At 37.9% G+C, this 72,089-nt stretch overlaps 3 non-coding genes across 3 annotated transcripts; 1 reads left to right on the top strand and 2 right to left on the bottom strand.

Moving 5' to 3' along the window:
- Positions 1–29,036: 29,036 nt before the first annotated feature.
- On the bottom strand, positions 29,037–29,143 carry LOC147950122 (small nucleolar RNA R71). Its single transcript, XR_015565318.1, has one exon. It is a non-coding gene; the product is annotated as a small nucleolar RNA R71 (small nucleolar RNA).
- Positions 29,144–36,794: 7,651 nt separating this feature from the next.
- LOC147950121 (small nucleolar RNA R71) lies at positions 36,795–36,901 on the bottom strand. Its single transcript, XR_015565253.1, has one exon. It is a non-coding gene; the product is annotated as a small nucleolar RNA R71 (small nucleolar RNA).
- Positions 36,902–45,881: 8,980 nt separating this feature from the next.
- Positions 45,882–45,988, top strand: LOC147950120 (small nucleolar RNA R71). The gene has a single exon (XR_015565083.1). It is a non-coding gene; the product is annotated as a small nucleolar RNA R71 (small nucleolar RNA).
- The last annotated feature ends 26,101 nt before the right edge of the window (positions 45,989–72,089 follow it).

Raw genomic sequence — 72,089 nt, 5'->3', positions numbered from 1 at the left:
CGAGAGAAAACATTGATACGAAGCAGTAACCAGCTGTGTTACTCTTTCTAGGGTCAAAGTATGTAACCATACAATGCATTTGACTGATTAGAAGATTTTGGGTTGAATTTGGAGTGTTCAGACAACACTTAAACCCGTTTTATCCCAAAACAGGCTTAACCGAGAAAACACGTTAAAACCGAGAGAAACATTGATTTGAAGCAGTAAACAGCTATTTTACTCTTTCTAGGGTCAAAATATGTAACAATACAATGCATTTGACTAATTATAACAGTTTGGGTTGAATTTGGAGTGTTCAGACAACACTTAAACCCGTTTTATCCCAAAACAGGCTTAAACAGAGAAAACAGGCTAACACCGAGAGAAAACATTGATTCGAAGCAGTAAATAGCATTGTTACTATTTCTAGGGTCAGAATGTGTGACATTCCAATGCATTTGACTAATTATAAGAGTTTGGGTTGAATTTGGATTGTTTGGACACCACTTATACCCATTTTGTCCCGAAACAGGCTAAAGCCGAGAAAACGTTGATTCTAAGCAGTAAACAGCATTGTTAAAGTTTTTAGGGTCAAAATGTGTGAAATTCCAATCCATTTAACTAATTGTAAGAGTTCGAGTTGAATTTGGAGTGTTTTGACAACACTTAAACCCGTTTTATCCCAAAATATGCTTAAACCGAGAAAACATGCTAAAACCGAGAGAAAACATTGATTCGAAGCAGTAAATAGCATTGTTACTATTTCTAGGGTTAGAATGTGTGACATTCCAATGCATTTGACTGATTGTATTAGTTAGAAATTTTTTGGAGTGTTTAGACAACATTTAAAGCCGTTTTATCCCAAAACATGCTTAAAACGAGAAAACAGGCTAAAACCGAGAGAAAACATTGATTCTAAGCAGTAAACAGCTGTGTTGCTCTTTCTTGGGTCAAAACATGTAACAATACAATGAATTTGACTGATTATAAGAGTTTGGGTTAGATTTGGAGTGTTTAGACAACACTTAAACCCGTTTTATCCCAAAACAGGCTTAAACCGAGAAAACAGGCTAAAACCGAGAGAAACATTGATTTGAAGCAGTAAACAGCTATGTTACTCATTCTAGGGTCAAAATATGTAACAATACAATCCATTTGACTAATTATAACAGTTTGGGTTGAATTTAGAGTGTTTAGACAACACTTAAACCCGTTTTATCCCAAAAAAGGCTTAAACCGAAAAAACAAGCGAAAACCGAGAAAAACATTGATTTGAAGCAGTAAACAGCTATGTTACTCTTTTTACGGTCAAAATATGTAACAATCCAATACATTTGACTAATTATAAGAGTTCGAGTTGTATTTGGATTGTTTGGACACCACGTATACCCATTTTGTCCCGAAACAGGCTAAAGCCGAGAAAACATTAATTCTAAGCACCAAAACGCTTTGTTACAGTTTCTAGGGTCATCATGTGTGAAATTTCAATCCATTTAACTAATTGTAAGAGTTCGGGATGAATTTGGAGTGTTTAGACAACACTTAAACCCGTTTTATCCCAAAACAGGCTTAAACCGAAAATAGGCTAAAACCGAGAGAAAAAATTGATTCGAAGCAGTAAACAGCTATGTTACTCTTTCCAGGGTCAAAATATATGAAAATCCAATGCATTTGACTAATGATAAGAGTTCGGGATGAATTTGGTGTGTTTAGACACCACTTATACCCATTTTGTCTTGAAACAGGCTAAAACCGCGAAAACATTGATTCTAAGCAGTAAACAGCTGTGTTACTGTTTCTAGGGTCAAAACATGTAACCATACAATGCATTTGACTTATTGTAAGAATTCGGGATGAATTTGGAGTGTTTAGACAACACTTAAACCCGTTTTATCCCAAAACATGCTTAAACCAAGGAAACAGGCCAAAACCGAGAGAAAACATTGATATGAAGCAGTAACCAGCTGTGTTACTCTTTCTAGGGTCAAAGTATGTAACCATACAATGCATTTGACTGATTAGAAGATTTTGGGTTGAATTTGGAGTGTTCAGACAACACTTAAACCCGTTTTATCCCAAAACAGGCTTAACCGAGAAAACACGTTAAAACCGAGAGAAACATTGATTTGAAGCAGTAAACAGCTATTTTACTCTTTCTAGGGTCAAAATATGTAACAATACAATGCATTTGACTAATTATAACAGTTTGGGTTGAATTTGGAGTGTTCAGACAACACTTAAACCCGTTTTATCCCAAAACAGGCTTAAACAGAGAAAACAGGCTAACACCGAGAGAAAACATTGATTCGAAGCAGTAAATAGCATTGTTACTATTTCTAGGGTCAGAATGTGTGACATTCCAATGCATTTGACTAATTATAAGAGTTTGGGTTGAATTTGGATTGTTTGGACACCACTTATACCCATTTTGTCCCGAAACAGGCTAAAGCCGAGAAAACGTTGATTCTAAGCAGTAAACAGCATTGTTAAAGTTTTTAGGGTCAAAATGTGTGAAATTCCAATCCATTTAACTAATTGTAAGAGTTCGAGTTGAATTTGGAGTGTTTTGACAACACTTAAACCCGTTTTATCCCAAAATATGCTTAAACCGAGAAAACATGCTAAAACCGAGAGAAAACATTGATTCGAAGCAGTAAATAGCATTGTTACTATTTCTAGGGTTAGAATGTGTGACATTCCAATGCATTTGACTGATTGTATTAGTTAGAAATTTTTTGGAGTGTTTAGACAACATTTAAAGCCGTTTTATCCCAAAACATGCTTAAAACGAGAAAACAGGCTAAAACCGAGAGAAAACATTGATTCTAAGCAGTAAACAGCTGTGTTGCTCTTTCTTGGGTCAAAACATGTAACAATACAATGAATTTGACTGATTATAAGAGTTTGGGTTAGATTTGGAGTGTTTAGACAACACTTAAACCCGTTTTATCCCAAAACAGGCTTAAACCGAGAAAACAGGCTAAAACCGAGAGAAACATTGATTTGAAGCAGTAAACAGCTATGTTACTCATTCTAGGGTCAAAATATGTAACAATACAATCCATTTGACTAATTATAACAGTTTGGGTTGAATTTAGAGTGTTTAGACAACACTTAAACCCGTTTTATCCCAAAAAAGGCTTAAACCGAAAAAACAAGCGAAAACCGAGAAAAACATTGATTTGAAGCAGTAAACAGCTATGTTACTCTTTTTACGGTCAAAATATGTAACAATCCAATACATTTGACTAATTATAAGAGTTCGAGTTGTATTTGGATTGTTTGGACACCACGTATACCCATTTTGTCCCGAAACAGGCTAAAGCCGAGAAAACATTAATTCTAAGCACCAAAACGCTTTGTTACAGTTTCTAGGGTCATCATGTGTGAAATTTCAATCCATTTAACTAATTGTAAGAGTTCGGGATGAATTTGGAGTGTTTAGACAACACTTAAACCCGTTTTATCCCAAAACAGGCTTAAACCGAAAATAGGCTAAAACCGAGAGAAAAAATTGATTCGAAGCAGTAAACAGCTATGTTACTCTTTCCAGGGTCAAAATATATGAAAATCCAATGCATTTGACTAATGATAAGAGTTCGGGATGAATTTGGTGTGTTTAGACACCACTTATACCCATTTTGTCTTGAAACAGGCTAAAACCGCGAAAACATTGATTCTAAGCAGTAAACAGCTGTGTTACTGTTTCTAGGGTCAAAACATGTAACCATACAATGCATTTGACTTATTGTAAGAATTCGGGATGAATTTGGAGTGTTTAGACAACACTTAAACCCGTTTTATCCCAAAACATGCTTAAACCAAGGAAACAGGCCAAAACCGAGAGAAAACATTGATATGAAGCAGTAACCAGCTGTGTTACTCTTTCTAGGGTCAAAGTATGTAACCATACAATGCATTTGACTGATTAGAAGATTTTGGGTTGAATTTGGAGTGTTCAGACAACACTTAAACCCGTTTTATCCCAAAACAGGCTTAACCGAGAAAACACGTTAAAACCGAGAGAAACATTGATTTGAAGCAGTAAACAGCTATTTTACTCTTTCTAGGGTCAAAATATGTAACAATACAATGCATTTGACTAATTATAACAGTTTGGGTTGAATTTGGAGTGTTCAGACAACACTTAAACCCGTTTTATCCCAAAACAGGTTTAAACAGAGAAAACAGGCTAACACCGAGAGAAAACATTGATTCGAAGCAGTAAATAGCACTGTTACTATTTCTAGGGTCAGAATGTGTGACATTCCAATGCATTTGACTAATTATAAGAGTTTGGGTTGAATTTGGATTGTTTGGACACCACTTATACCCATTTTGTCCCGAAACAGGCTAAAGCCGAGAAAACGTTGATTCTAAGCAGTAAACAGCATTGTTAAAGTTTTTAGGGTCAAAATGTGTGAAATTCCAATCCATTTAACTAATTGTAAGAGTTCGAGTTGAATTTGGAGTGTTTTGACAACACTTAAACCCGTTTTATCCCAAAATATGCTTAAACCGAGAAAACATGCTAAAACCGAGAGAAAACATTGATTCGAAGCAGTAAATAGCATTGTTACTATTTCTAGGGTTAGAATGTGTGACATTCCAATGCATTTGACTGATTGTATTAGTTAGAAATTTTTTGGAGTGTTTAGACAACATTTAAAGCCGTTTTATCCCAAAACATGCTTAAAACGAGAAAACAGGCTAAAACCGAGAGAAAACATTGATTCTAAGCAGTAAACAGCTGTGTTGCTCTTTCTTGGGTCAAAACATGTAACAATACAATGAATTTGACTGATTATAAGAGTTTGGGTTAGATTTGGAGTGTTTAGACAACACTTAAACCAGTTTTATCCCAAAACATGCTTAAACCGAGAAAACAGGCTAAACCGAGAGAAACATTGATTTGACGCTGTAAACATCTAGGTTACCCTTTCTAGGGTCAAAACATGTAACAATACAATGCATTTGACTGATTATAAGAGTTTGGGTTCGATTTAGAGTGTTTAGACAACACTTAAACCTGTTTTATCTCGAAAAAGGCTTAAACCAAAAAAACAGGCGAAAACCGAGAGAAACATTGATTTGAAGCAGTAAACAGCTATGTTACTCTTATTACAGTTAAAATATGTAACAATCCAATACATTTGACTAATTATAAGAGTTCGAGTTGAATTTGGATTGTGTAGACCACGTATACCCATTTTGTCCCGAAACAGGCTAAACCCGAGAAAACATTAATTCTAAGCAACAAAAAGCTTTGTTACAGTTTCTAGGGTCATAATGTGTGAAATTTCAATCCATTTAACTAATTGTAAGAGTTCGGGATGAATTTGGAGTGTTTAGACAATACTTAAACCCGTTTTATCCCAAAACAGGCTTAAACCAAAAATAGGCTAAAACCAAGAGAAAAAATTGATTCGAAACAGTAAACAGCTATGTTACTCTTTCCAGGGTCAAAATATATAAAAATCCAATGCATTTGACTAATGATAAGAGTTCGGGATGAATTTGGTGTGTTTAGACACCACTTATACCCATTTTGTCTTGAAACTGGCTAAAACCGCGAAAACATTGATTCTATGCAGTAAACAGCTGTGTTACTGTTTCTAGGGTTAGAATGTGGAGTGTTTAGGGTTACTCTAAATTCAACCCAAACTGATTATAAGAGTTATGGTTCAATTTGGAGTGTTTAGACAACACTTAAACCCGTTTTATCCCAAAACAGGCTTAACCGAGAAAACAGGCTAAAACCGAGAGTAACATTTATTTGAAGCAGTAAACAGCTATGTTACTCTTTCTAGGGTAAAAATATGTAACAATACAATGCATTTGACTTATTATAAGAGTTTGGGTTCAATTTGGAGTGTTTAGACAACACTTAAACCCGTTTTATCCCAAAAAAGGCTTAAACCGAGAAAACAGGCTAAAACCAAGAGAAAACATTGATTCGAAGCAGTAAACAGCTGTGTTGCTCTTTCTTGGATCAAAACATGTAACAATACAATGCATTTTACTGATTATAAGAGTTTGGGTAAGATTTGGAGTGTTTAGACAACACTTAAACCCGTTTTATCCCAAAACATGCTTAAACAGAGAAAACAGGCTAAAACCGAGAGAAACATTGATTTGACGCTGTAAATATCTATGTTACCCTTTCTAGGGTCAAAACGTGTAACAATACAATGCATTTGACTGATATAACAGTTTGGGTTCAATTTGGAGTGTTGAGACAACACTTAAACCCGTTTTATCCCAAAACAGGCTTAAACCGAGAAAACAGGCTAAAACCGAGAGAAACATTGATTTGAAGCAGTAAACAGCTATGTTACTCATTCTAGGGTCAAAATATGGAACAATACAATGCATTTGACTAATTATAACAGTTTGGGTTGAATTTAGAGTGTTCAGACAACACTTAAACCCGTTTTATCCCAAAAAAGGCTTAAACCGAAAAAACAGGCGAAAACCGAGAGAAACATTGATTTGAAGCAGTAAACAGCTATGTTACTCTTTTTACGGTTAAAATATGTAACAATCCAATACATTTGACTAATTATAAGAGTTCGAGTTGAATTTGGATTGTTTGGACACCACGTATACCCATTTTGTCCCGAAACAGGCTAAAGCCGAGAAAACATTAATTCTAAGCAACAAAAAGCTTTGTTACAGTTTCTAGGGTCATCATGTGTGAAATTTCAATCCATTTAACTAATTATAAGAGTTCGGGATGAATTTGGAGTGTTTAGACAACACTTAAACCCGTTTTATCCCAAAACAGGCTTAAACCGAAAATAGGCTAAAACCGAGAGAAAAAATTGATTCGAAGCAGTAAACAGCTATGTTACTCTTTCCAGGGTCAAAATATATGAAAATCCAATGCATTTGACTAATGATAAGAGTTCGGGATGAATTTGGTGTGTTTAGACACCACTTATACCCATTTTGTCTTGAAACAGGCTAAAACCGCGAAAACATTGATTCTAAGTAGTAAACAGCTGTGTTACTGTTTCTAGGGTCAAAACATGTAACCATGCAATGCATTTGACTTATTGTAAGAATTCGGGATGAATTTGGAGTGTTTAGACAACACTTAAACCCGTTTTATCCCAAAACATGCTTAAACCGAGGAAACAGGCCAAAACCGAGAGAAAACATTGATACGAAGCAGTAAACAGCTGTGTTACTCTTTCTAGGGTCAAAGTATGTAACTATACAATGCATTTGACTGATTATAAGATTTTGGGTTGAATTTGGAGTGTTCAGACAACACTTAAACCCGTTTTATCCCAAAACATGCTTAACCGAGAAAACACGTTAAAACTGAGAGAAACAATGATTTGAAGCAGTAAACAGCTATTTTACTCTTTCTAGGGTCAAAATATGTAACAATACAATGCATTTGACTAATTATAACAGTTTGGGTTGAATTTGGAGTGTTCAGACAACACTTAAACCCGTTTTATCCCAAAACATGCTTAAACCGAGAAAACAGGCTAAAACCGAGAGAAACATTGATTTGAAGCAGTAAACAGCTATGTTACTCATTCTAGGGTCAAAATATGGAACAATACAATGCATTTGACTAATTATAACAGTTTGGGTTGAATTTAGAGTGTTCAGACAACACTTAAACCCGTTTTATCCCAAAAAAGGCTTAAACCGAAAAAACAGGCGAAAACCGAGAGAAACATTGATTTGAAGCAGTAAACAGCTATGTTACTCTTTTTACGGTTAAAATATGTAACAATCCAATACTTTTGACTAATTATAAGAGTTCGAGTTGAATTTGGATTGTTTGGACACCACGTATACCCATTTTGTCCCGAAACAGGCTAAAGCCGAGAAAACATTAATTCTAAGCAACAAAAAGCTTTGTTACAGTTTCTAGGGTCATCATGTGTGAAATTTCAATCCATTTAACTAATTATAAGAGATCGGGATGAATTTGGAGTGTTTAGACAACACTTAAACCCGTTTTATCCCAAAACAGGCTTAAACCGAAAATAGGCTAAAACCGAGAGAAAAAATTGATTCGAAACAGTAAACAGCTATGTTACTCTTTCCAGGGTCAAAATATATGAAAATCCAATGCATTTGACTAATGATAAGAGTTCGGGATGAATTTGGTGTGTTTAGACACCACTTATACCCATTTTGTCTTGAAACAGGCTAAAACCGCGAAAACATTGATTCTAAGTAGTAAACAGCTGTGTTACTGTTTCTAGGGTCAAAACATGTAACCATACAATGCATTTGACTTATTGTAAGAATTCGGGATGAATTTGGAGTGTTTAGACAACACTTAAACCCGTTTTATCCCAAAACATGCTTAAACCGAGGAAACAGGCCAAAACCGAGAGAAAACATTGATACGAAGCAGTAAACAGCTGTGTTACTCTTTCTAGGGTCAAAGTATGTAACTATACAATGCATTTGACTGATTATAAGATTTTGGGTTGAATTTGGAGTGTTCAGACAACACTTAAACCCGTTTTATCCCAAAACATGCTTAACCGAGAAAACACGTTAAAACTGAGAGAAACAATGATTTGAAGCAGTAAACAGCTATTTTACTCTTTCTAGGGTCAAAATATGTAACAATACAATGCATTTGACTAACTAAAACAGTTTGGGTTGAATTTGGAGTGTTCAGACAACACTTAAACCTGTTTTATCCCAAAACATGCTTAAACCGAGAAAACAGGCGAAAACCGAGAGAAAAATTGATTTGAAGCAGTTAACAGCTATGTTACTCTTTTTACGGTTAAAATATGTAACAATCCAATGCTTCAACAGAGAAAACAGGCTAACACCAAGAGAAAACATTGATTCGAAGCAGTAAATAGCATTGTTACTATTTCTAGGGTCAGAATGTGTAACATTCCAATGCATTTGACTAATTATAAGAGTTTGGGTTGAATTTGGATTGTTTGGACACCACTTATACCCATTTTGTCCCGAAACAGGCTAAAGCCGAGAAAACGTTGATTCTAAGCAGTAAACAGCGTTGTTAAAGTTTTTAGGGTCAGAATGTGTGAAATTCCAATCCATTTAACTAATTGTAAGAGTTCGAGTTGAATTTGGAGTGTTTTGACAACACTTAAACCCGTTTTATCCCAAAATATGCTTAAACCGAGAAAACATGCTAAAACCGAGAGAAAACATTGATTCGAAGCAGTAAATAGCATTGTTACAATTTCTAGGGTTAGAATGTGTGAAATTCCAATGCATTTGACTAATTGTATTAGTTAGAAATTTTTTGGAGTATTTAGACAACATTTAAAGCCGTTTATCCCAAAACATGCTTAAAACGAGAAAACAGGCTAAAACCGAGAGAAAACATTGATTCTAAGCAGTAAACAGCTGTGTTGCTCTTTCTTGGGTCAAAACATGTAACAATACAATGCATTTGACTGATTATAAGAGTTTGGGTTCGATTTGGAGTGTTTAGACAACACTTAAACCCGTTTTATCCCAAAACATGCTTAAACCGAGAAAACAGGCTAAAACCGAGAGAAACATTGATTTGACGCTGTAAACATCTATGTTACCCTTTCTAGGGTCAAAACGTGTAACAATACAATGCATTTGACTGATATAACAGTTTGGGTTCATTTGGAGTGTTGAGACAACACTTAAACCCGTTTTATCCCAAAACAGGCTTAAACCGAGAAAACAGGCTAAAACCGAGAGAAACATTGATTTGAAGCAGTAAACAGCTATGTTACTCATTCTAGGGTCAAAATATGTAATAATACAATCCATTTGACTAATTATAACAGTTTGGGTTGAATTTAGAGTGTTTAGACAACACTTAAACCCGTTTTATCACAAAAAAGGCTTAAACCGAAAAAACAAGCGAAAACCGAGAAAAACATTGATTTGAAGCAGTAAACAGCTATGTTACTCTTTTTACGGTCAAAATATGTAACAATCCAATACATTTGACTAATTATAAGAGTTCGAGTTGTATTTGGATTGTTTGGACACCACGTATACCCATTTTGTCCCGAAACAGGCTAAAGCCGAGAAAACATTAATTCTAAGCACCAAAACGCTTTGTTACAGTTTCTAGGGTCATCATGTGTGAAATTTCAATCCATTTAACTAATTGTAAGAGTTCGGGATGAATTTGGAGTGTTTAGACAACACTTAAACCCGTTTTATCCCAAAACAGGCTTAAACCGAAAATAGGCTAAAACCGAGAGAAAAAATTGATTCGAAGCAGTAAACAGCTATGTTACTCTTTCCAGGGTCAAAATATATGAAAATCCAACGCATTTGACTAATGATAAGAGTTCGGGATGAATTTGATGTGTTTAGACACCACTTATACCCATTTTGTCTTGAAACAGGCTAAAACCGCGAAAACATTGATTCTAAGCAGTAAACAGCTGTGTTACTGTTTCTAGGGTCAAAACATGTAACCATACAATGCATTTGACTTATTGTAAGAATTCGGGATGAATTTGGAGTGTTTAGACAACACTTAAACCCGTTTTATCCCAAAACATGCTTAAACCAAGGAAACAGGCCAAAACCGAGAGAAAACATTGATACGAAGCAGTAACCAGCTGTGTTACTCTTTCTAGGGTCAAAGTATGTAACCATACAATGCATTTGACTGATTAGAAGATTTTGGGTTGAATTTGGAGTGTTCAGACAACACTTAAACCCGTTTTATCCCAAAACAGGCTTAACCGAGAAAACACGTTAAAACCGAGAGAAACATTGATTTGAAGCAGTAAACAGCTATTTTACTCTTTCTAGGGTCAAAATATGTAACAATACAATGCATTTGACTAATTATAACAGTTTGGGTTGAATTTGGAGTGTTCAGACAACACTTAAACCCGTTTTATCCCAAAACATGCTTAAACCGAGAAAACAGGCGAAAACCGAGAGAAAAATTGATTTGAAGCAGTTAACAGCTATGTTACTCTTTTTACGGTTAAAATATGTAACAATCCAATGCTTCAACAGAAAAAACAGGCTAACACCAAGAGAAAACATTGATTCGAAGCAGTAAATAGCATTGTTACTATTTCTAGGGTCAGAATGTGTAACATTCCAATGCATTTGACTAATTATAAGAGTTTGGGTTGAATTTGGATTGTTTGGACACCACTTATACCCATTTTGTCCCGAAACAGGCTAAAGCCGAGAAAACGTTGATTCTAAGCAGTAAACAGCGTTGTTAAAGTTTTTAGGGTCAGAATGTGTGAAATTCCAATCCATTTAACTAATTGTAAGAGTTCGAGTTGAATTTGGAGTGTGTTGACAACACTTAAACCCGTTTTATCCCAAAATATGCTTAAACCGAGAAAACATGCTAAAACCGAGAGAAAACATTGATTCGAAGCAGTAAATAGCATTGTTACAATTTCTAGGGTTAGAATGTGTGAAATTCCAATGCATTTGACTAATTGTATTAGTTAGAAATTTTTTGGAGTATTTAGACAACATTTAAAGCCGTTTATCCCAAAACATGCTTAAAACGAGAAAACAGGCTAAAACCGAGAGAAAACATTGATTCTAAGCAGTAAACAGCTGTGTTGCTCTTTCTTGGGTCAAAACATGTAACAATACAATGCATTTGACTGATTATAAGAGTTTGGGTTCGATTTGGAGTGTTTAGACAACACTTAAACCCGTTTTATCCCAAAACATGCTTAAACCGAGCAAACAGGCTAAAACCGAGAGAAACATTGATTTGACGCTGTAAACATCTATGTTACCCTTTCTAGGGTCAAAACGTGTAACAATACAATGCATTTGACTGATATAACAGTTTGGGTTCATTTGGAGTGTTGAGACAACACTTAAACCCGTTTTATCCCAAAACAGGCTTAAACCGAGAAAACAGGCTAAAACCGAGAGAAACATTGATTTGAAGCAGTAAACAGCTATGTTACTCATTCTAGGGTCAAAATATGTAACAATACAATCCATTTGACTAATTATAACAGTTTGGGTTGAACTTAGAGTGTTTAGACAACACTTAAACCCGTTTTATCACAAAAAAGGCTTAAACCGAAAAAACAAGCGAAAACCGAGAAAAACATTGATTTGAAGCAGTAAACAGCTATGTTACTCTTTTTACGGTCAAAATATGTAACAATCCAATACATTTGACTAATTATAAGAGTTCGAGTTGTATTTGGATTGTTTGGACACCACGTATACCCATTTTGTCCCGAAACAGGCTAAAGCCGAGAAAACATTAATTCTAAGCACCAAAACGCTTTGTTACAGTTTCTAGGGTCATCATGTGTGAAATTTCAATCCATTTAACTAATTGTAAGAGTTCGGGATGAATTTGGAGTGTTTAGACAACACTTAAACCCGTTTTATCCCAAAACAGGCTTAAACCGAAAATAGGCTAAAACCGAGAGAAAAAATTGATTCGAAGCAGTAAACAGCTATGTTACTCTTTCCAGGGTCAAAATATATGAAAATCCAACGCATTTGACTAATGATAAGAGTTCGGGATGAATTTGATGTGTTTAGACACCACTTATACCCATTTTGTCTTGAAACAGGCTAAAACCGCGAAAACATTGATTCTAAGCAGTAAACAGCTGTGTTACTGTTTCTAGGGTCAAAACATGTAACCATACAATGCATTTGACTTATTGTAAGAATTCGGGATGAATTTGGAGTGTTTAGACAACACTTAAACCCGTTTTATCCCAAAACATGCTTAAACCAAGGAAACAGGCCAAAACCGAGAGAAAACATTGATACGAAGCAGTAACCAGCTGTGTTACTCTTTCTAGGGTCAAAGTATGTAACCATACAATGCATTTGACTGATTAGAAGATTTTGGGTTGAATTTGGAGTGTTCAGACAACACTTAAACCCGTTTTATCCCAAAACAGGCTTAACCGAGAAAACACGTTAAAACCGAGAGAAACATTGATTTGAAGCAGTAAACAGCTATTTTACTCTTTCTAGGGTCAAAATATGTAACAATACAATCGATTTGACTAATTATAACAGTTTGGGTTGAATTTGGAGTGTTCAGACAACACTTAAACCCGTTTTATCCCAAAACAGGCTTAAACAGAGAAAACAGGCGAAAACCGAGAGAAATCATTGATTCGAAGCAGTAAATAGCATTGTTACTATTTCTAGGGTCAGAATGTGTGACATTCCAATGCATTTGACTAATTATAAGAGTTTGGGTTGAATTTGTATTGTTTGGACACCACTTATACCCATTTTGTCCCGAAACAGGCTAAAGCCGAGAAAACGTTGATTCTAAGCAGTAAACAGCATTGTTAAAGTTTTTAGGGTCAAAATGTGTGAAATTTCAATCCATTTAACTAATTGTAAGAGTTCGAGTTGAATTTGGAGTGTTTTGACAACACTTAAACCCGTTTTATCCCAAAATATGCTTAAACCGAGAAAACATGCTAAAACCGAGAGAAAACATTGATTCGAAGCAGTAAATAGCATTGTTACTATTTCTAGGGTTAGAATGTGTGACATTCCAATGCATTTGACTGATTGTATTAGTTAGAAATTTTTTGGAGTGTTTAGACAACATTTAAAGCCGTTTTATCCCAAAACATGCTTAAAACGAGAAAACAGGCTAAAACCGAGAGAAAACATTGATTCTAAGCAGTAAACAGCTGTGTTGCTCTTTCTTGGGTCAAAACATGTAACAATACAATGAATTTGACTGATTATAAGAGTTTGGGTTAGATTTGGAGTGTTTAGACAACACTTAAACCAGTTTTATCCCAAAACATGCTTAAACCGAGAAAACAGGCTAAAACCGAGAGAAACATTGATTTGACGCTGTAAACATCTAGGTTACCCTTTCTAGGGTCAAAACATGTAACAATACAATGCATTTGACTGATTATAAGAGTTTGGGTTCGATTTAGAGTGTTTAGACAACACTTAAACCTGTTTTATCTCGAAAAAGGCTTAAACCGAAAAAACAGGCGAAAACCGAGAGAAACATTGATTTGAAGCAGTAAACAGCTATGTTACTCTTATTACAGTTAAAATATGTAACAATCCAATACATTTGACTAATTATAAGAGTTCGAGTTGAATTTGGATTGTGTAGACCACGTATACCCATTTTGTCCCGAAACAGGCTAAACCCGAGAAAACATTAATTCTAAGCAACAAAAAGCTTTGTTACAGTTTCTAGGGTCATAATGTGTGAAAATTTCAATCCATTTAACTAATTGTAAGAGTTCGGGATGAATTTGGAGTGTTTAGACAACACTTAAACCCGTTTTATCCCAAAACAGGCTTAAACCAAAAATAGGCTAAAACCAAGAGAAAAAATTGATTCGAAACAGTAAACAGCTATGTTACTCTTTCCAGGGTCAAAATATATAAAAATCCAATGCATTTGACTAATGATAAGAGTTCGGGATGAATTTGGTGTGTTTAGACACCACTTATACCCATTTTGTCTTGAAACTGGCTAAAACCGCGAAAACATTGATTCTATGCAGTAAACAGCTGTGTTACTGTTTCTAGGGTTAGAATGTGGAGTGTTTAGGGTTACTCTAAATTCAACCCAAACTGATTATAAGAGTTATGGTTCAATTTGGAGTGTTTAGACAACACTTAAACCCGTTTTATCCCAAAACAGGCTTAACCGAGAAAACAGGCTAAAACCAAGAGTAACATTGATTTGAAGCAGTAAACAGCTATGTTACTCTTTCTAGGGTAAAAATATGTAACAACACAATGCATTTGACTAATTATAACAGTTTGGGTTGAATTTAGAGTGTTCAGAAAACACTTAAACCCGTTTTATCCCAAAAAAGGCTTAAACCGAGAAAATAGGTGAAAACCGAGAGAAACATTGATTTGAAGCAGTAAACAGCTATGTTACTCTTTTTACGGTTAATATATATAAAAATCCAATGAATTTGATTAATTATAAGAGTTCGAGTTGAATTTGGATTATTTGGACAGCACTTATACCCATCTTCTCCCGAAACAGGCTAAAGCCGAGAAAACGTTGATTCTAAGTAGTAAACAGCTTTGTTACAGTTCCTAGGGTCATAATGTGTGACATTCCAATCCATTTAACTAATTGTAAAAGTTCGGGATGAATTTGGAGTGTTTAGACAACACTTAAACCCGTTTTATCCCAAAAAAGACTTAAACCAAAAATAGGCTAAAACCGAGAGAAAAAATTGATTCAAAGCAGTAAACAGCTATGTTAATCTTTCCAGGGTCAAAATATATAACAATCTAATGCATTTGACTAATTATAAGAGGTCGGGATTAATTTGGAGTGTTTAGACACCACTTATACCCATTTTGTCCTCAAACAGGCTAAAACCGAGAAAACATTGATTCTAAGCAGTAAACAGCGTTGTTACTGTTTCTAGGGTCAGAATGTGTGACATTCCAATGCATTTGACTAAGTGTAAGAATTCGGGATGAATTTGGAGTTTTTAGACAACATTTTAACCCATTTTATCCCAAAACAAGCTTAAACCGAGAAAACAGGCTAAAACCGAGAGAAAACATTGATTCGAAGCAGTAAACAGCTGTGTTACTCTTTCTAGGGTCAAAACGTGTAACAATACAATGCATTTGACTGATTATAACAGTTTGGGTTCAATTTGTAGTGTTGAGACAACACTTAAACCCGTTTTATCCCAAAACAGGCTTAAACCGACAAACCAGGCTAAAACCGAGAGAAACTTTGATTTGAAGCAGTAAACAGCTATGTTACTCTTTCTAGGGTCAAAATATGTAACAATACAATGCATTTGACTAATTATAACAATTTGGGTTGAATTTAGAGTGTTCAGACAACACTTAAACCCGTTTTATCTCAAAAAGGCTTAAACCAAAAAAACAGGCGAAAACCGAGAGAAACATTGATTTGAAGCAGTCAACAGCTATGTTACTCTTTTTACAGTTAAAATATGTAACAATCCAATACATTTGACTAATTATAAGAGTTCGAGTTGAATTTGGATTGTTTGGACACCACTTAAACCCATTTTGTCCCGAAAGAGGCTAAAGCCGAGAAAACGATTATTCTAAGCAGTAAACAGATTTGTTACAGTTTATAGGGCAATAATGTGTGAAATTGCAATCCATTTCACTAATTGTAAGAGTTCGGGATGAATTTGGAGTGGTTAGACAACACTTAAACCCGCTTTATCCCAAAACATGCTTAAACCGAAAATAGGCTAAAACCGAGAGAAAAAATTGATTCGAAGCAGTAAACAGCTATGTTTATCTTTCCAGGGTCAAAATATATAACAAACATATGCATTTGACTAATTATTAGAGGTCGGGATGAATTTGGAGTGTTTAGACAAAACTTAAACCTATTTTATCCCTAAACAGGCTTGCACTAAAAATAGGCTAAAACCGAGAGAAAAAATTGATTTGAAGCAGTAAACAGCTATGTTAATCTTTCCAGGGTCAAAATATATAACAATAGAATGCATTTGACTAATTATAAGAGGTCGGGATGAATTTCGAGTGTTTAGACAACACTTAAACCCGTTTTATCCCAAAACAGGCTTAAACAGAAAATAGGCTAAAACCGAGAGAAAAAATTGATTCGAAGCAGGAAACAGCTATGTTACTCTTTCCAGGGTCAAAATTTATAAAAATCCAATGCATTTGACTAATTATAAGAGGTCGGGATAAATTTGGAATGTTTAGACACCACGTATACCCATTTTGTCTTGAAACAGGCTAAAACCAAGAAAACATTGATTCAAAGCAGTAAACAGCGTTGTTACTGTTTCTAGGGTTAGAATGTGTGACATTCCAATGCATTTGACTTATTGTAAGTATTTGGGATGAATTTGGAGTGTTTAGACAACACTTAAACCCGTTTTATCCCAAAACATGCTTAAACCGAGAAAACAAGCAAAAACCGAGAGAAAACATTGATTCGAAGCAGTAAACAGCTGTGTTACTCTTTCTAGGGTCCAAACATGAAACCATCAATGTATTGACTGATTATAAGAGTTAGGGTTCAATTTGGAGTGTTTAGACAACACTTAAACCCGTTTTATCCCAAAACAGGCTTAACCGAGAAAACAGGCTAAAACCGAGAGAAACATTGATTTGAAGCAGTAAACAGCTATGTTACTCTTTCTAGGGTAAAAATATGTAACAATACAATGCATTTGACTAATTATAACAATTTGGGTTGAATTTAGAGTGTTCAGACAACACTTAAACCAGTTTTATCCCAAAAAAGGCTTAAACCGAGAAAATAGGTGAAAACCGAGAGAAACATTGATTTGAAGCAGTAAACAGCTATGTTACTCTTTTACGGTTGAAATATATAACAATCCAATGAATTTGACTAATTATAAGAAATCGAGTTGAATTTGGATTATTTGGACAACACTTATACCCATTTTCTCCCGAAACAGGCTAAAGCCGAGAAAACGTTGATTCTAAGTAGTAAACAGCTTTGTTACAGTTCCTAGGGTCATAATGTGTGATATTCCAATCCATTTAACTAATTGTAAAAGTTCGGGATGAATTTGGAGTGTTTAGACAACACTTAAACCTGTTTTATCCCAAAAAAGACTTAAACCAAAAATAGGCTAAAACCGAGAGAAAAAATTGATTCGAAGCAGTAAAAAGCTATGTTAATCTATCCAGGGTCAAAATATATAACAATCCAATGCATATGACTAATTATAAGAGATCGGGATGAATTTGGAGTGTTTAGACACCACTTATACCCATTTTGTCCTCAAACAGGCTAAAACCAAGAAACCATTGATTCTAAGCAGTAAACAGCGTTGTTACTGTTTCTAGGGTCAGAATGTGTGACATTCCAATGCATTTGACTAAGTGTAAGAATTCGGGATGAATTTGGAGTGTTTAGACAACACTTTAACTCGTTTTATCCCAAAACAAGGTTAAACCGAAAAAACAGGCTAAAACCGAGAGAAAACATTGATTCGAAGCAGTAAACAGCTGTGTTACTCTTTCTAGGGTCAAAACGTGTAACAATACAATGCATTTGACTGATTATAACAGTTTGGGTTCAATTTGGAGTGTTGAGACAACACTTAAACCCGTTTTATCCCAAAACAGGCTTAAACCGACAAACCAGGCTAAAACCGAGAGAAACATTGATTTGAAGCAGTAAACAGCTATGTTACTCTTTCTAGGGTAAAAATACGTAACAATACAATGCATTTGACTAATTATAACAATTTGGGTTGAATTTAGAGTGTTCAGACAACACTTAAACCCGTTTTATCCCAAAAAAGGCTTAAACCGAGAAAATAGGTGAAAACCGAGAGAAACATTGATTTGAAGCAGTAAACAGCTATGTTACTCTTTTTACGGTTAAAATATATAACAATCCATTGAATTTGACTAATTATAAGAAATCGAGTTGAATTTGGATTATTTGGACAACACTTATACCCATTTTCTCCCGAAACAGGCTAAAGCCGAGAAAACGTTGATTCTAAGTAGTAAACAGCTTTGTTACAGTTCCTAGGGTCATAATGTGTGACATTCCAATCCATTTAACTAATTGTAAAAGTTCGGGATGAATTTGGAGTGTTTAGACAACACTTAAACCCGTTTTATCCCAAAAAAGACTTAAACCAAAAATAGGCTAAAACTGAGAGAAAAAATTGATTCGAAGCAGTAAACAGCTATGCTAATATTTACAGGGTCAAAATATATAACAATATAATGCATTTGACTAATTATAAGAGGTCGGGATGAATTTGGAGTGTTTAGAAACCACTTATACCCATTTTGTCCTCAAACAGACTAAAACCGAGAAAACATTGATTCTAAGCAGTAAACAGCATTGTTACTGTTTCTAGGGTCAGAATGTGTGACATTCCAATACATTTGACTAAGTGTAAGTATTTGGGATGTATTTGGAGTGTTTAGACAACACTTAAACCCGTTTTATCCCAAAACATGCTTAAACCGAGAAAACAAGCAAAAACCGAGAGAAAACATTGATTCGAAGCAGTAAACAGCTGTGTTACTCTTTCTAGGTTCCAAACATGAAACCATCAATGTATTGACTGATTATAAGAGTTAGGGTTCAATTTGGAGTGTTTAGACAACACTTAAACCCGTTTTATCCCAAAACAGGCTTAACCGAGAAAACAGGCTAAAACCGAGGGAAACATTGATTTGAAGCAGTAAACAGCTATGTTACTCTTTCTAGGGTAAAAATATGTAACAATACAATGCATTTGACTAATTATAACAATTTGGGTTGAATTTAGAGTGTTCAGACAACACTTAAACCCGTTTTATCCCAAAAAAGGCTTAAACCGAGAAAATAGGTGAAAACCGAGAGAAACATTGATTTGAAGCAGTAAACAGCTATGTTACTCTTTTTACGGTTAAAATATATAACAATCCAATGAATTTGACTAATTATAAGAGTTCGAGTTGAATTTGGATTATTTGGACAACACTTATACCCATTTTCTCCCGAAACAGGCTAAAGCCGAGAAAACGTTGATTCTAAGTAGTAAACAGCTTTGTTACAGTTCCTAGGGTCATAATGTGTGACATTCCAATCCATTTAACTAATTGTAAAAGTTCGGGATGAATTTGGAGTGTTTAGACAACACTTAAACCCGTTTTATCCCAAAAAAGACTTAAACCAAAAATAGGCTAAAACCGAGAGAAAAAATTGATTCGAAGCAGTAAACAGCTATGTTAATCTTTCCAGGGTCAAAATATATAACAATCTAATGCATTTGACTAATTATAAGAGGTCGGGATGAATTTGGAGTGTTTAGACACCACTTATACCCATTTTGTCCTCAAACAGGCTAAAACCGAGAAAACATTGATTCTAAGCAGTAAACAGCGTTGTTACTGTTTCTAGGGTCAGAATGTGTGACATTCCAATGCATTTGACTAAGTGTAAGAATTCGGGATGAATTTAGAGTTTTTAGACAACACTTTAACCCGTTTTATCCCAAAACAAGCTTAAACCGAGAAAACAGGCTAAAACCGAGAGAAAACATTGATTCGAAGCAGTAAACAGCTGTGTTACTCTTTCTAGGGTCAAAACGTGTAACAATACAATGCATTTGACTGATTATAACAGTTTGGGTTCAATTTGTAGTGTTGAGACAACACTTAAACCCGTTTTATCCCAAAACAGGCTTAAACCGACAAACAAGGTTAAAACCGAGAGAAACATTGATTTGAAGCAGTAAACAGCTATGTTACTCTTTCTAGGGTCAAAATATGTAACAATACAATGCATTTGACTAATTATAACAATTTGGGTTGAATTTAGAGTGTTCAGACAACACTTAAACCCGTTTTATCTCAAAAAGGCTTAAACCAAAAAAACAGGCGAAAACCGAGAGAAACATTGATTTGAAGCAGTCAACAGATATGTTACTCTTTTTACAGTTAAAATATGTAACAATCCAATACATTTGACTAATTATAAGAGTTCGAGTTGAATTTGGATTGTTTGGACACCACTTAGACCCATTTTGTCCCGAAACAGGCTAAAGCCAAGAAAACGATTATTCTAAGCAGTAAACAGATTTGTTACAGTTTATAGGGCAATAATGTGTGAAATTGCAATCCATTTCACTAATTGTAAGAGTTTGGGATGAATTTGGAGTGGTTAGACAACACTTAAACCCGTTTTATAACAAAAACGACTTAAACCGAAAATAGGCTAAAACCGAGAGAAAAAATTGATTTGAAGCAGTAAACAGCTATATTTATCTTGCCAGGGTCAAAATATATAATAATCCAATGCATTTGACTAATTATAAGAGGTCGGGATGAATTTGGAGTGTTTAGACACCACTTATACCCATTTTGTCCTCAAACAGGCTAAAACCGAGAAAACATTGATTATAAGCAGTAAACAGCGTTGTTACTGTTTATAGGGTCAGAATTTGTGACATTCCAATGCATTTGACTAATTGTAAGAATTCGGGATGAATTTGGAGTGTTTAGACAACACTTAAACCCGTTTTATCCCAAAACATGCTTAAACCGAGAAAACAGGCTAAAACCGAGAGAATACATTGATTCGAAGCAGTAAACAGCTGTATTACTCTTTCTAGGGTCCAAACATGAAACCATAAATGTATTGACTGATTATAAGAGTTAGGGTTCAATTTGGAGTGTTTAGACAACACTTAAACCCGTTTTATCCCAAATCAGGCTTAACCGAGAAAACAGGCTAAAACCGAGAGAAACATTGATTTGAAGCAGTAAACAGCTATGTTACTCTTTCTAGGGTAAACATATGTAACAATACAATGCATTTGACTAATTATAACAGTTTGGGTTGAATTTAGTGGTGTTCAGAAAACACTTAAACCCGTTTTATCCCAAAAAAGGCTTAAACCGAGAAAATAGGTGAAAACCGAGAGAAACATTGATTTGAAGCAGTAAACAGCTATGTTACTCTTTTTACGGTTAAAATATATAACAATCCAATGAATTTGACTAATTTAAGAGTTCGAGTTGAATTTGGATTATTTGGACAGCACTTATACCCATTTTCTCCCGAAACAGGCTAAAGCCGAGAAAACGTTGATTCTAAGTAGTAAACAGCTTTGTTACAGTTCCTAGGGTCATAATGTGTGATATTCCAATCCATTTAACTAATTGTAAAATTTCGGGATGAATTTGGAGTGTTTAGACAACACTTAAACCTGTTTTATCCCAAAAAAGACTTAAACCAAAAATAGGCTAAAACCGAGAGAAAAATTGATTCAAAGCAGTAAACAGCTATGTTAATCTTTCCAGGGTCAAAATATATAACAATCCAATGCATATGACTAATTATAAGAGATCGGGATGAATTTGGAGTGTTTAGACACCACTTATACCCATTTTGTCCTCAAACAGGCTAAAACCGAGAAACCATTGATTCTAAGCAGTAAACAGCGTTGTTACTGTTTCTAGGGTCAGAATGTGTGACATTCCAATGCATTTGACTAAGTGTAAGAATTCGGGATGAATTTGGAGTGTTTAGACAACACTTTAACTCGTTTTATCCCAAAACAAGGTTAAACCGAAAAAACAGGCTAAAACCGAGAGAAAACATTGATTCGAAGCAGTAAACAGCTATATTTATCTTGCCAGGGTCAAAATATATAATAATCCAATGCATTTGACTAATTATAAGAGGTCGGGATTAATTTGGAGTGTTTAGACACCACTTATACCCATTTTGTCCTCAAACAGGCTAAAACCGAGAAAACATTGATTATAAGCAGTAAACAGCGTTGTTACTGTTTATAGGGTCAGAATTTGTGACATTCCAATGCATTTGACTAATTGTAAGAATTTGGGATGAATTTGGAGTGTTTAGACAACACTTAAACCCGTTTTATCCCAAAACATGCTTAAACCGAGAAAACAGGCTAAAACCGAGAGAATACATTGATTCGAAGCAGTAAACAGCTGTGTTAATCTTTCTAGGGTCCAAACATGAAACCATAAATGTATTGACTGATTATAAGAGTTAGGGTTCAATTTGGAGTGTTTAGACAACACTTAAACCCGTTTTATCCCAAATCAGGCTTAACCGAGAAAACAGGCTAAAACCGAGAGAAACATTGATTTGAAGCAGTAAACAGCTATGTTACTCTTTCTAGGGTAAACATATGTAACAATACAATGCATTTGACTAATTATAACAGTTTGGGTTGAATTTAGTGGTGTTCAGAAAACACTTAAACCCGTTTTATCCCAAAAAAGGCTTAAACCGAGAAAATAGGTGAAAACCGAGAGAAACATTGATTTGAAGCAGTAAACAGCTATGTTACTCTTTTTACGGTTAAAATATATAACAATCCAATGAATTTGACTAATTTAAGAGTTCGAGTTGAATTTGGATTATTTGGACAGCACTTATACCCATTTTCTCCCGAAACAGGCTAAAGCCGAGAAAACGTTGATTCTAAGTAGTAAACAGCTTTGTTACAGTTCCTAGGGTCATAATGTGTGATATTCCAATCCATTTAACTAATTGTAAAATTTTGGGATGAATTTGGAGTGTTTAGACAACACTTAAACCTGTTTTATCCCAAAAAAGACTTAAACCAAAAATAGGCTAAAACCGAGAGAAAAAATTGATTCGAAGCAGTAAACAGCTATGTTAATCTTTCCAGGGTCAAAATATATAATAATCCAATGCATATGACTAATTATAAGAGATCGGGATGAATTTGGAGTGTTTAGACACCACTTATACCCATTTTGTCCTCAAACAGGCTAAAACCGAGAAACCATTGATTCTAAGCAGTAAACAGCGTTGTTACTGTTTCTAGGGTTAGAATGTGTCACATTCCAATGCATTTGACTAAGTATAAGAATTCGGGATGAATTTGGAGTGTTTAGACAACACTTTAACTCGTTTTATCCCAAAACAAGGTTAAACCGAAAAAACAGGCTAAAACCGAGAGAAAACATTGATTCGAAGCAGTAAACAGCTGTGTTACTCTTTCTAGGGTCAAAACATGTAACAATACAATGCATTTGACTGATTATAACAGTTTGGGTTCAATTTGGAGTGTTGAGACAACACTTAAACCCGTTTTATCCCAAAACAGGCTTAAACCGACAAACCAGGCTAAAACCGAGAGAAACATTGATTTGAAGCAGTAAACAGCTATGTTACTCTTTCTAGGGTAAAAATATGTTACAATACAATGCATTTGACTAATTATAACAATTTGGATTGAATTTAGAGTGTTCAGACAACACTTAAACCCGTTTTATCCCAAAAAAGGCTTAAACCGAGAAAATAGGTGAAAACCGAGAGAAACATTGATTTGAAGCAGTAAACAGCTATGTTACTCTTTTTACGGTTAAAATATATAACAATCCAATGAATTTGACTAATTATAAGAGTTCGAGTTGAATTTGGATTATTTGGACAACACTTGTACCCATTTTCTCCCGAAACAGGCTAAAGCCGAGAAAACGTTGATTCTAAGTAGTAAACAGCTTTGTTACAGTTCCTAGGGTCATAATGTGTGACATTCCAATCCATTTAACTAATTGTAAAAGTTCGGGATGAATTTGGAGTGTTTAGACAACACTTAAACCCGTTTTATCCCAAAAAAGACTTAAACCAAAAATAGGCTAAAACCGAGAGAAAAAATTGATTCGAAGCAGTAAACAGCTATGTTAATCTTTCCAGGGTCAAAATATATAACAATCTAATGCATTTGACTAATTATAAGAGGTCGGGATGAATTTGGAGTGTTTAGACACCACTTATACCCATTTTGTCTTCAAACAGGCTAAAACCGAGAAAACATTGATTCTAAGCAGTAAACAGCGTTGTTACTGTTTCTAGGGTCAGAATGTGTGACATTCCAATGCATTTGACTAAGTGTAAGAATTCGGGATGAATTTGGAGTTTTTAGACAACACTTTAACCCGTTTTATCCCAAAACAAGCTTAAACCGAGAAAACAGGCTAAAACCGAGAGAAAACATTGATTAGAAGCAGTAAACAGCTGTGTTACTCTTTCTAGGGTCAAAACGTGTAACAATACAATGCATTTGACTGATTATAACAGTTTGGGTTCAATTTGTAGTGTTGAGACAATCACTTAAACCCGTTTTATCCCAAAACAGGCTTAAACCGACAAACAAGACTAAAACCGAGAGAAACATTGATTTGAAGCAGTAAACAGCTATGTTACTCTTTCTAGGGTCAAAATATGTAACAATACAATGCATTTGACTAATTATAACAATTTGGGTTGAATTTAGAGTGTTCAGACAACACTTAAACCCGTTTTATCTCAAAAAGGCTTAAACCAAAAAAACAGGCGAAAACCGAGAGAAACATTGATTTGAAGCAGTCAACAGCTATGTTACTCTTTTTACAGTTAAAATATGTAACAATCCAATACATTTGACTAATTATAAGAGTTCGAGTTGAATTTGGATTGTTTGGACACCACTTAGACCCATTTTGTCCCGAAACAGGCTAAAGCCAAGAAAACGATTATTCTAAGCAGTAAACAGATTTGTTACAGTTTATAGGGCAATAATGTGTGAAATTGCAATCCATTTCACTAATTGTAAGAGTTTGGGATGAATTTGGAGTGGTTAGACAACACTTAAACCCGTTTTATCCCAAAAACGACTTAAACCGAAAATAGGCTAAAACCGAGAGAAAAAATTGATTTGAAGCAGTAAACAGCTATATTTATCTTGCCAGAGTCAAAATATATAATAATCCAATGCATTTGACTAATTATAAGAGGTCGGGATGAATTTGGAGTGTTTAGACACCACTTATACCCATTTTGTCCTCAAACAGGCTAAAACCGAGAAAACATTGATTATAAGCAGTAAACAGCGTTGTTACTGTTTATAGGGTCAGAATTTGTGACATTCCAATGCATTTGACTAATTGTAAGAATTCGGGATGAATTTGGAGTGTTTAGACAACACTTAAACCCGTTTTATCCCAAAACATGCTTAAACCGAGAAAACAGGCTAAAACCGAGAGAATACATTGATTCGAAGCAGTAAACAGCTGTGTTACTCTTTCTAGGGTCCAAACATGAAACCATAAATGTATTGACTGATTATAAGAGTTAGGGTTCAATTTGGAGTGTTTAGACAACACTTAAACCCGTTTTATCCCAAATCAGGCTTAACCGAGAAAACAGGCTAAAACCGAGAGAAACATTGATTTGAAGCAGTAAACAGCTATGTTACTCTTTCTAGGGTAAACATATGTAACAATACAATGCATTTGACTAATTATAACAGTTTGGGTTGAATTTAGTGGTGTTCAGAAAACACTTAAACCCGTTTTATCCCAAAAAAGGCTTAAACCGAGAAAATAGGTGAAAACCGAGAGAAACATTGATTTGAAGCAGTAAACAGCTATGTTACTCTTTTTACGGTTAAAATATATAACAATCCAATGAATTTGACTAATTTAAGAGTTCGAGTTGAATTTGGATTATTTGGACAGCACTTATACCCATTTTCTCCCGAAACAGGCTAAAGCCGAGAAAACGTTGATTCTAAGTAGTAAACAGCTTTGTTACAGTTCCTAGGGTCATAATGTGTGATATTCCAATCCATTTAACTAATTGTAAAATTTCGGGATGAATTTGGAGTGTTTAGACAACACTTAAACCTGTTTTATCCCAAAAAAGACTTAAACCAAAAATAGGCTAAAACCGAGAGAAAAAATTGATTCGAAGCAGTAAACAGCTATGTTAATCTTTCCAGGGTCAAAATATATAACAATCCAATGCATATGACTAATTATAAGAGATCGGGATGAATTTGGAGTGTTTAGACACCACTTATACCCATTTTGTCCTCAAACAGGCTAAAACCGAGAAACCATTGATTCTAAGCAGTAAACAGCGTTGTTACTGTTTCTAGGGTCAGAATGTGTGACATTCCAATGCATTTGACTAAGTGTAAGAATTCGGGATGAATTTGGAGTGTTTAGACAACACTTTAACTCGTTTTATCCCAAAACAAGGTTAAACCGAAAAAACAGGCTAAAACCGAGAGAAAACATTGATTCGAAGCAGTAAACAGCTGTGTTACTCTTTCTAGGGTCAAAACGTGTAACAATACAATGCATTTGACTGATTATAACAGTTTGGGTTCAATTTGGAGTGTTGAGACAACACTTAAACCCGTTTTATCCCAAAACAGGCTTAAACCGACAAACCAGGCTAAAACCGAGAGAAACATTGATTTGAAGCAGTAAACAGCTATGTTACTCTTTCTAGGGTCAAAATATGTAACAATACAATGCATTTGACTAATTATAACAATTTGGGTTGAATTTAGAGTGTTCAGACAACACTTAAACCCGTTTTATCTCAAAAAGGCTTAAACCGAAAAAACAGGCAAAAACCGAGAGAAACATTGATTTGAAGCAGTCAACAGCTATGTTACTCTTTTTACAGTTAAAATATGTAACAATCCAATACATTTAACTAGTTTTTACCTGCAGCCACCAAAGGAGTCCAGTTTTTACCTTTTTGGGAATTATTCCTTTTGCACTTTTATTTTTAGATCTTGTACCTCCTTGAAGGAGAAAAACAAAGAATTCTTGGATTTTGTTGGTTCCATAACTTTCAAGATATTAAGAATTCGTGTTTGATTCCTTCTTCAATATTGTAGATCTTTGCTTTATCTATCTAATCATGCAAGTTTCATCATTTTATGGGTTTATGACTTTGATGTTCATCATGTGCTCTTGTGAGTAGTTGCTTAGGATCTTGAGGATGGGTTAGGCTGGGCTGTGTTTGAGGTTTGTTTGATTTGGTCAAGCTTGATTGTTGTAGATCTCTTCTAGGCTAGATGTTCTTAATGCTGATCCTATATCTGAGAGGGTAGGATCTGATTTCAATGCCTCTTAGCATCACACCAATGTCTAAGGAGCATAGATAAGGCTTGCGAAGCGATTAGAAGTCTTGTTTGATTTTTGACATATTGCTTAATGCCTGCTTATGTAGATTCTTTACTTTGTGAGAACAAGTCTAGAGATGCATGAGTTTGATTGTTTCTTGCCATGAGAGTGGATTAGACATGTCTTAGAAATATATGTCCAGAGATTAGCTCAAGTTGTTTGAGATTTGTTGACCAAGTTAGATGACCTCAATCATAGTCCAGCCCATGAATCCCTCCTCAAGACCTTCCTTGTTTATTGATTTCTTAGCTTAAATCCTGTTGTTTGATCTTTGTTTGATTCGTTTTGGTATTGCTCTGTTTTTCTTGTGTTGCTCTGTTTTGCGTATTTGTCCAGCTCAACCCTGCACTCGATCAGCACTCGATCGAGTGCTTGCTCGAGTTCCAACCCAGAACTTGTGTTTATGATTTGTGTTTGTCCTGTTTCACCCTAGTTGCATTTCTGTTGCATTCATTTAGTATCATGTTCATTACTTACCTTGCATTAGTTCAATACTTGCATTTCCATAGTTTCTATTTCTGTTTGTTATAATCACTCTGTTCCAATTGCATTTAGCTCCTAGTTCTTGTATTTTTACTTTCTGCACTTTACATTTCATAATAGGATTGTTAGTGACAAACATCCTTTACATCTGGCTTGACTTAGACTCATATGCACATCTTGATTGTTCACAAACACTCAGATTGGATTGACACCTCTTATACTACAATTGCATAAGGGGAATTGAAACACCCTGACATCCATTCATTCATAAGTCATCATTCCATACATCATTCACCACCAACCACAAAAATAGTCAATTTCAATTTGGCGCCGTTGCCCATTTGAGTTTGTTTTGTGACATTTAGGATCATTATTAGTCTAAGATTAAGTTTGTTTACGCACTTGTGAAGTTACTGAACTCGAATCTTCCTTTGCTTGGCTGTCTTGAGTTTCAGGTACCCACTCGACCACCCACTCGACCGAGCCCTGATCGAGCACCTGATCGAGTCAAAAGCCGGATCCAAATAGCCATTACTTCCCAGTTGACTCGACCACCCACTCGAGCCTGCGCTCGACCGTGTACCTGTTCGAGTCTGTAGTCGAGTTTGTTGATGCACACAAGGTTAAAAGGCAAAGACAATCTTCAAAGGCCTATTGACAACATCCACAGGCTACAAAAGGGTTTGAGACATAAGCAAAGAAGAGTAGTTCAACAACAAGAAGAACAGGTAGTCATGGAGCAGCAAGATCACCATGATCATAGACCTAGACACATTGGTGCTAGGGATGCACCTAACACACACAACCAAAGAGCTGGTATTGTGCCTCCTCCTGTGGCCAATAATAATTATGAAATAAAGAGTGGATTAATCTCCATGATACAAGCCAACAAATTTCATGGGTTGCCAATGGAGGATCCTCTAGATCACCTTGATGAGTTTGACAGAAAATGTGGCCTCACAAAAATCAATGGAGTAAGTGAAGATGGCTTCAAGTTAAGGCTTTTCCCATTTTCCCTTGGAGACAAAGCTCATCTATGGGAGAAGACTCTTCCTACTGGAGCTATAACCACATGGGATGCATGCAAAAAAGCTTTTCTGGCCAAGTTCTTCTCCAATGCAAGGACTGCTAGATTGAGGAATGAAATTTCTGGGTTTGCTCAAAGGAATAATGAGAGCTTTTGTGAAGCTTGGGAGAGGTTTAAAGGATTCCAAACTCAGTGTCCTCACCATGGCTTCAGCAATGAGTCCCTTCTAAGCACTTTGTATAGAGGAGTGCTTCCCAAGATAAGAATGCTTCAAATGGTAATTATAATGGCAACTTCCTCAACAAGAATGTGGAAGAAGGATGGGAATTGGTTGAGAACCTTGCTCAGTCAGATGGTAATTATAATGAAGATTATGATAGAACCATGAGGATCCCCTCCACTGATCAGGAGGACAAATACAAGCAGGATTTAAAGATGGTCAATGAGAAGCTTGACAAGATTCTCCTAAGCCAGTCAAAAACCATTCACTTCATTGGTGAAGAAGAAGCTCCAGTCCAGGAAGGAGATAGGGAGTTTGCTGAGTTGTGTTATATGCAGAACCAAGGAGGAGGATACAAAGGCTACAACCAAGGTGGAGGTTTCAAGCAGAACAACCTCTCCTATAGGAGCACCAATGTAGCAAACCCTCAAGACCAAGTCTATCCACCTCCTCAGCCTCAACAACAGCACAACTATGCACCAAAGCAGCAGCAACAAGTATTCCAGCCCCAATTGTGTCCCCCACCAGGGTTTCAGACTAACCAAGGCCAGGAACAAGACCTAAGAGCAATGATACAACAGCTGTTGATTGGGCAAACCAATGGAAAAACTGAGGAAGCCAAACAGTTTGCTGAGCTGAATCAAAGGTTAACAACACAATATAATGATCTCAATATGAAGTTTGAGGGACTTAACTCAAGAGTGAAGTATATGGAGAGCAATATAGCATCTACTTCAGCTCCAAAACCCACCCAACTCCCTAGAAAAGCAGTTCAAAACCCAAGGGAGTTTACTGCCAAAGCCATTCATCTCTTTGAAGAGGAAGTCACTGGGGACAGTGAAGATCAAGTTGGGGAGGATTGGTCATTTCTTGAAGCTCAAAGTGAAGTTTATGCAAAGCAGACTGACTCCGGTATTGCACTCGACCAGGTGCTCGAGCATGCACTCGACCGAGTGAGTGTTCGAGTGGCTAATCGAGCTGAAGAGTCAGAAGCTGTCAAGCCTGCTAAGTACATCCCTCCTGCTTACAAACCGCCTCTACCATTCCCAGGACGTTTCAAGGCACAAAAGCTTAAGGAATTAAGGGAAATCATTGAGAAAAAACAAATGTTGGCTTTGCAACAAAAGGAAGAGAAGGCTTTGAAGGAAGTGGTTGTGATTGAGAAACAAGAAGAAGTGATGGCCATACAAGAGATCACCATTGCTTACCAAGAAGAAGAGAGAGGACCTGCCTTGGAACAGTATGATCCATATCCTCTCTATAAGGATTTTTTGCTTGATTTATCAAAGAAGAAGGCTCAAGCTCAAGATGAGAAAGATCTTGAAGACCTTGGAGGAGTAATCATCCCAATTAAGCTTAAGGGTCCAGGTCCATTCTATCTGCCTTGCACACTTAGCTATCTTCACTACAACCAATGCTTATGTGACTTGGGAGCATCTATCAGTGTGATGCCCTATTCTATAGCACAAAAGTTTGGGCACACTGACTTCAAGTCCACCAACCTTCATATATGCCTAGCTGATGGTTCAAACAGAGATGTGGTTGGTAAATTGGAGAATATTCCAGTCAAGATAGGAAGAGCAAGGATTCATACAGATTTTGTGGTATTGGAGATGGACAAGGAACCTGAAGATCCTATCATCCTTGGGAGGCCATTCTTAGCCACAGTTGGAGCTGTTATTGATGTTAAGGAAGGTCTTGTGACCTTGAACATTTCTGAGGATATCGCTATGAAGTTTAACATCTATAACCCAACCAACCTTCCTACCATTGATGATCAACCTTTTACTATCAAGGACAAAGGTGGTCATGAAGGTTTAAGTGAAGTGACAACTCCAAAGGACAATCTCCCTCTTCAAGAAGATTATGTGGAAAAGCTTAAGAGGTCAGTTCAAGAGTTGACTGGTATGGTTAAAGATCTCCAAGTCAAGCTAAACAAGAGGTCTTTGAGGAAAGCAAGGCCAAGGCTCAAAATCAAGGGTGTGTGTGTGTGGTTTGTGTGTTAAGGGTGAGGTGATCAAGGATCAGACTCACAATGATCAAGAAGTGCCAGGGAGGATTTCATCACCTCCTTGGTATCTAAACAAAGCCTAAGAAGGCAGCCAAAGTCAAGCTTAGTGACTCTAAACAAGTTCACTAGGGAGGAAGTCCCTAAGGTATCCTTTGTAAATATGATTTATTTTCTTAGTAGTTTTGATGTGTTTTGTTTTATGTTTGTGTTGGGCAGGCCTTTCAATGAAAGTGTAGATGGGTATAGAGAGATTTGGACTTGGGGAAGGAGATTCGCAAGCCACTCGACCAGCCCACGAGAGGTACTCGACCGAGTTGGCAAAGAACTAAGGCCCACTCGATTCTCATTTCTCTAGAATGATCGAGTGGAGGGAAGAACAAGAAGAAAAATTTTGAAATTTCAAACTTTGGTCAAGGAGCTCGACCACGTGTTGGTCAAGTGTGGGGTCGAGTGGCAGCAAAAAGCAGGTCAAAGATTCTCATTTCAAATTTGAATGGTATGGACGATCCACCCTTGTCTCCTTGCCCCCTTAGCTTCTTTAAATAAAGCCTTACACGATCCTATGTCTCTCACACTCTCTCACTTGCTCAAAGCAACTAAAATCAAGTTTTAAAATCTCTCTCAAAGTTCATCTTTTGCTCAAGCTTAGCTCTTTTGAGTTTTTGGGTCACTAACCTATTAAACTTAAGCTTTGAGTCTATTCCCTTCAGTTCTATTCGAAAATGTCTTCAAGGATTACAAGGAAGTCTCAACAAGCGGCTGCAAGCTCCATGGAACGTTTTGATGATCGCCTACAATCAAGAGGAGAAGCTGGAAGAATTAATCGACGCCCCACTCGAGCATGCACTCGATCGAGTGGTGGTCCGAGTGTTCGATCGCCAGATGCCGCATTCAAGAAATCAGTCAGTTGAGGAAGATCCTGAGAGAACTGAAAGTGAAGAAGAAAGGGAGCCAACTCTTAGTGATTTCATGAGGAGAAACAAGGCCAAAGGGAAGAGGCCAGCAGTTGAGATTGAACAAGAGGAGGTTGAGAGTGAGATTGAAGAAGAAGGTGAAGAAGAAGAGGGAGAGGATGATGGAGAAGCAGAATCTTGTGGATTGACAAAGAGGCAACTTTATGAAGCCTTCATGAGAATGGAGTTCCTGGGAACTAGGTATCCACACAAGGAGACCATGGAGAAGCTAGCCATTGATAAAGATGTGGAGTACCTTTTTGAGAAGAGCAACCTAACCAAGTTCATGGAGCTTTGCATGGAGGGGTATAAAGAAGAAAGTTGTGAGTTTCTAGCCACAGTCAAGCTGCACACATATGCAAGAAAGGATGATGAGTTCGGAGCTTGTCATATTGCTTTCACAATCAAGGGGAAGAACTATGAGCTTTCCTTGAAGAAGATAGCAAATGTGTTTGGTTTTGAAGTTGGTAGTAATAGGAGCTTGATGATACCAAGAGAGGAGCTCTATGCCATTTAGGAAACCATTGGAGACAACATCACCTATTCATCCTCCAAGACCAAGAGTTCAAAGATAAGAAGCCCAGTCCTAAGGTACTTCCACAAGGCCTTAGCAAATACATTCTTTGCTAGGAAGGAGACTGGAAATCTCAATGAGTGTGAGCTCAAGGTAATTGACATGGCTCTCAATGGAATCATCCTTGAGGCAAGAAATGGAACCATCATTCTTGGGACCACTGTGGAGACTGACCTTGTAATGGTGCTTATTGACCACATGATATATTTGAGAAGTTGGGTAGGCAAGCTACAAAACAAAGGGTCAAGAGGAGCCTTAGCCATTGGAGGCATCATCACTCCAATACTACAAGCTGCCAAGGTCCCACTTAGCGGAGAGAAGGTTTTGCCAAGATGGATTGACCCAAGCTACCTCACTTCCACTCTCATATTGGCCAAGGAAATGCATCAAGGAAATCACATCTTCAACTTTGAGCTTCCAACAGTTGGGAAAAAACAGTTGATCTTACCTAACCAAGAGCTCACCACCATTCAAGAAGGAGCAAACATTGACTTTTGGCCAGCTGATGAGTTCTTGTTTGATGGGATAGTTCAACCTAGAGTTGATGAAGCTGGAGATGTGCAAATGGCTGATGGAGAGGAGCAATTTTACTTTGAAGACTATGAGCCCAACCCAAGGGATAGTAGAGGAGTGAGAGAGACTAGCAAGAGGTTAACTCTCCTACAAAAGTGGAGCAAGTGGCATGGGAAGAGGTTTGATAAGCTTTAGAAGAAGGTGACCAATATGGCTAAGTCCATCAAGGGCCTAAAAAAGGAGATTGCTGAGCTGAAATTGCAAACTCATCTCCAAGCCATTCAAGCCCTTTGAGGAGGAGTAGCTCAACTAGAGCACTCTCAAGAGTTGCAAACCCTGTGGAACCAGCTAGAGCTTCAATGTACGAGTCCAATCAGAGGAAGAGAAGTTCAAGTAGCCGAGAACAACAATTTTCGATGCACTCGACCGGGTCACTCGAGCACCCACTCGACCGAGCACCCCAGATGCACTCGGCCGAGTTCCAGCCCAGATCACCATATGGCTTCCCACCTCCGGCTGCTTATCCAGGATATCCAGGTTACCCTCCCATCCCACCCCAGTACTTCATGGATCTAGCACTCTACCAGCAGTTTTACCAGCAGCAAGGTCAGAATTTTGACACTCGCGGTCCAGCTCGATCCCCCACTCGAGCACGTACTCGACCGAGTCCCGGTCGATTCCCATCGTCGAGCTGCCCCAATCTCCACCTCCAAGTCATCAACAAGACCCCAACTACACTTTTGACAGCATGCAAGAGGATGTGGCCAGTTTCTTCTCCAATCCTTGAGGTACCACTATCACCTTCCCTTGTAAATACCATAGCATTTGATGTTGTGTTTTGTTTTTAATCTTCAATCCTCTTACAAATTTCTTTCACACAGAGGACTGTGTGATTTAAGTTTGGGGGAGGGTTTGAGATAGCATTTGATGTTGTGTTTTGTTTTCTTATTTCAAATTTTTAGCATCATCATGTTAATACTTGCATAGCATCTAAGGCATAGAAAAACCTGATGTTCATATATTTTACCTTGTTTTCCCTTAGTTTATTCACAACTTTTGCATCTTTTGCTATCCATTTAGGCCATTATTGTGTAGCTTTAGGACTAATCATGCATTATAGTATAGTTGCATTGCATTTGCATCTTTTCATGCATAAACAGGTGATTTTGGAGCTTAAGGAGCATGGAAGCAATGCTGAGGAGAAGTGAAGCAATCCTGAGGAGAAAACAAGAGAGTTAAGGCTGTAGAATCAAGGTCCAGAGTCCAACTCGACCGCACCACTCGACCACCACTCGACCGTGTGATGAGGAGGACTCGACCGAGTGGAGAATGCACGAGAGAAGCCAGCTCGACCAGCCACTCGACCGAGCACTGGTCGAGTTGACCGAGCCGTTGACTACTTTGACTTTTTGTATTTTTAGGGCTTCCACCTCACCTCCTATATAAGGCCTTTGTACCTGCAGCCACCAAAGAGTCCAGCTTTTTAGAGAGTCTAAAACCTAGTTTTTACCTTTTTTAGATTTTATTCCTTTTGCACTTTCTTTTATTTTTAGATTTTGTACTTGTTTGAGAGAGAAAGACTAGATTCTTATATTTTGTTTGTTTCATAACTTTCAAAGTATTAAGATTTCGAGTTTTATTCCTTCATCAATATTGTAGATCTCTGTTTCATCTTTCTAATGATGCAAGTTTCATTATTTTCTGGGTTTTTGACATATTTCACCATGTGTTCTTGTGAGTAGTTTGCTTAGGACCTTGAGGATGGGTTAGGCTGGGTTGATCTTGTGGTTTGTTTGATTTGGTCAAGCTTGATTGTTGTAGATCTCTTCTAGGCTAGATGATCTTAATGTTGATCCTATATCTGAGAAGGTAGGGTTTGATTTCAAGCATCTTAGCATCACACCAATGTCTAAGGAGCATAGATAAGGCTAGATCTAGAGCTTACCATTAGGCTTGCTAAGAGATTAGAAGTCTTGTTTGGTTTGAGATGTATTGCTTAATGCCTGCTTGTCTAGATTCTTTACTTTGTGAGAACAAGTCTAGAAATGCATAGGTTTGATTGTTTCTTGCCATGAGAGTGGATTAAACATGTATTAGAATAGTATGTCTAGAGATCAGCTCAATGTTTGCTTGAGATTTGTTGACCAAGTTAGATAACCACAATGATTAGCTCAGCCCATGAATCCCTCCTCAAGGCCTTCTTTGTTTATTGAAATCTTAGTCTAAATATCATTGCTTGCTTGTTGTTTGATTAGTTTTAGCATTGCTCTGTTTTTCTTGTGTTGCTCTGTTTTCACGTTTAAGTCTAGCTCGACCACGTACTCGACCTACACTCTCGAGTGCTGCTCGAGTTCATCCCCAGAACTTGTGTTTTTAATTTGTGATTGTCTTATTTCATTCCTGTTTCATTTCCATTGCATTCACGTAGTTTCCTGTTCATTACTTGTCTTGCATTAGTTCATTAGCATAATGTCTATCTCTGTTCTAGTTTCATTATAGCTTTAAGTTGTTTGTTCTGTTTTCATTTAGTATCTTGTTCTAGTTGTTTTTACTTTCTACATTTCATATCTCATTTTCGGATTGTTAGTGACAAACAATCTTTACAATTGGCTTGACTTAGACTCATATGCACATCTTAATTGTTCACAATCACTCAGATAGGATTGACACCTCTTATACTGCAACTGCATAAGGGGAATTGAAACACCCTGACTTCTATTCATTCCATACATCATCATTCCATACATCTTTCTTTCACCACACCACAAACAAAGTCAGTTCCAATTTGGCGTCGTTGCCCATTTGAGTATGTTTTGTGACATTTAGGATCATTATTAGTCTAAGATTAAGTTCGTTTAAACACTTGTGAAGTTACTGAACTCGAATCTTCCTTTGCTTGGCTGTTTTGTGTTTCAGGTACCACTCGATCACATACTCGACCGAGCTGTGATCGAGCACTTGATCGAGCCAGAAGCCGGATCCAAATAGCCATTACTTCCCAGTCGACTCGACCACCCACTCGAGCATGTGCTCGACCGTGTACCTGTTCGAGTCTGTAGTAGAGTTTTTTGATGCACACAAGGTCAAAAGGCAAAGACAGTCTTCAACAGCCTATTGACAACATCCACATGCTACAAAAGGGTTTGAGACATAAGCAAGGAAGAGTAGTTCAACAACAACAAGGTGAAGACATCATGGAGCAACAAGCTATCCATGAACAAAGACCAAGGCACATTGGTGCAGGAGATGCACCCAATACCCACAACCAAAGGGCTGGAATTGTGCCACCTTCAGTAGCAAACAATAACTTTGAGATCAAGAGTGGATTGATCTCAATGGTACAAGGCAACAAATTTCTTGGGTTGCCAATGGAGGATCCACTAGATCACCTTGATGAGTTTTACAGAATATGTGGGCTCACTAAGATCAATGGAGTGAGTGAAGATGGATTCAAATTAAGGCTCTTCCCATTTTCTCTTGGAGACAAAGCTCACCTTTGGGAGAAGACTCTTCCTACTGGAGCTATCACCACATGGGATGCATGCAAGAAAGCTTTTCTGGCCAAGTTCTTCTCCAATGCAAGGACTGCTAGGTTGAGGAATGAAATTTCTGGGTTTGCTCAAAGGAATAATGAGAGCTTTTGTGAAGCTTGGGAGAGGTTTAAAGGATTCCAGACTCAGTGTCCTCACCATGGCTTCAGCAATGAGTCACTTCTAAGCACCTTGTATAGAGGAGTGCTTCCCAAGATAAGAATGCTTCTTGATACAGCCTCTAATGGCAACTTCCTCAACAAGAATGTGGAAGAAGGATGGGAATTGGTTGAGAATCTTGCTCAATCTGATGGCAATTATAATGAGGATTATGATAGGACAATAAGGATCTCCTCAACTGATCAAGAGGACAAGTATAAGAAGGATTTGAAGATGGTCAATGAGAAACTTGACAAGATACTCCTCAGCCAGTCCAAGTCTATTCACTTCATTGGTGAAGAACAAGCTCCAGTTCAAGAGGGGGAGCCTGAATTTGCTGAGTTGTGCTACATGCAAAACCAGGGAGGATTCAAAGGCTACAACCAAGGAGGTTTCAAAAACAACAATCTCTCTTATAGGAGAGAGACCAATGTGGCCAATCGTCAAGACCAAGTCTATCCACCTCCTCAACCTCAACAACAGAAACAAAACTACATCCCCAAGCAACAACACCAAGTGTTCCAGCCCCAATTGTGTCCCCCACCAGGGTTTCAGACTAACCAGGGCCAGGAACAAGACTTAAGAGCAATGATGCAACAGTTGTTGATTGGGCAAACACAAGGCATGATTGAGGAAGCCAAGCAGTTTGCTGAGTTGAATCTGAAACTGACTTTCTTTGTGGTGTATGAATGAATGATGTATGGAATGATGATGTATGGAATGAATAGAAGTCAGGGTATTTCAATTCCCCTTATGCAGTTGCAGTATAAGAGGTGTCAATCCTATCTGAGTGATTGTGAACAATTAAGATGTGCATATGAGTCTAAGTCAAGCCAATTGTAAAGATTGTTTGTCACTAACAATCCTAAAATGAGATATGAAATGCAGAAAGTAAAAACAACTAGAACAGGATACTAAATGCAAACAGAACAAACAACTTAAAGCTATAATGAAACTAGAACAAAGATAGAAACTATGCTAATGAACTAATGCAAGACAAGTAATGAACAGGAAACTATGTGAATGCAATGGAAATGAAACAGGAATGAAACAAGACAATCACAAATCAAAAACACAAGTTCTGGGGAGGAACTCGAGCAGCACTCGACCGAGTGTAGGTCGAGTACGTGGTCGAGCTAGACTTAAACGTGAAAACAGAGCAACACAAGAAAAACAGAGCAATGCTAAAACCAATCAAACAACAAGCAAGCAATGATATTTAGACTAAGATTTCAATAAACAAAGAAGGCCTTGAGGAGGGATTCATGGGCTGAGCTAATCATTGTGGTTATCTAACTTGGTCAACAAATCTCAAGCAAACATTGATCTGATCTCTAGACATACTATTCTAATACATGTTTAATCCACTCTCATGGCAAGAAACAATCAAACTTATGCAATTCTTGACTTGTTCTCACAAAGAAAAGAATCTACACAAGCAGGCATTAAGCAATACATCTCAAACCAAACAAGACTTCTAATCTCTTAGCAAGCCTAATGGTAAGCTCTAGATCTAGCCTTATCTATGCTCCTTAGACATTGGTGTGATGCTAAGATGCTTGAAATCAAACCCTACCCTCTCATATATAGGATCAGCATTAAGATCATCTAGCCTAGAAGAGATCTACAACAATCAAGCTTGACCAAATCAAACAAACCACAAGATCAACCCAGCCTAACCCATCCTCAAGGTCCTAAGCAAACTACTCACAAGAACACATGGTGAAATATGTCAAAAACCCAGAAAATAATGAAACTTGCATCATTAGAAAGATGAAACAGAGATCTACAATATTGATGAAGGAATAAAACTCGAAATCTTAATACTTTGAAAGTTATGAAACAAACAAAATATAAGAATCTAGTCTTTCTCTCTCAAACAAGTACAAGATCTAAAAATAAAAGAAAAGTGCAAAAGGAATAATATCTAAAAAAGGTAAAAACTAGGTTTTAGACTCTCTAAAAAGCTGGACTCTTTTGTGGCTGCAAGTACAAGGGCCTTATATAGGAGGTGAGGTGGAAGCCCTAAAAATACAAAAAGTCAAAGTGGTCAACGGCTCGGTCAACTTGACCAGTGCTCGGTCGAGTGGCTGGTCGAGCTGGCTTCTCTCGTGCATTCTCCACTCGGTCGAGTCCTCCTCAGCACACGGTCGAGTGGTGGTCGAGTGGTGCGGTCGAGTTGGACTCCGGACCTTGATTCTACAGCCTTAACTCTCTTGTTTTCTCCTCAGGATTGCTTCACTTCTCCTCAGGATTGCTTCCATGCTCCTTAAGCTCCAAAATCACCTGTTTATGCATGAAAAGATGCAAATGCAATGCAACTATACTCTAATGCATGATTAGTCCTAAAGCTACACAATAATGGCCTAAATGGATAGCAAAAGATGCAAAAGTTGTGAATAAACTAAGGGAAAACAAGGTAAAATATATGAACATCAACACCCCCAAACTTAGTCTTTTCTTGCCCTCAAGCAAATAATCAAGACAAAAGAAGGTAGGTGAGGTTTGAAAGTGGGATCTCAGCTCCTAAAGCTTGCAAATAGACTATCTAGAATCAATGTCCAAGTTACTAGTACTATGATGCAAGTTGAATGAGCTATACTTAAAGACTTTAGACAAGCATATCACAACCTTCACTGATTTGAGCCTTAGACATCCACATGCATTCAAATCAACCATTTCCTTTAACATTCATTAATCAAGAACATGAATCAATTCTATGCAATGCTTAAACTCATTTGGCTTGGCAGTAAAAGGTTTAGAGACAATGATGGTCTCTTTTTAGAGTAGGGCTTATCAATATCAAGGTTCTCTCATAAAAAAAAATGAATTGAGCTTTAGAAGAATGCTAAAGGTAAGAACACTTAGACACATACAAGAACAAAACCTTGTCTACCCAAAGGCACCCAAAGTGTTTATCCTATCAATCTAAACCCAATTGGTCCTAGTGCTACCCTTTAACTTCTTTTCTTCTTTTTCACCCTTTTCTCTTTTGGTTTTAAAGTCTTAGGAGAGGTTTCTTATTTGATCTTTCTAGTGGAATGGGGGATTCTTACTTATTTGCTATGGTTCTCTTTTCTTCTTATTCTTAAGACATATAAGCATTTTGCTAGACTTCTCTTTTCTTTCTTTCTTTTGTTTAACTAGAACCATCTTTAAACAACCTTATTCTTCCCATTCTTTCACTAGACTTTAAATTTTCTTAAACACATTCCCCTCCTAAAGACTCTAACCTTTTCTTTCTCTTTTTCCTCTTTTCTTTTCATAATAGCCAAGTCCCAAACCCAACAAGTGAACCACCTAGTCCTATCTAGTTTGAAAAATGCAAACTAGAACTACACAAGGCTTTACTCTTGTCAGTTCAAACCTAACACTTTCTACCAAGCTCAATCCCAAAAAAAATAGGCCTCACACACACAAGAATAAACATGGCTTGAAAGAAGGTTTGGTTTAGGGGTAGGGGAACTGATTCTTAATGAGGAAATCAGCTACTTGGATCAACAAGAGTGGTAAAAAGGAAGAAGATGATCCAAATATGTATGTGGTATCCATGAGTTTAAAGCATTGCACACATTGATAATTGAAAGTCAATATTAGGTTCTTATAAATAGGAAATGGTTTCAAATCTCAACATGCTTCAATTTAGACCAAATGCAATGTAGGAATTCAAGGCCTGGTTCAATCTTATTCTAACCACTCAACTAGCATCAAAGTACTATTAACTTGGGCATTGATCCTAGTCTAGTGAATAAACAAGCTAATAAGGGAATACTCATCATAGATCCCTAATGCAAGTACTATACAATCCTACATGAAACATGCTAAACAAGATCCTAATGTGCAGTGCAAACTACATGAACACTCTTTTTTTATAAAGATTTTTGCAAAAATTTTCAAATTTTTAGGGTTTTTCTATGCCTTAGATGTTATGCAAGTATTAACATGATTATGCTATAAATTTGAAATAAGAATCACAAAACACAATGTCAAATGCTATCTCAAACCCTCCCCCAAACTTAAATCACATAGTCCCTGTGTGAAAGAAATTTGATTGAGGATTCAAGATGAAAAACAAAAAACAAAACACAATGTCAAATGCAATGATATCTACAAGGGAAGGTGATAGTGGTACCTTAGGGATTGTGGAAGTAGTTGTCCACATCCATCTGCATGCTATCATAGGAGTAGTTGGGGTCTTGTTGGTGACTTGGAGGTGGAGATTGGGGCAGCTCGACGATGGGGATCGACCGGGACTCGGTCGAGTACGTGCTCGAGTGGGGGGGGGGGGTCGAGCTGGACCACGAGTCTCAAAATGCGGTCCTTGCTGCTGGTAGAACTGCTGGTAGAGTGCTGGATCCATGAAGTACTGGGGTGGGATGGGAGGGTAACCTTGATATCCTGGATAAGCAGCTGGATGTGGGAAGCCATAGGTTGATCTGGGCTGGAACTCGACCGAGTGCGTTGGAGGTGCTCGGTCGAGTGGGTGCTCGAGTGACCCGGTCGAGTACCTTGAAAAGGGTTGTTCTCGGGTACTTGAGCTCCTCTTCCTCTGATTTGGCTCAGACATTGAAGCCCTAGCTGGTTCCACAGGGTTCGCAACTCTAGAAAGTGCTCTAGTTGAGCTACTCCTCCTCAAAGGGCTTGATGGTGTAGGTGAAGAATTCCCACTCTTCAACTCAGCAATCTCCTTCTTTAAGCCCTTGATGGACTTAGCCATGTTGGTCACCTTCTTCTTCAGCTTATCAAACCTCTTCCCATGCCATTTGTTCCATTTTTGCAGAAGGGTTAATCTCTTGGTAGCCTCCCTCACTCCTCTACTATCTCTTGGGTTGGGCTCATAATCCTCAAAGTAAAATTGCTCCTCCCCATCAGCCATTTGCACATCTCCAGCTTCATCAACTCTAAGTTGAACTATCCCATCAAACAAATGCTCCTCAGCTGGCCAAAAATAATTGTTGGATCCTTCTTGAATGGTGGTGAGCTCTTGGTTAGGCAAAATCAGTTGCTTTTTCCCAAGTGTTGGAAGTTCAAAGTTGAAAATGTGATTCCCTTGATGCAGCTCCTTGGCTAGGATGAGAGTAGAAGTGAGGTAGCTAGAGTCAATCCATCTTGGTGAAACCCTTTCTCCTCTAAGTGGAACCTTAGCAGCTTGAAGGATTGGAGTAATGATGCCTCCAATGGTTAGTGCTCCTCTTGATCCTTTATTCTCCAACTTGCCTACCCAACTTCTCAAGTAAATCATGTGATCAATGAGCACCATTGCTAGGTCAGTCTCCACAGTGCTCCCAAGAATGATGGTGCCATTTCTTGCTTGGAAGATGACTCCATTGAGAGCCAAATCAATCATCTTTAGCTCCCCCTCATTAATATTCCCAGTTTCCTTCCTAGCAAAGAAGGTGTTGACAAGAGCTTTGTGGAAGTACCTTAGGACTGGGCTCCTTATCCTTGAACTCTTGGAATTGGAGGATGAGTAGTATTTGTTGTCCCCAATGGTTTCCCACACAGCATAGAGCTCTTCTCTTGGAATCATCAAACTCCTATTGCTCCCAACCTCAAAACCAAACACATTGGCTATCTTCTTCATTGAAAGTTCATACCTTTTCCCCTTGATTGTGAAAACAATGTGACCAGCTCCAAACTCAGCATCCTTCCTTGCATATGTATGCAGCTTGACTGTGGCTAGAAACTCACAACTCTCTTCTTTGTAGCCCTCCATGCAAAGCCCCATAAACTTGGTTAGGTTGCTCTTCTCAAAGAGGTACTCCACATCTTCACCAATGGCTAGCTTCTCCATGGTTTCCTTGTGTGGATATCTTGTCCCTAAGAACTCCATTCTCATGAAAGCATCATAGAGTTGCCTCTTTGACAACCCACAGGACTCAGCTTCTCCATCATCCTCTATCTCTTCTTTTTCACTATCTTCCTCACTCTCATTCTCACTCTCTTCTTGTTCAACCTCAACTGCTGGCCTCTTCCCTTTGGCCTTGTGTCTCCTCATGAACTCATTGAGAGTTGACTCCCTTTCCTCCTCACTCTCATTCCTCTCAGGATCTTCCTCAACTCTCTCTCCCCTTGGACGCGGCATCTGGCTCGACCGGCTGCTCGAACCACCACTCGGTCGAGTGCATGATCGAGTCGGGCGTCGAGTGGTCCTTCCAGCTTGTCCTCTTGATTCAAGGCTAGCATCATGACGTTCCATGGAGGTTGCAGTTGTTTGTTGAGACTTCCTAGTGATTCTTGAAGACATTTTTCAAATAGAACTGAAGGGAATAGACTCAAAGCTCAAAGTTAATAGGTTAGTGAACCAAAAACTTGAAAGAACTAAGCTTGAGCAAAAGATAAACTATGAGAGAGACTTTAAGACTTCAATTCAATGGTTTTGAGCAAATGAGAGAATGTGAGAGGTATAATTTCGTGCAAAGTCTATATAAAGAAGCTAAGGGGACAAAGATACAAGGGTGGAGCGTCCATACCATTCAAATTTGAAATGGAAATCTTTGACCTGCTTTTTGCTGCCACTCGACCCCACACTCGACTGTACACGGTCGAGCACCTTGACCAAATTTTGAAATTTCAAAATTTTTCTTCTTGTTCTTCCCTCCACTCGATCGTTCTAGTGATTTGAAGATCAAATGGGCCTCAATTCCTTTCCAGCTCGGTCGAGTACCTCTCCTGGGTAGGTCGAGTGGGCTTGCGAGTCTCCTTCTCCAAGTCTAATTCCCTCCTTACCCAACTACATTCTCACCTAAAGTCCTGTCCAACACAAACAAAAAAGAAAACACATCAAAACTACAAGGAAAATGAACCATATTTACAAAGGATACCTTAGGGACTTCCTCCCTAGTGAGCTTGTTTAAAGTCACTAGGCTTGACTTTGGTGTCCTGTTTAGACTTGGTTTAGATACCAAGGAGGTGATGAAATCCTCCCTGGAACCTCTTGATCACTGTGAAGTTGATCCTTGATCACCTCACCCTTAACACACAAACCATGTTTCTTCTTGATTTTGAGCCTTGGTCTTGCCTTCCTTAAGGACCTCTTGTTCAGCTTAACTTGAAGATCCTCAACCATACTAGTCAACTCTTGAACTGACCTCTTAAGCTTTTCCACAGAATCATCTTGAAAGGAGAGCTTAGCCTTTGGAGTAGCTTCACCACTTGAACCTTCTTGACCTCCTTTGTCCTTGATAGTAAAAGGTTGATCATCAATGGTAGGAAGGTTGGTTGGGTTATAGATGTTAAAATTCATGGCTATATCTTCAGCAATGTTCAAGGTCACAAGACCCTCTTTGACATCAATAACTGCTCCAACAGTGGCTAGGAATGGCCTTCCAAGAATGATTGGATCTTCAGGTTCCTTGTCCATCTCCAACACCACAAAATCAGTGTGAACCCTTGCCTTCCCTATCTTGACTGGGACATTCTCCAACCTTCCAACTATTTCTTTGTTTGACCCATCAGCTAAACATATATGAAGGTTGGTGGACTTGAAATCAGTTCTCCCAAGCTTTTTGTGCTATGGAGTATGGCATCACACTTGTTGAAGCTCCCAAGTCACAAAGCCATTGGTTGTAGTGAAGATAGCTAAGTGTGCAAGGCAGATAGAATGGACCTGGATCCTTAAGCTTGATTGGAATGATAACTCCTCCAAGGTCCTCAAGATCCTTCTCATCTTGAGCTTCAGCCTTCTTCTTTGACAAATCAAGCAAAAAGTCTTTGTAGAGAGGATATGGATCATACTGTTCCAAGGCAGGTCCTCTCTCTTCTTCTTGGTAAGCAATGGTGATCTCTTGTATGGCCAACACTTCCTCAACAACAGCTTCTTCAATCACAACCACTTCCTTCAAAGCCTTCTCTTCCTCTTGTTGCTTAGCCATCATCTCCTTTCTCTCAATGATTTCCTTAAGCTCCTTAATCTTTTGTGCTTTGAAACGTCCTGGGAATGGAAGAGGTGGCTTGTAAGCAGGAGGAGTGTACTTAGCAGGCTTGACAGCTTCTGAGTCTGCAACTCGATTGGCCACTCGAGCATGCACTCGATAGAGTGGCTGTTCGAGTACTTGGTCGAGTGCAATAACGGACTCCAGTTGCTTTGCATAAACGTCACTTGGGGCTTCAGTAACTAATGAATTCCCCCAAACTTGGACTTCACTGTCCTCAGTGACTTCCTCATCAGAGATATGAATGGCTTTTGCAGTGAACTCCCTTGGATTTTGAACAGCTTTTCCAGGGAGTTGGTTGGGTTTAGGAGCTGAAGTACAGGCAATGTTACTCTCCATATACTTCATTCTGGAGTTGAGACCTTCAAACTTCAAGTTCAGATCATTGTACTGTGATGTGAGCCTTTGATTCAACTCAGCAAACTGTTTGGCTTCCTCAATCTTGCCTTGTGTTTGCCCCATCAACAACTGTTGCATCATTTCTCTTAAGTCTTGTTCCTGGCCTTGGTTAGTCTGAAACCCTGGTGGGGGACACAATTGGGGTTGGAACACTTGGTGTTGTTGCTTGGGGATGTAGTTTTGTTGCTGTTGAGGTTGAGGAGGTGGATAGACTTGGTCTTGAGGGTTGGCCACATTGGTGCTCCTATAAGAGAGATTGTTGTTCTTGAAACCTCCTTGGTTGTAGCCTTTGAATCATCCCTGGTTCTGCATGTAGCACAACTCAGCAAATTCAGGCTCCCCCTCTTGAACTGGAGCTTCCTCTTCACCAATGAAGTGAATGGACTTGGATTGGCTGAGGAGGATCTTGTCAAGCTTCTCATTGACCATCTTCAAATCCTTCTTATACTTGTCCTCTTGATCAGTTGAGGAGCTCCTTATGGTCCTATCATAGTCCTCATTATAATTGCCATCAGATTGAGCAAGATTCTCAACTAATTCCCATCCTTCTTCCGCATTCTTGTTGAGGAAATTGCCATTAGAGGCTGTGTCAAGAAGCATTCTTATCTTGGGAAGCACTCCTCTATACAAGGTGCTTAGAAGTGACTCATTGCTGAAGCCATGGTGAGGACACTGAGTTTGGAATCCTTTAAACCTCTCCCAAGCTTCACAAAAGCTCTCATTATTCCTTTGAGCAAACCCAGAAATCTCATTCCTCAGCCTAGCAGTCCTTGCATTGGAGAAGAACTTGGCCAGAAAAGCTTTCTTGCATGCATCCCATGTGGTGATAGCTCCAGTAGGTAGAGTCTTCTCCCAAAGGTGAGCTTTGTCTCCAAGAGAAAATGGGAAGAGTCTTAATTTGAATCCATCTTCACTCACTCCATTGATCTTAGTGAGTCCACATGTTCTGTCAAACTCATCAAGGTGATCTAGTGGATCCTCCATTGGCAACCCATGAAACTTGTTTGCTTGTATCATTGAGATCAATCCACTCTTGATCTCAAAGTTATTGTTTGCTACTGAAGGTGGCACAATTCCAGCCCTTTGGTTGTGGGTATTGGGTGCATCTCCTGCACCAATGTGCCTTGGTCTTTGCTCATGGATAGCTTGTTGCTCCATGATGTCTTGACCTTGTTGTTGTTGAACTACTCTTCCTTGCTTATGTCTCAAACCTTTTTGTAGCCTGTGGATGTTGTCAATAGGTTGTTGAAGACTGAAACAAGATTTATATTGTGGTGTGAATGATGATGTATGCAATGGTGAGATATGAATGGAATGATGGATGGGTGTTTCAATTCCCCTTATGCTATTGCAGTACAAGAGGTATCAATCCTAAATGAGTGTTTCTGAACAATTAAGATATGCATATGAATCTAAGTTAAGACAAATGTAAAGATTGTTTGTCACTAACAATCCTAGGAAGAAAATGTAAAATGCAGAAAATAAACTACAAGAGCTAACAACTAGATGCAGATGAAACTGAATGATTGAAACAGTGATAAAGCAAGAACAGAAACAGAGACTACTACTAATGAACTAATGCAAGATAATTAATGAACTGAAAACTAAATGTATGCAACTGGAATGAAACAGGAATGAAACAAGACAAACACAAATCATAGACACAGAGTTCTGGGGATGAACTCGAGCAGCACTCGACCGAGTGTAGGTCGAGTGGGTGGTCGAGCTAGACTAGATGCAGAAACAGAGCAATGCAATAAAAACAGAGTAATGCTAAATCCAATCAAACAACAAGCAAGCAACAGGATTAAGACTAAGATTTCAATAAACAAAGAAGGTCCTGAGGATGGATTCATGGGATGGACTAATCATTGTGGTTATCTAACTTGGTCAACAAATCTCAAGCAAACTTTGAGCTAACCTCTAGACATATTAATCTAAGACAAGTTTCTCCCACTCTCATGGTCAAGAAACAATCAAACCTATGCAATTCTAGACTTGTTCTCACACAGTAAAGAATCTACACAAGCAGGCATTAAGCAATACATCTCAAACCAAACAAGACCTCTAATCTCTTAGCAAGCCTAATGCTAAGCTCTAGATCTAGCCTTATCTATGCTTCCTAAACATTGGTGTGATGCTAAGAAGCTTGAAATCAGACTCTACCCTTTCAGATATAGAATCAGCATTAAGATCATCTACCCTAGAAGAGATCTACAACAATCAAGCTTGACCAAGTCACACAAACCACAAGATCAATCCATCCTAACCCATCCTCAAGATCCTAAGGAAACTACTCACAACAATACATGATGATCAAAGTCAAAAACCCAGAAAATATTGAAACTTGCATTATTAGAAAGATTAAACAAAGATCTTTAATATTGATGAAAGGATGAAACTCAAATTCTCAATATCTTGAAAGTTATAGAACCAACAAAATATAAGAATCTAGTCTTCTTTTTTAAGGAAGTACAAGATCTTAAAAATAAAAATGCAAAAGGAATAAAACTAAAAAAAGTAAAAACTAGGTTTAGGGAATATCTAAAAAGTTGCACACTTTGGTGGCTGCAGGTACAAGGCCTTATATAGGTGAGGAGGTGGAAGCCCTAAAAATAGAAAAAGTCAAAGTAGTCAACGGCTCGGTCAACTCGACCAGTGCTCGGTCGAGTCCATGGTCGAGCTGGCTTCTCTCGTGCACACTCCACTCGGTCGAGTCCATCTACCCACTCGGTCGAGTGCTTGGTCGAGTTGGACTCTGGACCTTGGTTCTTCAGCCTTAACTCTCTTGCTTTCCCTTCAAGATTGCTTTACTTCTCCTCAGGATTGTTTCCATGCTCCTTAAGCTCCAAAATCACCTGTTTATGCATGAAAAGATGCAAATGCAATGCAACTAAACTCTAATGCATGATTAGTCCTAAAGCTACACAATAATGATGAAAATGGCTAGCAAAAGATGCAAAAGATGTGAATAAACTAAGGGAAAACATGGTAAAATATATGAACATCAACACCCCCAAACTTAGTCTTTGCTTGCCCTCAAGCAAATAAACAAGACATAAGAAGGTAGATGAGGTTTGAAAATGGGATCTCAGCTCCTAAAGCTTGCAAATAGACTATCTAGAATCAATGTCCAAGTTACTAGTACTATGATGCAAGTTGAATGAGCTATACTTAAAGACTTTAGACAAGCATATCACAACCTTCACTGATTTGAGCCTTAGACATCCACATGCATTCAAATCAACCATTTCCTTTAACATTCATTAATCAAGAACATGAATCAATTCTATGCAATGCTTAAACTCATTTGGCTTGGCAGTAAAAGGTTTAGAGACAATGATGGTCTCTTTTTAGAGCAGGGCTTATCAATATCAAGGTTCTCTCATAAAAAATGGATTGAGCTTTAGAAGAATGCTAAAGGTAAGAACACTTAGACACATACAAGAATAAAGCCTTGTCTACCCAAAGGTACCCAAAGTGTTTATCCTATCAATCTAAACCCAAATGATCCTAGTGCTACCCTTTAACTTCTTCTTTTCTCTTTCACCCTTTTCTCTTTTGGTTTTAAAGTCTTAGGAGAGGTTTCTTAATTGATCTTTCTAGTGGAATGGGAATTTTTTTCTTATTGCTATGGTTCTCTTTTCTTCTTATTCTTAAGACATATAAGCTTTTTGCTAAACTTTACTTTGCTTTCTTTTCTTTTCTTTAACTAGAACCATCTTAGATAACCTTATTCTTCCCATTCTTTCACTAGACTTTAAATTTACTTAAACACATTCCCCTCCTAAAGACTCTAACCTTTTCTTTCTCTTTTTCCTCTTTTCTTCTCATGCCAGCCAAGTCCCAAACCCAACAAGTGAACCACCTAGTCCTATCTAGTTTGAAAAATGCAAACTAGAACTACACAAGGTTTTACTCTTGTCAGTTCAAACCTAACACTTTCTACCAAGCTCAATCCCAAAAATAGGCCTCACACACACAAGAATAAACATGGCTTGAAAGAAGGTTTGGTTTAGGGGTAGGGGAACTGATTCTTAATGAGGAAATCAGCTACTTGGATCAACAAGAGTGGTAAAAAGGAAGAAGATGATCCAAATATGTATGTGGTATCCATGAGTTTAAAGCATTGCACACATTGATAATTGAAAGTCAATATTAGGTTCTTATAAATAGGAAATGGTTTCAAATCTCAACATGCTTCAATTTAGACCAAATGCAATGTAGGAATTCAAGGCCTGGTTCAATCTTATTCTAACCACTCAACTAGCATCAAAGTACTATTAACTTGGGCATTGATCCTAGTCTAGTGAATAAACAAGCTAATAAGGGAATACTCATCATAGATCCCTAATGCAAGTACTATACAATCCTACATGAAACATGCTAAACAAGATCCTAATGTGCAGTGCAAACTACATGAACACTCTTTTTTTTTTTATAAAGATTTTTGCAAAAATTTTCAAATTTTTAGGGTTTTTCTATGCCTTAGATGCTATGCAAGTATTAACATGATTATGCTAAAAATTTGAAATAAGAATCACAAAACACAATGTCAAATGCTATCTCAAACCCTCCCCCAAACTTAAATCACACAGTCCCTGTGAGAAAGAAATTTGATTGAGGACTCAAGATGAAAAACAAAAAACAAAACACAATGTCAAATGTAATGATATCTACAAGGGAAGGTGATAGTGGTACCTTAGGGATTGTGGAAGTAGTTATCCACATCCATCTGCATGCTGTCATAGGAGTAGTTGGGGTCTTGTTGGTGACTTGGAGGTGGAGATTGGGGCAGCTCGACGATGGGAATCGACCGGGACTCGGTCGAGTACGTGCTCGAGTGGGGGGGGTCGAGCTGGCTGCCGAGTCTTCTTTTCCAAGTCTAAATCTCTCCTTACCCAACTACATTCTCATTAAACAGCCTGCTCAACACAAACATAAAACAAAAATATCAAAACTACAAGGAAAATAAAGCATATGTACAATGATACCTTAGGGACTTCCTCCCTAATGAGCTTGTTTAAAGTCACTAAGCTTGACTTTTGATGCCTTTTCAGGCTTGTTTTAGAGACCAAGGAGGTGATGAAATCCCCCCTGGTTCTACTTGGTAACCTTGGTGTTCCTTCTTGATCACTACTTCTTTAGCACTTGAACCATGTTTCTTCTTAAACTTGAGTCTTGGTCTTGCCTTCTTCAAAGACCTCTTGGTGAGCTGAACTTGAAGACCCTTCACTAAACCAGCTAACACTTGAACTGAATCCTTGAGATGTTGAACTAATTCTTCATGAGATGAGACCTTAGCTTTTGAAGTCTCTTCTTCTCTCAAAACCTCAAAATCAGCCTTATCTTCAATCTTAAATGGTTGACCTCCAATGGTTGGTTGGTTAGATGGATCTGTAATATCAAAGTTCATGGTCAAACCTTCAGCTATGTTCAACCTTATCAGCCCCTCCTTAACATCAATGATTGCTCCTGCTGTGGCAAGGAATGGTCTCCCAAGCAAGATTGGATCCTCTACCTCCTTATCCATCTTTATTATGATGAAATCAGTGGGAATTCTTGCCTTGCCTATCTTGACTAGGAGGCTCTCCAATTTACCAACTACATCTTTGTGTGAACCATCAGCTAGACTTATGTAGAGATTGCTTGGCTTGAATTCAGTGTGTCCAAGCTTTTCTGCTATAGAGTAGGGCATGACACTAACAGATGCTCCAAGATCACACAAGCATTTGTTGAAGTGAAGGTAGCTGATGGAGCAAGGTAGATTGAATGGACCTGGATCTTCAAGTTTTGTTGGTACAATAGCTGTCCCAATCTCTTCTTGATCTCTCCTGTTTTGATCATGAGCTTTCTGCTTGGATATGTCAAGTGACATGCCTTTGTAGAGAGGATATGGGGCATATTGTTCCAAAGCTGGTCCTCTCTCTGCTTCCTTCTCTTCAATGACAACCTCCTGTTGAATGGCCCTCACTTCCTTCTTTTCAATCACAACCTCTTCCTTCAAAGCCATGACTTCTTCCTTCTCAATGACTTCCCCTTGTTGTAAAGCTAACTCCTTCTCTTGTTGCAAAGCCAACTGTTCCCTTTTCTCAATAATTTCTCTGAGTTCTTTCAGCTTTTGTGCTTTGAAACGTCCTGGGAATGGTAGTGGAGGCTTGTAAGCAGGAGGAATGTACTTTACAGGTTTGACAGCTTCGGAGTCTCCAGCTCGATCGACCACTCGAGCATGCACTCGGTCGAGTGGCTGGTCGAGTTCATGGTCGAGTGCAATGCCGACCTCCTTTTGCTTTGCACAAATGTCACTTGGGGCTTCAGTAACTGATGAATTCCCCCAAACTTGGACTTCACTGTCCTCAGTGACAACTGCCTCATTGAGATGAATGGCCTTAGCAGTGCATTCCCTTGGGTGTTGAAGTTGGTTTGGTGTAGGAGAGGAAGTAGAAGCCATGCAACTCTCCATGTTCGTGATTGTAGAGCTCAATCTCTCCAACTGGTTATTCAGTCCAGTAGAATAAGAATTCAACGTTTGGTGCAGCTCAGCAAACTGCCTTGCTTCCTCAATCTGCTTAGTAGCTTGCCCAAGCAACAGTTGTTGCATCATAGCTCTTAAGTCAGGTTCTTGAGCTTGTGAGGTCTGGAACCATGGAGAGGGATACAATTCAGTCTGGTAGACTGGTTGATGTTGCATGGGTATGTAATTGAACATACTGTTGTGGTACATCATTACGGACTCGAACAGGTACTCGGTCGAGCGCAGGCTCGAGTGGGTGGTCGAGCCGACTGGGAAGTAATGGCTATTTGGATCCGGCTTCTGGCTCGATCAAGTGCTCGATCACAGCTCGGTCGAGTGGTGGTCGATTTGGTGGTCGAGCTGGTACCTGAAACGGAACTGCAACCCAGAAACAGAAGATTCGAGAACAGCAACCTCACAAGCGTATAAAAGAACTTAATCTTAGACTAATATGGATCCTAAATGTCACAAAAACACACTCAAATGGGCAACGACGCCAAATTGAAACAAGATTTATATTGTGGTGTGAATGATGATGTATGCAATGGTGAGATATGAATGGAATGATGGATGGGTGTTTCAATTCCCCTTATGCTATTGCAGTACAAGAGGTATCAATCCTAAATGAGTGTTTGTGAACAATTAAGATATGCATATGAATCTAAGTTAAGACAAATGTAAAGATTGTTTGTCACTAACAATCCTAGGAAGAAAATGTAAAATGCAGAAAATAAACTACAAGAGCTAACAACTAGATGCAGATGAAACTGAATGATTGAAACAGTGATAAAGCAAGAACAGAAACAGAGACTACTACTAATGAACTAATGCAAGATAATTAATGAACTGAAAACTAAATGTATGCAACTGGAATGAAACAGGAATGAAACAAGACAAACACAAATCATAGACACAGAGTTCTGGGGATGAACTCGAGCAGCACTCGACCGAGTGTAGGTCGAGTGGGTGGTCGAGCTAGACTAGATGCAGAAACAGAGCAATGCAATAAAAACAGAGTAATGCTAAATCCAATCAAACAACAAGCAAGCAACAGGATTAAGACTAAGATTTCAATAAACAAAGAAGGTCCTGAGGATGGATTCATGGGATGGACTAATCATTGTGGTTATCTAACTTGGTCAACAAATCTCAAGCAAACTTTGAGCTAACCTCTAGACATATTAATCTAAGACAAGTTTCTCCCACTCTCATGGTCAAGAAACAATCAAACCTATGCAATTCTAGACTTGTTCTCACACAGTAAAGAATCTACACAAGCAGGCATTAAGCAATACATCTCAAACCAAACAAGACCTCTAATCTCTTAGCAAGCCTAATGCTAAGCTCTAGATCTAGCCTTATCTATGCTTCCTAAACATTGGTGTGATGCTAAGAAGCTTGAAATCAGACTCTACCCTTTCAGATATAGAATCAGCATTAAGATCATCTACCCTAGAAGAGATCTACAACAATCAAGCTTGACCAAGTCACACAAACCACAAGATCAATCCATCCTAACCCATCCTCAAGATCCTAAGGAAACTACTCACAACAATACATGATGATCAAAGTCAAAAACCCAGAAAATATTGAAACTTGCATTATTAGAAAGATTAAACAAAGATCTTTAATGTTGATGAAAGGATGAAACTCAAATTCTCAATATCTTGAAAGTTATAGAACCAACAAAATATAAGAATCTAGTCTTCTTTTTTAAGGAAGTACAAGATCTTAAAAATAAAAATGCAAAAGGAATAAAACTAAAAAAAGTAAAAACTAGGTTTAGGGAATATCTAAAAAGTTGCACACTTTGGTGGCTGCAGGTACAAGGCCTTATATAGGTGAGGAGGTGGAAGCCCTAAAAATAGAAAAAGTCAAAGTAGTCAACGGCTCGGTCAACTCGACCAGTGCTCGGTCGAGTCCATGGTCGAGCTGGCTTCTCTCGTGCACACTCCACTCGGTCGAGTCCATCTACTCACTCGGTCGAGTCCATCTACCCACTCGGTCGAGTGCTTGGTCGAGTTGGACTCTGGACCTTGGTTCTTCAGCCTTAACTCTCTTGCTTTCCCTTCAAGATTGCTTCACTTCTCCTCAGGATTGTTTCCATGCTCCTTAAGCTCCAAAACCACCTGTTTATGCATGAAAAGATGCAAATGCAATGCAACTAAACTCTAATGCATGATTAGTCCTAAAGCTACACAATAATGATGAAAATGGCTAGCAAAAGATGCAAAAGATGTGAATAAACTAAGGGAAAACATGGTAAAATATATGAACATCAAAGACTGTCTTTGCCTTTTGACCTTGTGTGAATCAACAAACTCTACTACGGACTCGAACAGGTACACGGTCGAGCGCAGGCTCGAGTGGGTGGTCGAGTCGACTGGGAAGTAATGGCTAATTTGATCCGGCTTCTGGCTCGACCAAGTGCTCGATCACAGCTCGGTCGAGTGGTGGTCGAGTAGGTGGTCGAGTGGGTACCTGAAACACAAAACAGCCAAGCAAAGGAAGATTCAAGTTTAGTAACTTCACAACTGTTTAAACAAACTTAATCTTAGACTAATAATGATCCTAAATGTCACAAAACACACTCAAATGGGCAACGGCGCCAAGTTGAAACTTGCTTTCTTTGTGGTGTATGAATGAATGATGTATGGAATGATGATGTATAGAATGAATAGAAGTCAGGGTGTTTCAATTCCCCTTATGCAGTTGCAGTATAAGAGGTGTCAATCCTATCTGAGTGATTGTGAACAATTAAGATGTGCATATGAGTCTAAGTCAAGCCAATTGTAAAGATTATTTGTCACTAACAATCCTAAAATGAGATATGAAATGCAGAAAGTAAAAACAACTAGAACAGGATACTAAATGCAAACAGAACAAACAACTTAAAGCTATAATGAAACTAGAACAAAGATAGAAACTATGCTAATGAACTAATGCAAGACAAGTAATGAACAGGAAACTATGTGAATGCAATGGAAATGAAACAGGAATGAAACAAGACAATCACAAATCAAAAACACAAGTTCTGGGGATGAACTCGAGCAGCACTCGACCGAGTGTAGGTCGAGTACGTGGTCGAGCTAGACTTAAACGTGAAAACAGAGCAACACAAGAAAAACAGAGCAATGCTAAAACCAATCAAACAACAAGCAAGCAATGATATTTAGACTAAGATTTCAATAAACAAAGAAGGCCTTGAGGAGGGATTCATGGGCTGAGCTAATCATTGTGGTTATCTAACTTGGTCAACAAATCTCAAGCAAACATTGATCTGATCTTTAGACATACTATTCTAATACATGTTTAATCCACTCTCATGGCAAGAAACAATCAAACCTATGCAATTCTAGACTTGTTCTCACAAAGAAAAGAATCTACACAAGCAGGCATTAAGCAATACATCTCAAACCAAACAAGACTTCTAATCTCTTAGCAAGCCTAATGGTAAGCTCTAGATCTAGCCTTATCTATGCTCCTTAGACATTGGTGTGATGCTAAGATGCTTGAAATCAAACCCTACCCTCTCAGATATAGGATCAGCATTAAGATCATCTAGCCTAGAAGAGATCTACAACAATCAAGCTTGACCAAATCAAACAAACCACAAGATCAACCCAGCCTAACCCATCCTCAAGGTCCTAAACAAACTACTCACAAGAACACATGGTGAAATTTGTCAAAAACCCAGAAAATAATGAAACTTGCATCATTAGAAAAACGAAACAGAGATCTACAATATTGATGAAGGAATAAAACTCAAAATCTTAATACTTTGAAAGTTATGAAACAAACAAAATATAAGAATCTAGTCTTTCTCTCTCAAACAAGTACAAGATCTAAAAATAAAAGAAAAGTGCAAAAGGAATAATATCTAAAAAAGGTAAAAACTAGGTTTAAGACTCTCTAAAAAGCTGGACTCTTTTGTGGCTGCAAGTACAAGGGCCTTATATAGGAGGTGAGGTGGAAGCCCTAAAAATACAAAAAGTCAAAGTGGTCAACGGCTCGGTCAACTCGACCAGTGCTCGGTCGAGTGGCTGGTCGAGCTGGCTTCTCTCGTGCATTCTCCACTCGGTCGAGTCCTCCTCAGCACACGGTCGAGTGGTGGTCGAGTGGTGCGGTCGAGTTGGACTCCGGACCTTGATTCTACAGCCTTAACTCTCTTGTTTTCTCCTCAGGATTGCTTCACTTCTCCTCAGCATTGCTTCCATGCTCCTTAAGCTCCAAAATCACCTGTTTATGCATGAAAAGATGCAAATGCAATGCAACTATACTCTAATGCATGATTAGTCCTAAAGCTACACAATAATGGCCTAAATGGATATCAAAAGATACAAAAGTTGTGAATAAACTAAGGGAAAACAAGGTAAAATATATGAACATCAGAATCAAAGGCTCACATCACAGTACAATGATCTGAACATGAAGTTTGAAGGTCTCAACTCCAGAATGAAGTATATGGAGAGCAACATTGCCTCTACTTCAGCTCCTAAACCCAACCAACTCCCTAGAAAAGCTGTTCAAAATCCAAGGGAGTTCACTGCAAAAGCCATTCATATCTCTGATGAGGAAGTCACTGAGGACAGTGAAGTCCAAGTTTGGGGGAATTCATTAGTTACTGAAGCCCCAAGTGACGTTTGTGCAAAGCAACTGGAGTCCGTTATTGCACTCGACCAAGTACTCGAACAGCCACTCGACCGAGTGCATGCTCGAGTGGTAGATCGAGTTGCAGACTCAGAAGCTGTCAAGCCTGCTAAGTACATTCCTCCTGCTTACAAGCCACCTCTTCCATTCCCAGGACGTTTCAAAGCACAAAAGATTAAGGAGCTTAGGGAAATCATTGAGAGAAAGGAGATGATGGCTATGCAACAAGAGGAAGAGAAGGTTTTGAAGGAAGTGGTTGTGATTGAAGAAGATGTGGTTGAGGAAGTGTTGGCCATACAAGAGATCACCATTGCTTACCAAGAAGAAGAGAGAGGACCTGCCTTGGAACAGTATGATCCATATCCTCTCTACAAAGATTTTTTGCTTGATTTGTCAAAGAAGAAGGCTGAAGCTCAAGATGAGAAGGATCTTGAGGACCTTGGAGGAGTTATCATTCCAATCAAGCTTAAGGATCCAGGTCCATTCTATCTGCCTTGCACACTTAGCTATCTTCACTACAACCAATGCCTTTGTGATTTGGGAGCTTCAACAAGTGTGATGCCATACTCCATAGCACAAAAGCTTGGGAGAACTTATTTCAAATCCACCAACCTTCATATATGTCTAGCTGATGGGTCAAACAAGGAGATAGTTGGAAGGTTGGAGAATGTTCCAGTCAAGATAGGGAAGGCAAGGGTTCACACTGATTTTGTGGTGTTGGAGATGAACAAGGAACCTGAAGATCCAATCATTCTTGGAAGGCCATTCCTAGCCACTGTTGGAGCAGTTATTGATGTCAAAGAGGGTCTAGTGACCTTGAACATTGCTGAAGATATAGCCATGAAGTTTAACATCTATAACCCAACCAACCTTCCTACCATTGATGATCAACCTTTTACTATCAAGGACAAAGGAGGTCAAGAAGGTTCAAGTGGTGAAGCAACTACAAAGGCTAAGCTCTCCTTTCAAGATGATTCTGTGGAAAAGCTTAAGAGGTCAGTTCAAGAGTTGACTAGTATGGTTGAGGAACTTCAAGTTAAGCTGAACAAGAGGTCCTTAAGGAAGGCAAGACCAAGGCTCAAAATCAAGAAGAAACATGGTTTGTGTGTTAAGGGTGAGGTGATCAAGGATCAACTTCACAGTGATCAAGAGGTTCCAGGGAGGATTTCATCACCTCCTTGGTATGTAAACCAAGTCTTAAAAGGACACCAAAGTCAAGCTTAGTGACTTTAAACAAGCTCACTAGGGAGGAAATCCCTAAGGTATCCTTTGTAAATATGGTTTATTTTCCTTGTAGTTTTGATGTGTTTTCTTTTATGTTTGTGTTGGACAGGCTTTTAGGTGAAAATGTAGTTGGGTAAGGAGAGATTTAGACTTGGAGAAGGAGACTCGCAAGCCCACTCGACCTACCCACGAGAGGTACTCGACCGAGCTAGGAAGGAATTGAGGCCCATTTGATCTTCAAATCGCTAGAATGATCGAGTAGAGGGAAGAACAAGAAGAAAAATTTTGAAATTTCAAAATTTAGTCAAGGTGCTCGACCGTGTACAGTCGAGTGTGGGGTCGAGTGGCAGCAAAAAGCAGGTCAAAGATTCCCATTTCAAATTTGAATGGTATGGACGCTCCACCCTTGTCTCTTTGTCCCCTTAGCTTCTTTATATAGACCTTGCACGAAATTATACCTCTCACAATCTCTCATTTGCTCAAAACCATTGAATTCAAGTTTTAAAGTCTCTCTCATAGCTTATCTTTTGCTCAAGCTTATTTCTTTCAAGTTTTTGGTTCACTAACCTATTAACTTTGAGCTTTGAGTCTATTCCCTTCAATTCTATTTGAAAAATGTCTTCAAGAATCACTAGGAAGTCTCAACAAACCGCTGCAACCTCCATGGAATGTCATGATGCTAGCCTTGAATCAAGAGGAGAAGCTGGAAGGGCCACTCGACGCCCCACTCGATCATGCACTCGACCGAGTGGTGGTTCGAGCAGCCGGTCGAGCCAGATGCCGCGTCCAAGGAGAGAGAGAGTTGAGGAAGATCCTGAGAGGACTGAAAGTGAGGAGGAAGGGAGTCAACTCTCAATGAGTTCATGAGGAGACACAAGGCCAAAGGGAAGAGGCCAGCAGTTGAGGTTGAACAAGAGGAGAGTGAGAATGAGAGTGAGGAAGAAAGTGAAAAAGAAGAGATAGAGGATGATGGAGAAGCTGAGTCCTGTGGGTTGTCAAAGAGGAAACTCTATGATGCTTTCACGAGAATGGAGTTCTTAGGGACTAGATATCCACACAAGGAAACCATGGAGAAGCTAGCCATTGGTGAAGATGTGGAGTATCTCTTTGAGAAGAGCAACCTAACCAAGTTTATGGGGCTTTGCATGGAGGGCTACAAAGAAGAGAGTTGTGAGTTTCTAGCCACAGTCAAGCAGCATACATATGCAAGGAAGGATGCTGAGTTTGGAGCTGGTCACATTGCTTTCACAATCAAAGGGAAAAGGTATGAACTTTCAATGAAGAAGATAGCCAATGTGTTTGGTTTTGAGGTTGGGAGCAATAGTAGTTTGATGATTCCAAGAGAAGAGCTCTATGCTGTGTGGGAAACCATTGGGGACAACAAATACTACTCATCCTCCATTCCAAGAGTTCAAGGATAAGGAGCCCAGTCCTAAGGTACTTCCACAAAGCTCTTGCCAACACCTTCTTTGCTAGGAAGGAAACTGGGAACATTAATGAGGGGGAGCTAAAGATGATTGATTTGGCTCTCAATGGAGTCATCTTCCAAGCAAGAAATGGTACCATCATTCTTGGGAGCACTGTGGAGACTGACCTAGCAATGGTGCTCATTGACCACATGATTTACTTGAGAAGTTAGGTAGGCAAGTTGGAGAACAAAGGATCAAGAGGAGCACTAACCATTAGAGGCATCATTACTCCAATCCTACAAGCTGCTAAAGTTCCACTTAGAGGAGAAAGGGTTTCACCGAGATGGATTGACTCTAGCTACCTCACCTCTACTCTCATCCTAGCCAAGGAGATGCATCAAGGGAATCAAATTTTCAACTTTGAACTTCCAACACTTGGGAAAAAGCAACTGATTTTGTCTAACCAAGAGCTCACCACCATTCAAGAAGGAGCCAACATTGACTTTTGGCCAGCTGAGGAGCATTTGTTTGATGGGATAGTTCAACCTAGAGTTGATGAAGCTGGAGATGTGCAAATAGCTGATGGGGAGGAGCAATTTTACTTTGAGGATTATGAGCTCAACCCAAGAGATAGTAGAGGAGTGAGGGAGACTACCAAGAGATTAACCCTTTTGCAAAAATGGAACAAATGGCATGGGATGAGGTTTGATAAGCTGAAGAAGAAGGTGACCAACATGGCTAAGTCTATCTAGGGCTTAAAGAAGGAGATTGCTGAGTTGAAGAGTGGGAATTCTTCACCTACACCATCAAGCCCTTTGAGGAGGAGTAGCTCAACTAGAGCACTTTCTAGAGTTGCGAACCCTGTGGAACCAGCTAGGGCTTCAATGTATGAGCCAAATCAGAGGAAGAGGAGCTCAAGTACCCGAGAACAACCATTTTCAAGGTACTCGACCGGGTCACTCGAGCACCCACTCGACCGAGCACCTCCAATGCACTCGGCCGAGTTCCAGCCCAGATCACCCTATGGCTTCCCACCTCCAGCTGCTTATCCAGGATATCCAGGTTACCCTCCCATCCCACCCCAGTACTTCATGGATCCAGCACTCTACCAGCAGTTCTACCAGCAGCAAGGTCAACATTTTGACACTCGTGGTCCAGCTCGACCCCCCCCACTCGAGCACGTACTCGACCGAGTCCCGGTCGATTACCATCGTCGAGCTGCCCCAATCTCCACCTCCAAGTCACCAGCAAGACCCCAACTACTCCTATGACAGCATGCAGATGGATGTGGACAACTACTTCCACAATCCCTAAGGTACCACTATCACCTTCACTTGTAGATATCATTGCATTTGACATTGTGTTTTGTTTTTTGTTTTTCATCTTGAATCCTCACTCAAATTTTTTTCACACAGGGACTGTGTGATTTAAGTTTGGGGGAGGGTTTGAGATAGCATTTGACATTGTGTTTTGTGATTCTTATTTCAAATTTTTAGCATCATCATGTTAATACTTGCATAGCATCTAAGGCATAGAAAAACCCTAAAAATTTGAAAATTTTTGCAAAAATCTTTATAAAAAAAATAGTGTTCATGTAGTTTGCACTGCACATTAGGATCTTGTTTAGCATGTTTCATGTAGGATTGTATAGTATTTGCATTAGGGATCTATGATGAGTATTCCCTTGTTAGCTTGTTTATTCACTAGACTAGGATCAATGCCCAAGTTAATAGTACTTTGATGCTAGTTGAGTGGTTAGAAGAATAAGATTGAACCAAGCCTTGAATTCCTACATTGCATTTGGTCTAAATTGAAGCATATTGAGATTTGAAACCATTTCCTATTCATAAGAACCTAATATTAACTTTCAATTATCAATGTGTGCATTGCTTTAAACTCATGGATAGCATATACATATTTGGATCATCTTCTTCCTTTTTACCACTCTTGTTGATCCAAGTAGCTGATTTCCTCATTAAGAATCAGTTCCCCTACCCCTAAACCAAACCTTCTTTCAAGCCATGTTTATTCTTGTGAGTGTGAGGCCTATTTTTGGGATTGAGCTTGGTAGAAAGTGTTAGGTTTGAACTGACAAGAGTAAAGCCTTGTGTAGTTCTAGTTTGCATTTTTCAAACTAGATAGGACTAGGTGGTTCACTTGTTGGGTTTGGGACTTGGCTGTTATGAAAAGAAAAGAGGAAAAAGAGAAAGAAAAGGTTAGAGTCTTTAGGAGGGGAATGTGTTTAAGTAAATTTAAAGTCTAGTGAAAAAGAATGGGAAGAATAAGGTTGTTTAAAGATGGTTCTATTTAAAGAAAAGAAAGAAAGAAAAGAGAAGTCTAGCAAAATGCTTATATGTCTTAAGAGAACCATAGCAAATAAGTAAGAATTCCCCATTCCACTAGAAAGATCAAATAAGAAACCTCTCCTAAGACTTTAAAACCAAAAGAGAAAAAGGTGAAAAAGAAGAAAAGAAGTTAAAGGGTAGCACTAGGATCAATTGGGTTTAGATTGATAGGATAAACACTTTGGGTGCCTTTGGGTAGACAAGGTTTTGTTCTTGTATGTGTCTAAGTGTTCTTACCTTTAGCATTTTTCTAAAGCTCAATCCATTTTTTATGAGAGAACCTTGATATTGATAAACCCCACTCTAAAGAGAGACTATCATTGTCTCTAACCCTTTTACTGCCAAGCCAAATGCGTTTAAGCATTGCATATAATTGATTCATGTTCTTGATTAATGAATGTTAAAGGAAATGGTTGATTTGAATGCATGTGGACATCTAAGGCTCAAATCAGTAAAGGTTGTGATATGCTTGTCTAAAATCTTTAAGTACAGCTCATTCAACTTGCATCATAGTACTAGTAACTTGGACATTGATTCTAGATGGTCTATTTGCAAGCTTTAGGAGCTGAGATCCCACTTTCAAACCTCACCTACCTTCTTATGTCTTGTTCATTTGCTTGAGGGCAAGCAAAGACTAAGTTTGGGGGTGTTCATGTTCATATATTTCACCCTGTTTTCCTTTAATATATTCACATCTTTTGCATCTTTTGCTATCCATTTTGACCATTATTGCATAGCTTTAGGACTGTTCTTGGATTAGAGTTTAGTTGCATTGCATTTGCATCTTTTCATGCATAAACAGGTGATTTTGGAGCTTAAGGAGCATGGACCGAGCACCAGGTCGAGTTGGTCGAGCCGCCTAGCTATTTTGTCTTTTAGCGTTTTTAGGGCTTCCACTACTTTTTCTATATAAGGGCTTGTACCTGCAGCCACCAAAGGAGTCCAGTTTTTACCTTTTTGGGAATTATTCCTTTTGCACTTTTATTTTTAGATCTTGTACCTCCTTGAAGGAGAAAAACAAAGAATTCTTGGATTTTGTTGGTTCCATAACTTTCAAGATATTAAGAATTCGTGTTTGATTCCTTCTTCAATATTGTAGATCTTTGCTTTATCTATCTAATCATGCAAGTTTCATCATTTTCTGGGTTTATGACTTTGATGTTCATCATGTGCTCTTGTGAGTAGTTGCTTAGGATCTTCAGGATGGGTTAGGCTGGGCTGTGTTTGAGGTTTGTTTGATTTGGTCAAGCTTGATTGTTGTAGTTCTCTTCTAGGCTAGATGTTCTTAATGCTGCTCCTATATCTGAGAGGGTAGGATCTGATTTCAAGATTCTTAGCATCACACCAATGTCTAAGGAGCATAGATAAGGCTAGATCAAGAGACTATCATTAGGCTTGCTAAGAGATTAGAAGTCTTGTTTGATTTTTGACATATTGCTTAATGCCTGCTTGTGTAGATTCTTTACTTTGTGAGAACAAGTCTAGATATGCATGAGTTTGATTGTTTCTTGCCATGAGAGTGGATTAGACATGTCTTAGAAATATATGTCCAGAGATTAGCTCAAGTTGTTTGAGATTTGTTGACCAAGTTAGATGACCTCAATCATAGTCCAGCCCATGAATCCCTCCTGAAGACCTTCCTTGTTTATTGATTTCTTAGCTTAAATCCTGTTGTTTGATCTTTGTTTGATTCGTTTTGGTATTGCTCTGTTTTTCTTGTGTTGCTCTGTTTTGCGTATTTGTCCAGCTCGACCCTGCACTCGATCAGCACTCGATCGAGTGCTTGCTCGAGTTCCAACCCAGAACTTGTGTTTATGATTTGTGTTTGTCCTGTTTCACCCTAGTTGCATTTCTGTTGCATTCATTTAGTATCCTGTTCATTACTTACCTTGCATTAGTTCAATACTTGCATTTCCATAGTTTCTATTTCTGTTTGTTATAATCACTCTGTTCCATTTGCATTTAGCTCCTAGTTCTTGTAGTTTTACTTTCTGCACTTTACATTTCATAATAGGATTGTTAGTGACAAACATCCTTTACATCTGGCTTGACTTAGACTCATATGCACATCTTGATTGTTCACAAACACTCAGACTGGATTGACACCTCTTATACTACAATTGCATAAGGGGAATTGAAACACCCTGACATCCATTCATTCATAAGTCATCATTCCATACATCATTCACCACCAACCACAAAAATAGTCAGTTTCATTTAGAGTGTTCAGACAACACTTAAACCCGTTTTATCCCAAAAAAGGCTTAAACCGAGAAAACAAGTGAAAAACGAGAGAAACCTTGATTTGAAGCAGTAAACAGCTATGTTACTCTTTTTACGGTAAAAATATGTAGCAATCCAATACATTTGACTAATTATAAGAGTTCGAGTTGAATTTGGATTGTTTGGACACCACTTAGACCTATTTTGTCCCGAAACAGGCTAAAGCCGAGAAAACGTTTATTCTAAGCAGTAAAAAGCTTTGCTACAGTTTCTAGGGTAATAATGTGTGAAATTGCAATCCATTTAACTAATTGTAAGAGTTCGGGATGAATTTGAGTGTTTAGACAACACTTAAACCCGTTTTATCCCAAAACATGCTTAAACTGAAAATAGGCTAAAACCGAGAGAAAAAATTGATTCGAAGCAGTAAACAGCTATGTTAATCTTTCCAGGGTCAAAATATATAACATTCCAATGCATTTGACTAATTATAAGAGTTCGGGCTGAATTTGGAGTGTTTAGACACCACTTATACCCATTTTGTCCTGAAACAGGGTAAAACCGATAAATCATTGATTCTAAGCAGTAAACAGCGTTGTTACTGTTTTTAGAGTCAGAATGTGTGACATTCCAATGCATTTGACTAATTGTAAGAATTCGGGATGAATTTGGAGTGTTTAGACAACACTTAAACCCGTTTTATCCCAAAACATGCTTAAACCGAGAAAACGGGCTAAAACCAAGAGAAAACATTGATTCAAAGCAGTAAAATGCTGTGTTACTTTTTCTAGGGTCAATACATGTAACAATATAATTCATTTGACTGATTATAACAGTTTGGGTTCAATTTGGAGTGTTTAAACAACACTTAAACCCGTTTTATCCCAAAACAGGCTTAAACCGAGAAAACAGGCTAAAACCGAGAGAAACATTGATTTCAAGCAGTAAACAACTATGCTACTCTTTCTAGGGTCATAATATGTAACAATAAAAGGAATTTGACTAATTATAACAGTTTGGGTTGAATTTAGAGTGTTCAGACAACACTTAAATCCGTTTTATCCCAAAAAAGGCTTAAACCGAAAAAACAGGCGAAAACCGAGAGAAACAATGATTTGAAGCAGTAAACAGCTATGATACTCTTTTTACGGTTAAAATATGTAACAATCCAATACAATTGACTAATTATAAGAGTTCGAGTTGAATTTGGATTGTTTGGACACCACTTAGACCCATTTTGTCCCGAAACTGGCTAAAGCCGAGAAAACGTTTATTCTAAGCAGTAAACAGCTTTGTTACAGTTTCTAGGGTCATAATGTGTGAACTTCCAATCCATTTAACTAATTTTAAGGTTCGGGATGAATTTGGAGTGTTTAGACAACACTTAAACCCGTTTTATCCCAAAACAGGCTCAAACCAAAAATAGGCTAACCGAGAGAAAAATTAATTCGAAGCAGTAAACAACTATGTTACTCTTTCCAGGGTCAAAATATATAACAATCCAATGCATTTGACTAATTATAAGAGGTCGGGAAGAATTTGGAGTGTTTAGACACCACTTATACCGATTTTGTCCTGAAACAGGCGAAAACCGAGAAAACATTGATTCTAAGCAATAAACAGCTTTGTTACAGTTTCTAGGGTCATAATGTGTTAAATTTCAATCCATTTAACTAATTGTAAGAGGTCGGGATGAATTTGGAGTGTTTAGACAACACTTAAACCTGGTTTATTCCAAAACAGGCTTAAACCAAAAATAGGCTAAAACCGAGAAAAAAAATTGATTCGAAGCAGTAAACAGCTATGTTACTCTTTCCAGGGTCAAAATATATAAAAATCCAATGCATTTGACTAATTATAAGAGGTCGGGATGAATCTGGAGTGTTTAGACACCACTTATACCTATTTCGTCTTGAAACAGGCTAAACCGAGAAAACATTGATTCGAAGCAGTAAACAGTTGTGTTACTCTTTCTAGGGTCAAAACGTGTAACAATACAATGCATTTGACTGATATAACAGTTTGGGTTCAATTTGGAGTGTTGAGACAACACTTAAACCCGTTTTATCCCAACAACAGGCTTCAACCGAGAAAACAGGCTAAAACCGAGAGAAACATTGATTTGAAGCAGTAAACAGCTATGTTACTCTTTCTAGGGTCAAAATATGTAACAATACAAAGCATTTGACTAATTATAACAGTTTGGGTTGAGTTTAGAGTGTTCAAATAACACTTAAACCCGTTTTATCCCAAAAAAGGCTTAAACCGAAAAAACAGGTGAAAAACGAGAGAAACATTGATTTGAAGCAGTAAACAGCTATGTTACTCTTTTTACGGTTAAATTATGTAACAATCCAATACATTTGACTAATTATAAGAGTTCGAGTTGAATTTGGATTGTTTGGACACCACTTAGACCTATTTTGTCCCGAAACAGGCTAAAGCCGAGAAAACATTTATTCTAAGCAGTAAAAAGCTTTGTTACAGTTCCTAGGGTAATAATGTGTGAAATTGCAATCCATTTAACTAATTGTAAGAGTTCAGGATGAATTTGAGTGTTTAGACAACACGTAAACCCGTTTTATCCCAAAACATGCTTAAACTGAAAATAGGCTAAAACCGAGAGAAAAATTGATTCGAAGCAGTAACCAGCTATGTTAATCTTTAGACACCACTTATACCCATTTTGTCCCGAAACAGGGTAAAACCAAGAAATCATTGATTCTATGCAGTAAACAGCGTTGTTACCGTTTCTAGGGTCAGAATTTGTAACATTCCAATGCATTTGACTAATTGTAAGAATTCGGGATGAATTTGGAGTGTTTAGAGAATACTTAAACCCGTTTTATCCCAAAACATGCTTAAACCGAGAAAACGGGCTAAAACCAAGAGAAAACATTGATTCAAAGCAGTAAACAGCTGTGTTACTCTTTCTAGGGTCAATGAATGTAACAATACAATTCATTTGACTGATTATAACAGTTTGGGTTCAATTTGGAGTGTTTAAACAACACTTAAACCCGTTTTATCCCAAAACAAGCTTAAACCGAGAAAACAGGCTAAAACCGAGAGAAACATTGATTTGAAGCAGTAAACAGCTATGTTACTCTTTCTAGGGGAATAATATGTAACAATACAAGGATTTGACTAATTATAACAGTTTGGGTTCAATTTGGAGTGTTTAGAAAACAGGCTTAAACCGAAAATAGGCTAAAACCGAGAGAAAAATTGATTCGAAGCAGTAAACAGCTATGTTACTCTTACCAGGGTCAAAATATATAAAAATCCAATGCATTTGACTAATTATAAGAGGTCGGGATGAATTTGGAGTGTTTAGACACCACTTATACCCATTTTGTCTTGAAACAGGCTAAAACCGAGAAAACAATGATTCTAAGCAGTAAACAGTGTTGTTACTATTTCTAGGGTTAGAATGTGTGACATTCCAATGCATTTGACTTATTGTAAGAATTCGGGATGAATTTGGATTGTTTTGACAACAATTAAACCCATTTTATCCCAAAATATGCTTAAACCGAGAAAACAGTCTAAAACCGAGGGAAAACATTGATTCGAAGCATTAAATAGTATTGTTACTGATTCTAGGGTTAGAACGTGTGAAATTCCAATGCATTTGACTTATTGTAAGAATTCGGGATGAATTTGGAGTATTTAGACAACACTTAAACCCGTTTTATCCCAACACATGCTTAAACCGAGAAAACAGGCTAAAACCGAGAGAAAACATTGATTCTAAGCAGTAAACAGTTGCGTTACTCTTTCTAGGGTCAAAACATGTAACAATACAATGCATTTGACTGATTATAAGAGTTTGGGTTCAATTTGGAGTGTTTAGACAACACTTAAACCCGTTTTATCCTAAAATATGCTTAAGCCAAGAAAACTGTCTAAAACCGAGAGAAACATTGATTTGAAGCAGTAAACAGCTATTTTACTCTTTCTAGGGTCAAAATATGTAACAATAAAATGCATTTGACTAATTATAAGAGGTCAGGATGAATTTGGAGTGTTTAGATACCACTTATACCCATTTTGTCCTGAAACAGGCTACAACCGAGAAAACATTGATTCTAAGCAATAAACAGCTTTGTTACAGTTTCTAGGGTCATAATGTGTGAAATTTCAATCCATTTAACTAATTGTAAGAGTTTGGGATGAATTTGGAGTGTTTAGACAACACTTAAACCTGTTTTATCCCAAAACAGGTTTAAACCGAAAAAGGCTAAAACCGAGAGAAAAAATTGATTCGAAGCAGTAAACAGTTATGTTACTCTTTCCAGGGTCAAAATATATAAAAATTCAATGCATTTGACTTATTATAAGAGGTCGGGATGAATTTGGAGTGTTTAGACACCACTTATACCTATTTTGTCTTGAAAGAGGCTAAAACCTAGAAAACATTGATTCTAAACAGTAAACAGCGTTGTTACTGTTTCTAGGATTAGAATGTGTGACATTCCAATGCATTTCACTTATTGTAAGAATTCGAGATGAATTAGGAGTGTTTAGACAACACTTAAACCCGTTGTATCCCAAAAAAGACTTAAACCAAAAATAGGCTAAAACCGAGAGAAAAAATTGATTCGAAGCAGTAAACAGCTATGTTAATCTTTCCAGGGTCAAAATATATAACAATCCAATGCATTTGACTAATTATAAGAGGTCGAGATGAATTTGGAGTGTTTAGACACCACTTATACCCATTTTGTCCTCAAACAGGCTAAAACCGAGAAAACATTGATTATAAGCAGTAAACAGCGTTGTTACTATTTCTAGGGTCAGAATGTATGAAATTCCAATGCATTTGACTAATTGTAAGAATTCGGGATGAATTTGGAGTGTTTAGACAACACTTAAACCCGTTTTATCCCAAAACATGCTTAAACCGAGAAAACAGGCTAAAACCAAGAGAAAACATTGATTCGAAGCAGTAAACAGTTGTGTTACTCTTTCTAGGGTCAAAACGTGTAATAATACAATGCATTTGACTGATATAACAGTTTGGGTTCAATTTGGAGTGTTGAGACAACACTTAAACCCGTTTTATCCCAACAACAGGCTTCAACCGAGAAAACAGGCTAAAACCGAGAGAAACATTGATTTGAAGCAGTAAACAGCTATGTTACTCTTTCTAGGGTCAAAATATGTAACAATACAAAGCATTTGACTAATTATAACAGTTTGGGTTAAATTTAGAGTGTTCAGACAACACTTAAACCCGTTTTATCCCAAAAAAGGCTTAAACCGAAAAAACAGGTGAAAAACGAGAGAAACATTGATTTGAAGCAGTAAACAGCTATGTTACTCTTTTTACGGTTAAATTATGTAACAATCCAATACATTTGACTAATTATAAGAGTTCGAGTTGAATTTGGATTGTTTGGACACCACTTAGACCTATTTTGTCCCGAAACAGGCTAAAGCCGAGAAAACATTTATTCTAAGCAGTAAAAAGCTTTGTTACAGTTTCTAGGGTAATAATGTGTGAAATTGCAATCCATTTAACTAATTGTAAGAGTTCAGGATGAATTTGAGTGTTTAGACAACACTTAAACCCGTTTTATCCCAAAACATGCTTAAACTGAAAATAGGCTAAAACCGAGAGAAAAAATTGATTTGAAGCAGTAACCAGCTATGTTAATCTTTCCAGGGTCAAAATATATAACATTCCAATGGATTTGACTAATTATAAGAGGTCTGGCTGAATTTGGAGTGTTTAGACACCACTTATACCCATTTTGTCCTGAAACAGGGTAAAACCAAGAAATCATTGATTCTAAGCAGTAAATAGCATTGTTACTGTTTCTAGGGTCAGAATTTGTAACATTCCAATGCATTTGACTAATTTTAAGAATTCGGGATGAATTTGGAGTGTTTAGAGAACACTTAAACCCGTTTTATCCCAAAACATGCTTAAACCGAGAAAACGGGCTAAAACCAAGAGAAAACATTGATTCAAAGCAGTAAACAGCTGTGTTACTCTTTCTAGGGTCAATGAATGTAACAATACAATTCATTTGACTGATTATAACAGTTTGGGTTCAATTTGGAGTGTTTAAACAACACTTAAACCCGTTTTATCCCAAAACAGGCTTAACCCAAGAAAACAGGCTAAAACCGAGAGAAACATTGATTTGAAGCAGTAAACAGCTATATTACTCTTTCTAGGGGCATAATATGTAACAATACAAGGATTTGACTAATTATAACAGTTTGGGTTCAATTTGGAGTGTTTAGACAACACTTAAACCCGTTTTATCCCAAAACAGGCTTAAACCGAAAATAGGCTAAAACCGAGAGAAAAATTGATTCGAAGCAGTAAACAGCTCTGTTACTCTTTCCAGGGTCAAAATATATAAAAATCCAATGCATTTGACTAATTATAAGAGGTCGGGATGAATTTGGAGTGTTTAGACACCACTTATACCCATTTTGTCTTGAAACAGGCTAAAACCGAGAAAACATTGATTCTAAGCAGTAAACAGTGTTGTTACTGTTTCTAGGGTTAGAATGTGTGACATTCCAATGCATTTGAATTATTGTAAGAATTCGGGATGAATTTGGATTGTTTTGACAACACTTAAACCCATTTTATCCCAAAATATGCTTAAACCGAGAAAACAGTCTAAAACCGAGGGAAAACATTGATTCGAAGCATTAAATAGTATTTTTACTGATTCTAGGGTTAGAACGTGTGAAATTCCAATGCATTTGACTTATTGTAAGAATTCGGGATGAATTTGGAGTATTTAGACAACACTTAAACCCGTTTTATCCCAACACATGCTTAAACCGAGAAAACAGGCTAAAACCGAGAGAAAACATTGATTCTAAGTAGTAAACAGTTGTGTTACTCTTTCTAGGGTCAAAACATGTAACAATACAATGCATTTGACTGATTATAAGAGTTTGGGTTCAATTTGGAGTGTTTAGACAACACTTAAACCCGTTTTATCCTAAAATATGCTTAAACCAAGAAAACAGTCTAAAACCGAGAGAAACATTGATTTGAAGCAGTAAACAGCTATTTTACTCTTTCTAGGGTCAAAATATGTAACAATAAAATGCATTTGACTAATTATAAGAGGTCAGGATGAATTTGGAGTGTTTAGACACCACTTATACCCATTTTGTCCTGAAACAGGCTACAACCGAGAAAACATTGATTCTAAGCAATAAACAGCTTTGTTACAGTTTCAAGGGTCATAATGTGTGAAATTTCAATCCATTTAACTAATTGTAAGAGTTTGGGATGAATTTGGAGTGTTTAGACAACACTTAAACCTGTATAATCCCAAAACAGGCTTAAACCGAAAAAGGCTAAAACCGAGAGAAAAAATTGATTCGAAGCAGTAAACAGCTATGTTACTCTTTCCAGGGTCAAAATATATAAAAATTCAATGCATTTGACTAATTATAAGAGGTCGGGATGAATTTGGAGTGTTTAGACACCACTTATACCCATTTTGTCTTGAAAGAGGCTAAAACCTAGAAAACATTGATTCTAAGCAGTAAACAGCATTGTTACTGTTTCTAGGATTAGAATGTGTGACATTCCAATGCATTTCACTTATTGTAAGAATTCGGGATGAATTTGGAGTGTTTAGACAACACTTAAACCCGTTGTATCCCAAAAAAGACTTAAACCAAAAATAGGCTAAAACCGAGAGAAAAAATTGATTCGAAGCAGTAAACAGCTATGTTAATCTTTCCAGGGTCAAAATATATAACAATCCAATGCATTTGACTAATTATAAGAGGTCGAGAAGAATTTGGAGTGTTTAGGTTTAGCAAAATGGCTCACTTCATTGCCAGTCACAAGACGGATGATGCTGTTATTGTAGCTAACTTCTTTTTCAGGGAAGTAGTACGTCTGCATGGAATACCTCAAGTAATCGTTTCAGACCGAGATACTAAGTTTCTAGGACACTTCTGGAGAACGCTATGGGCTAAACTCGGAACCAAGCTATCATTCTCAACCACATGTCATCCGCAAACAGATGGGCAAACCGAAGTTGTGAACAGGACGCTATCTACACTCCTCAGGACCTTAGTGAAAAGCAATCTCAAGTCATGGGAAGAATGTTTACCACACGTAGAGTTCGCATATAATCACGCTAAGCATTCTGCTACTCTATTCTCTCCTTTTGAAATTGTTTATGGTTTTAATCCACAATCACCTCTAGACTTGATTCCTTTACCTTGAAGCGTGAAGTGTAGCTTTGATGGCAAAGAAAAGGCTGAACAGGTCAGGAGGATACATGCTAAAGCTAAGGAGAACATAGAGAAAAGAACCAAGCAGTACGAGAAACATGCGAACACGGGCAGAAAGGAGATCGTTTTCGAAGAAGGAGACTTGGTGTGGATTCATCTACGCAAGGATAGGTTCCCAGAAGAGAGGAAGAGCAAGCTTCTACCACGAGCTGATGGTCCATTTGAAGTCATCAAGCGGATCAATGACAACGCATATTAGATTG

The sequence above is a fragment of the Camelina sativa genome, chromosome 1, assembly GCF_030686135.1.
Source record: "Camelina sativa cultivar CO46 ecotype springtype chromosome 1, ASM3068613v1".
Taxonomy (NCBI): domain Eukaryota; kingdom Viridiplantae; phylum Streptophyta; class Magnoliopsida; order Brassicales; family Brassicaceae; genus Camelina; species Camelina sativa.
This window is presented reverse-complemented; position numbering and strand designations above follow the sequence as displayed.